Genomic DNA, 72,089 nt, shown 5'->3' with positions numbered 1-72,089 from the left:
GTCTTTTAGTAGCTTTTGAGATGGTGTTCTATATTCATAATATGAATTGTCAGATCTGGATTTCTGATACTATTTTAGGGAGTCCATCAGAACATAAAGACATTTTCCTCCAGGTTTAATAACGGGTATTCATTAAGGCTTTTCAGCACTTCGGATTTTATCTTTAAAATGTGATTTGAAACATACAGAGTGTGAATTGTACACCTATCTTCAACACTTTAAAGCAGCTGTACTGTTCAGTTTTAGCTGAAGTACAGCACAAAGAAGATGCAGCCATGAGAAATTTAAAAAGTGAGCAGTGTGATCATGAAATGATTAAAAAGGCAGCTACTATTTTGGAAATCTAATGGGGTTAGTTTAAGCAAATGACCAAACATGTAATTAAAAAATTATTTATTAAGCAAATGTATATAGCTGCCCATCTCACCAAAGCAACTCTGGATGTGGTGCAACAAAATTTGTTTTCTTCACTGTTTACATAAAACAAACAAAAAACCTTGCAGCCTCCTGATTTTATACCCTTAACCTATTGTACAGAATAAATGTCAGCAGTGTTTTGTGTCTTTGTATGTGTCCCTCTGTTACAGCTTTCATGAAATGGGAATTTATGATATTCCGGCAACTATAAACTTTATACTGCAGAAGACAAAGCAAGATAGTTTATATTACATTGGTCACTCCCAAGGTGCTTCACTGGGTAAGTTAAGAACGGATCATATTTCATAAGTGCATCCTTCTTGAACAATCAATGATCAGTGCATCATAGAATCATAGATGTTTAATGATAAATAGTATATTTAATAATAAATAGTAATGTTCATATTTCAGTGAGAAGTCTAAAAGGGATTAAAGGTATTTATGGAGAATAATGAATACATTATCTTTCATTATTTTTTAACCCTTTCATTCTTTATTTTTTAAAGGCTTCTTGGTGGGAATGGTAGTAAATTCTGTTAATCGTAAATTGTATGGGAAATACTACCGTTTGTATATCTTCGATCTATTGCCTTTCTCCCTTGAAATCACTCAGTGGTAGGCTGTAGAAATCATTTAGAAAAATAGTTCTCTTGTTACCTTAAATCCTTATCAAAATGAGGAGACCAAACACAATGAAGTAATATTTATGCCGAGGGAAATTAGGAAAGAAACAACAGAATATCACTTAGGATCAAGAATGTCCAGTTTTATTACCTAAAAAAGGTTTGTCAGAGAGATGACAAATGATTCTCCAGCCATTGCTGAGATACAGCTCCCGTAGTTCCCCATCAGTGGCCAAACTGAATGGATTGTTGGGAGCTGAAGTTCTACAACATCTAGACAACCACATATTGCTTTCCTCTGCACTGAGGGGAAAAGACGTTATTGTGAAATATGAAGAGATGATGGCCAGAAGTATATGCCCAAGGTTAGAATATAATAGTCCCTTGAGAGCAAGAAGTCTATCTTGAGATATTGAAAGATATATAGGGAACAGAGAAGAGGATAAATGCAAATACAAAAGGGTCACATCACCCTGGGCACAGAGAGAACTGCTCCTGTCTGTGCTCCTGCACTCTGAAGATGCCGGTCACAGGTGCTGGCGAAACGTTAGGAAACAAAACTTCCAGAACACGGCCACACAGCCCGGAAGACCCACACCAGCCATCGTATGCCAGCCGTGAAAGCCTTCGACAATACAACTGATCTCTTTCTTTCTCTTTTTTTGGAAAGATGCTGCGGTAGTGAAGAAACTAGGCCTGTTATGTGTACAGGCTTTAAATGCCTGTTAGAAGCCTGGCAATAATGTAGGGAAATTATTGGAAAGGATGGGATTGAAATCTTAACCTTGAAGTTAAACAAAATATCGATAACAAGGCTTTGGTCATCAGATATTAAACACACCACCGGGTAGAACTTGATGGCCCATGGTCCCTGCTGAAGATAATGAGATACCCTTAGCATTTAACTACTAGGTGCCTAGGTGCAAGCAAAGACCGCTCAAATCCTTTTATTAGCCTTCTCCTCACCCCCGTCTAAGGCTTAAGAGCAAATAGGCTCACATTTCAGCCCTCTCCTATTTTAATTATATCCCATCAATTTACAACTCTTCTAGTCTAGAGTTTCCTCTATATCCATCTTCAAAGGAAATCAACCCAGTTCGGATACTCTGCTGCAGAGAAAAGAAAATCACTTTTATAACACAACAACAACAGTAAGATGATGATGATGATGATGATGATGATGATGATGATGATGATGATGATGATAGGTGACTCTTTCTTGCAAGCCTCTCCTTTAGGTATCTGTCAGTCTTGGAACAAAGCAAACATTACAGACACCATCACTTAAAGATCAATACAAATATTGACATGGTGTTTTGACCTAAATTTAACTCAGCTCCCATTTTTTAAACTTATCTTTCTTTCAGGTTTGATTTCTTTTTCGACCTTCCCACAGCTTGCTCGGAAAATAAATCTTTTAATATGCTTTGGACCTGCCTACACACTGGAGGACTCCAAGGGAATATCAAATTATATTTTACGACTTCCCTACAAAGTTAAAAGAGTAGGTATTTCTCAAAGGTTTACATTCTTGTGAGTGATTCGGTATAGAAATATAGATGGGCTATCACCTCCTGCAGTTCATATAATTTGGAAGCAGGGTATAAATCTCCTTTTCCTCAGAATTGGGGTAGATTCTTTTAGCCATCTGCACTTAAACACAAAAACGTGATTTAATGAATTCCCCTTCATGCACAAGAGACTATGTAATGAACATAGATGTGACAACAAAGCTGGACAGAAATTTTCAGAACTGAAATTTTTTGATGTTTGTTTGTTCTTTTTTTTGGGTCCTCCTACATTATTAGAGATGTTCATCACCCCTTGAAAGAATATTTGACAAAATGTTGCTGTCCCCATTTTGTCTTTCATAAAGATAGTGGAGAATTTTACCTGAAGCTACACGATATAGATATAGATAGATATAGATATAGATATAGATATAGATATAGATATAGATATAGATATAGATATAGATATAGATATAGATATAGATATAGATATAGATAACTTGTGTAGTATATATAAAGTATTGCTGAAGAAATAAATAGACTTGTCTCCATTTTTTTCTGGCCAATTTTTTTAACCAATTGTTTCATCGACAGTATGATTGGACAGTACATTTTCACTCAATATTAAACAGGATGAAATTTCCAGAAGATCTTTTTATCCCTTCAAAAATACTTCCAAGTTAGAATTCCCAAATTCTTAAAGAATTCTTGGAAAACATTCAGAAACCATTCTTTGCTGTTTCCACAAACAGTGTACAATTTTTAAAAAGGCCATTTTCATTCGCCTCAGTTATTTTTCACTGATTTTTAAAATTTATTTCCTATTCCCCCACCAGCCAGTTTTTTTTTCTCTTTCTTGCACAATTAAACCACTTCAATTTCTCTTCTATATGTAAGGTATACCCCATTCGTCTAGAGAAACTCTCGTGACACGTGTGTGCAACAAAGAAGTTTACTCGAGCATAACGTGCATAGTTACAAACAAAGACAGATCTGGCTTGGCACATCTTGTGATACAATTTATAGTTCTCCCCTTCCTGCACTTTGTCCCATTGCTATGTTACATATTGCAGAGTACAGATTATAGATTGCCCTAGTAATCCCCCCTTTTACTCAAATGGCAGGTTCAGCCCAGTTCTTATTGTTCCTTGATTGTTGTGCCCCGCCAGCGAGGTCTGGTTCCTCTGGGTTCTTTCAGCCGCGTGCAAAGCCGGGGTTTTCCAATTGCCGCTGATCGCATTTCCGCAAGCCACGGCTCAGCCCTTTGTCTTGGCGCTCGCGGCTAATCAGCGTTGATACAAAACATCCACGTTGCGTTTTTTTGTTAAGCATTCCCAGGTGGCTCGTTAATCAGCCCCGGCTTTCACTTCCTCTTTTCTCCAGCTTGCGAGCGGGCGGTAGAACTGACTCAGCGCAGCTGGGCAAAAACTAGCCGTGCTGCGCCGGCTGAACCTGACATAAATGTCCTTTTCCTCAGAATTGGGTAGATTATTTTTTAGCCATCTGCAGTTAAGCACAAAAACGTGATTTAATGAATTCCCCTTCATACACAAGACACTATCTAATGAACATAGATGTGACAACAAAGCTGGACAGAAATTTTCAGAACTAAATTTTTCTGATGTTTGTTCGTTCTTTTTCTCTGGGCCCTCCTACATTATTAGAGATGTTCATCCCCCCTTGAGAGAATATTTGCCAAAACGTTGCTTTCCCCATTTTGTCTTTCATAAAGATAGTGGAGAAGTTTACATGAAGCTACACGATATATATATATATATACACACACACACACACACACACACACATACATACATACATACTTACAGTGGAACCTCGGTTTACGAACTTAATTCGTTCCGTGACTCTGGCCGCAACCCAAATTGGTTGCACCCCGAAGCAAATTTCCCCATAAGGTTTAATGTAATTACCGTTAATCCATTCTGGCGTGGAGGACAGGGAGGTGGCTATTGCTTGGAGGGAGAGTCCCCCTCCCTATGACTACATGTCAGGGGCAGAAAATGGCCACAGACCACGTGTCAGGGGCGGAAAGCTGGCCACAGATCACATGTCAGGAGCAGAAAAATGGCCACGGACCACATGTCAGGGGCGGAAAATGGCCGCGGACCACGTGTCAGGGACGGAAAATGGCCGCGGACCACGTGTCAGGGGCGGAAAAATGGCCGTGGACTATGTCACAGGAGGGAAAATAGCCGCGTATCCTGTTCGTACCCTGAGGCGGAGTTCGCAAACCGAAGCAAAATTTTGCGGCCGGAGCTGGTCGTAACCCGAAAAGATCGTTAACAGAAGCGTTCATAACCCAAGGTTCCACTGTATATATACTGTATATATCGTGTAGTATATATAACGTATTGCTGAAGAAATAAATAGGCTTGTCTTCATTTTTTTCTGGCCAATTTTTTTAACCAATTGTTTCATCGACAGTATGATTGGACAGTACATTTTCACTCAATATTAAACAGAAAGAATGAAATGAAATGAAATTTCCAGAAAATCTTTTTATCCCTTCAAAAATACTTCCAAGTTAGAATTCCCAAATTCTTAAAGAATTCTGGGAAAACATTCAGAAACCATTCTTTGCTGTTTCCACAAACAGTGTACAATTTTTAAAAAGGCCATTTTCATTCACCTCAGTTATTTTTCACTGATTTTTAAAATTTATTTCCTGTTCTCCCACGAGCCAGGTTTTTTTTCTCTTCCTTCCACAATTAAACCACTTCAATTTCTCTTCTAAAATGCTTGGATCAAACTGACTGAAGAAATAGAACTGAAAAAGGCCGACCACCAGGGGTCTTTTCTACAAAGGTTTTGCTCTGCATCCTCCAACCTGCCTAATACACATATCCCAGGAGAACCTATTAGTAGTTCCCTGCGTTCAAACAGTGAGAGGAGCAGCACTTAAAGTCCTGGTTTTGGGTCAGTGCTCCTAAACTTTAGCCTTTCTACAGAAATTTGATTTGCCCCTCTGCTATGCTGTTCAGTTTCCATTAGCTAGTAAAAATACAGTTTTTCCAGAAAGACTTTGAATTCTGAGTTGTTATCACAGTTATAGCATTGTGTGTGTTAGGCTTTGCTACATTATTCTGGGGTTTTTTTCTTTTTTTTATCATGGATGGAGTGATTGATGGACTGCTCTTTGCTCATGAATGGTGTACATTATACTCGCTGATTATAGTGGGAATAAATCCCTTAAGTAAAGAAATAAAGATTGCATGCTTGTCTCAAAATATTGTTAAAAAGTGCAGAGAATCAATGGCTGTATTGAATCCGCTGAATTAAATGAGGAACCTTCCCAACTGATAAGGAACCATTCTGTTAGACCTGCTTCTGTAGAAATTTGCAGTAATATATGTATTTATATTTTTCAGTTTTTATGGGGAAATAAAGAATTCCGTTTTCTAAGCAACACGCAAAAAAACATCAATGCCAATCTGTGCACCTTGCCAGGAATAAACAAGCTTTGCATCCAAATATATTACTCTTTTGTGGGTTTTAATAAAAACAATATAAATGTGGTAAGTGTATTCTGTTTTTGTTTTTCTTTTACTCTGGATAAATAAAAAATGTTTATTTTTAATATGGCAGTTTATGCTTCTTAACTTGTAGTAATAGTATATATTGATTTCCATAAGTGCTTATGTTTTCTTACAACACTTCAACATTTAACTGTTGCACCAACTTTTTCAATTAGTTTGTTTTCCTTTGTTAATCCTATGTCGCACTGATTGCACAGATGCAGATGCCACCTTGACTTTTTTGACCCCCTTTCCTGTAGACACCCTGATCAGTAGCTGTTGGCCAATAATGAGGCAGAACGTTTGCCCCTTGGCCTGATATTTTCAGGGTCACTGTTAGTAGCAACTGAATAGCCTCTCTCAGACAGAGCAGTCAAAGAAATCTGCCTGCCTCTTTTTTTGCTCTAAGAGACTTAACTGATGCAGCCTCCAAGGTCTCAAATCCAACAATAAATAAATGTTTAATTATTCCCTGTTTATTGTTTTTCCAGAGTCGATTCGATCTTTATTGTGGAACTTACCCTGATTTTGCTTCTGTGAAAACTATATTTCATTGGAGCCAGGTAGAGTTTCATTTTCCAATAATATTTGCAAGTCAAAATAGAATGTTCAACGCTGCTATTTGATTAAATGTTTAGTATCAGGTACCGTATTTTTCTGACAATAAGACGCTCCCATGTACAAGACGACCCCCACTTTTCCGACCCAAAATTTAAAAAATCAATATTTTAAAGATAGGCCAGAACACATTTTTATTTAGTAATTAGTTAACATTTACCTGATACACTCGGTGGGAGGATGTCCAAACCGTCTCTCTGCAGCTCTATTTCCACACTCTTTTGCATAACTGATTACATTCAAGCACGAGTGAAACTGCAGATAGCTTGTCTCTGCAAACAGCCTTCCTCCAATTGGTTTGTTCAGCATCAGCTGACGCCAGTTATATCAGGCTCGTGATTGGAGGAAGTCTGTTTGGGAGACAAACCATTTCACTTGTGATTGGAGGCTAGCAATAGGAAGAAGCCTCTCTGCAGAAACAAAGTTTGGCAGTTTTGCAACCGCGATTCTCGGCTGACTTCCTTGAATAAGACGCCCTTCAGTTTTTAGGGTAAGGATTTTAGAAAAAAGTATCGTCTTATAGTCAGAAAAATACGGTATATATCAATGCATGTTCACGTTTCTATTCCAAGTACTTTTTTCAAAAATGAATTCAATACCATTGTCCTTAATACTGAAATTATTTGCTAAAACACTGTAGTGTTGTTGTTGATGGAGGCTGGCTCTTCTTGGCAACCATGGGCTTATCCACAGTAATCTCAGATCTAAGACACATAAGTGACCATGCATTAGACCTTAGTTCCACTTCACAGCAGTTGTCATGTGATCTAGATATGGAGGATATCAACCTTTTGTCATGGTCAGATCAATTGATGTCTGGCTGTGATTTTTCTGAGGATCCACCCCAGGTGCTTCATGGATGGTTTCTAGTAGGCACTTGGGGAGTTTCTCGACAAACTGATGGGTAGGTCCACGAAGAGCTAGTTCACCATTGACAACAGGAGTCATCTTGGGCCTTTATGAAATTCTTCTTAAGCAGCTTATCTCTGTCAACAAATCCCAAGTGGGCCTTTGGTTTGCAGAATTGACACCTACGGTGTAGGTAGTGGAAGACAAAGACTGCTCAAGAATGGACACATGCCCAGGTTTGGGCCTACTCAGCAGTGATAAGAGCTCCCTCCTTGAAACTGTGACCAATTAGCACAGCATTTTGGCACTCAAGTTCATGTGAGACTTGACTCCATATGGGCAGGGTCTAGAGTTGTGAGTGGGACAACACCTTGCCAGGTTATCTGTGTTTTTTTTTTTACATTTTTCCTGTAACCCCTGAAAATGTAGATAAGGTGCTTTCTAGCCTTCTGCTACTTGTTCCTGGACCCTTGCCCTGTCTGGCTCCTTGTGTAGCCAAAGAGGGATTTGTTCCCTGGATCTGGGAGATTGTCAGTGCCTTCTTTTGGAAGGGATGCTGCTGGTAGCCTTGAAGGAGGCTGTGGTATACCCCCTTTTTAAGAGGTCTTCTCTGGATCCGATGTGTAAAATAACTAACATCTAGTTTCTTCATGGGTGGTGAGGACCAACTACAGAATGCCTTAGATGCAACGGATTATCTAGACCTTGTCAGAGTTCAGAGCCTTGGCATGGGATGGTTATAGCTTTGGTTGTGCTAGTGAATGAAATTTATTGGGATCTGGAGGGAACTAGAGGTCCTTTTAGATCTCTCAGGGGCTTTCAATCCCATAGTATCCTTCTAGGCTGTCTTGGGAGGTTGAGGACTGGGGACACTGTTTTGCAATGGTTCCACTTCTTCCGCAGTGGCCAGTTCCGGTTGTTGGGGGTGGGAGAAGAGAGGTCAGCTCAGTAGCTGCTCACTTGTGGGATGAACGTGTGAGATGCTCTTCTCCCCCTGCTGATTAATATCTACATGAAACCATTGGATGAGGGTCATTTGTGATTTGCAGTTCTATATCGTTAGTAGGCTGATGATACTCTGCTTTACATCTCTACCCTTTGGGAGATGTTGTTGAGGTCTTGTCCCAATAAGGTCTGGATGGGAAAGAAAATTTAATCCTAGCAAGCCGCAGTTACAGTTTCCATTGAGTGCTTGACAGCTGCAGTGGTGTCTCTTGGTGGGAAGCACTACCATTAGGGAGCAGAGCTGTGCCTTTTGGAAAAGAGAGCAGTTGAAAAGGACTTGCCTAAAACAAATACTGTCAATACTATCAATACAATTTGTCAATGTATTGACAAATACATTGTCAACATGTGTAATCAAATCGACAGCAAATACTACTGGAACTTCTGGATATGAATTTAGTCAATTAGTAAAATAGTTGTCTAGAAGATCCCAAGGATTGTTAATGTCACAGAACCTGCAAAGAGGGGGGATATAAATATTTATAAACAAAATATTGCAAGGCAAAATATTTAAGGAGAAGACCTAAGGCCGAACTGGTTCTAACATACTCATGAAAATACTACATGGAAACCATTGCACTACCCCCCACCCCCAAAACTCACATATTTCTTGAATATATGGAACACAGAGGACTTATCCAGGCAAAAATAGATCAGCCATAAATTCTTGAAAGAGGAGAATGTCAGAGTAGTAATATCATCCAGGAAAGAGATATCAAGATTCTTCACTTCCTGGCCTGTGATATTCTAAGAAAGGATGGAAGTTAAATCATGATCACAGGAGAGTCAGCTGGCATCAGGAACCTCAATCCAGGTCCACACTGAACCATCAAGGAACATGAGAGAAATCTAGTGAAATAGCAGCTGGGCACTGAGTGGCAAATGTCCCCATGAATTGAACTTGTTTTGTCTATGGCATCTTTGATTAATAAGGCACAGAACCTGGGTTTGAGCTGAAGTACCTGTGAAAGACCCAAACGCAACTGGGGGGGTGGGGAGGGAAACTTCTAAATCTACATAGTTTGCTGCTCCCTAAGATTGGAGGTGACTTGCAATGTAGTGACTCTATCCCTATGTTTCTATAGGGATATCCAAAAATCCTTTATAGAGCATCTTCCATTTTATGAGAGTTTTTGCAAACTGGAGAGAGGGTCTGATAATGAAAATCCTTTCATTTTGAATTTGCATGTGTCTCAAATTTCAGATTAAAAAAAATTAAAATGTGAAAGTTTGCCAAGTTTCAAACTGAACATAACTTTTTCTTCCCAATTTAGGTTGTAGAGTCAAACGAATTTAAATATTTTGACTATGGAAACAAAAACAGAGCTGTATACAACACGGTGAGAAAAACATTGGTATAAAGTTTGTAATGGGGCACGTGCTTCCTTGCTTGCATACATAACACACAGAGGTGTGAAGATTTGCCTCTTGGCAGCCATCTTCCATGCACAATCCTCCTACAACCCACATACGTGGTGAGAGCCTATTCAGCATAGTACCACCATCCACTCTGTTCCAGAGCACTTTCCTCTCTGTGCTGGTTTAATTTGCAAAGAAGGGCAAGTGTCTTTTGACTCTTCTCAGTAGCCTAACTGGGAGGAAAAGTGTGCTCAATTAAAGTTATAGAGCTTTCAGAATGAGTGGCCTGATTCAGTAAAGAAATTCATATCTTTTCTTGCTTACATCAGTGAAGGAGTGAAGAAAAGTAATTAACAAGCAATTTCTGAAGTGATTAGAAAAGGAACTATGCAAACTTAGTGTCCTTTCAAAGGTGCCAGCTGCGGTTTGAATAAATGGCTATTCCCTCATCTCCCAGAGCTCTAAACCCACCAGAGACTGCAAGCTGTCTGGAGCACTTGTGGGAGATCTCAGGTCCTCTCCTTGTCCAGAGAGGAGGTATTGAAAAACCGGTCTACTTGCTGGCTCTTCATTCCGCTGTGGTTGTTGGCTCCACTTTTCAGGGTTGACTTCCCTGGAAGTCTCATGCATTAATGTATTATAAAAATTGCTTTGCTGTGTTAAATTAAGAAATTACTAATGTACTAAATATTATCAATGCAACTTCTCTGTACCAAAGTATCATAATACAGTTAATGATACTCCATTTAATCACACACACACATACTAATTTAATTTACTTGATTATCAATCAATGTATTTTTTCTCAGTAATTTTTGAAAAGATTAAATTGGTATGATCTGATGCAAAATATGTAGATGTGATTAGTCTTGAGGTACTATTGTATTAAGCCTTTAATGTGAGAGACACAAGGTAAGAATTAAGTATGATAGAAGAATTATCTGCCAAATAATGTTTTTTTCAGGTCCAGATGCATGCAACCAAGAATGTTGATATTGTTGAAAGGCGAAATATCTGGAAGATAGGAAAGCAGAAGGATATTTTCATATTTTGCATCTCTTCTTCTACAGATCAAGCCTCCATTTTACAACCTAGAAGATATAACTGTGCCAACAGCTGTTTGGAGTGGTGGGAAAGACATCATTGAGAGACCAAAGAACATCGATCGTCTGCTCTCTCGACTTACTAACTTAGTTTTCCATAAGCGTATTCCTAGCTGGGACCATGCTGATTTTATCTGGGGCCTTGATGCTCCAAAATACATGTATGGGGATCTTTTTCGCCTAATGAAGAAATACAGATAAATACAGATGGAAGTTATATCCGACAATGGAGGATAGCAGTCTTTCAAATCTGATGTGGAAAAGAAACAGTTTATATTTTCCACATCAGTTTTGAAATGTTGCTATCCTCTTTGTCAGAAAATGGCCTCCAGATCCCTTGTGCTCCTATTCCTTCCTCACTTCCACTCCATTTTCATTACAAACTTTCTTCCCCAGTCTGTCTGGTCGTCCTTGTTTAGCTGAGAGAATCATGAAAGGACATTAAAGAGCATTTTTCTCTGTGAAACAGGCAACATTAGTCATGCATTGCATTGAACAGTTACCTCTGGGCCAAGGCCTATCATTGTTTAGGCAATGCAGCCTTAGAGTGTTGTATGACCTCAGGTATAGAGCATTCCATTAGACAGACTTTTCCAGCTACGTAAAAGCCATATCTAGGCATCATAGTAAGTCCATACCACAACAACATGCCTTTCAAAGAGATGGCTAGTCATCCAATACAGTTGTCTCTGTCGAAGAGTCTTCCATACAGTACATACAACAGCATACACACTGGAATTTATACAGTACATCAGCATTCCCACAGTAAGCGACACATATAGTATTGTCAGTAGATCATGTTCAGAAAGACAATTCATCACCATTTTGATTATATGTATCAAAGATTTTTAAAAAGGAAGGTAAAGACTAATACAAACTAATATAACGTAAGAAAAAGAAAAGAAAAAGAAATCAAAGAGAAAGCTAAAAGTGCAAGAAAGGGAAAAAAAGTAAAAGAAAAATAGAAATGAAAAAAGATACAAAGAAGTAGCTTTTGATCTTCTTTACAGCAGTTATAAGTACAACTGCTTATTTACCTCGTACTCCATGGTTAAAACATAGCTCGCTTATTCGTATAATCTATTCTGTCTAGTCATCAAAACCATAAATCGTAAGTTAACTTTTTTTCTGTTTTACACAAAAAGTCCATAAGGGGTTTCCAGTCAGCAATAAGCGTAGCTGTTGTCTTTTCTGTGACCAAAGAAGTCAATTTATCCATCTCAGCAAGTTCCGTCATCTTCACCAACCACTCCTCCATTGTGGGTAGTGCCGAATCTTTCCCTCTTTCTGCATACAATAATCTTGCTAATTCATCACCATTTTGCTCTTATATCAGCCAATCTTACATGCTACCTCTCCAGGAAAAGGCAACTAGTCCAGGCCTGTCTTCACATATTACTTACAATTCCTATGTAGTTCTGATCATATCTGTTCATATGCAAAGCCCTAACTTAGGCACAAAACCCAGATAACAAACTCAGGCAGGAGTTAGCCTGGCTCAAGTCAAGTGTTCAAAAGGTGAAACACACTGTGGCCAAAATTCCTATGGTATATTGTGGCAAATGCCCTGAATATATTTTTCACAGTTGCTGTACATCTGCATGCATATTTAACAGGCACTGCTCTTATAGTAACTCCGGTAGCTGCCGTGACATGAAACGCAACCCAGATACAGGAAGACACCACCACAGAGACCATGTAACATGTTTTTCAACCACTTTCTTCCCAGAATCCCTCTCCCACCTATGCTCTAAATTGCATAACGCTATGCATATATTGGGGTGGAATTCGTTTGAAATGTAAGGCTTAGAGTGTATAAATTGGTCTGGGGTATCAAAGCTTTCTAATTGCTAGACTGTACATTATTTCCTTATTTTACTTTCTTGGGGTACTTTTAATTCTTTTTGTTCTCATTAAAGAAGATGAAAAAAAATTCCTGCTGTCTAATGTACTTTGTCTCATGATTTTTTTCCCCCTGGATGGGCCCTAACTATCTGTTAGTGCCACCCACCACAGGAGATCCTGGAGAGATAATGAACAACGGACGCCAGGCTAACAGCAACGTGCAAAGCTTCATTAAGTGTTAGAAGAAGCATACCTATGCAGAGGCGCTCTCATTCCAGTCAGCCACAACAGACAGTGGTGGGAGAGGCCTTGCTGTATAATAATAGGCTATATGGATTATAACTATGGATTACATAACTGGTTCTTTATAATAGTCCCCGGCTTCTCCCTCCCATCCTGCACCAGGAAACAGTGCCAGGGTAATGATTGGTAATAAGACTGACATTTGTGCCTTCATGGGTGTGGGAATTAGGGGTACTTCCTGCTCCCCAAGCTACATGCAATAAACCTAATGATGGCAACAGGAATCAATAAACCTATTGATGGGAAGCTACTCATGTGATCAGGAAGAGTCCAGGATTAATTCCATTGCTAGTCAGAACGGAAAGGCTATTTGCATTGAAAAAGGGGGGCTGCAGGCTCCTTATCTCCTGAGTCTAGCAGCTCAGGAGGCAGCAGGAGGGAAAAAAAATAACTTAATAGGCACCGCTTAGCCTTGCAGATTTTTTACAATATCTAATACAGTGAACAAGTAGAGGCCAAAGCCCATCAAGTCCCACATATGGTCTGCTCCCTGACTTACCCAAAGTATACCCTGGTGCTCAGTTATCATTTCAAGTGGGGACTGAGAAGAGGTGTATTGTGAGACCTTAAACTGACACTGTTGTACTGTGTGTGTGAAAAGCTTTTCAATACACCTTTTCTCCCTCCAGCTCCTGTGCTATTTCTGTAGTATTAGGGTGCTTTTTCAAGGGTATTGGATGCACCAAAACTAGGAGGCTGAATGTTAATGTTGAAATGAGATCTGACTTCATCTTACTGTTTCTAGAGAAGGTTATGATCTGAGTTTCCTGCCTGCTTTTTTTGGCCTACCTACTGTAAGAGGCATGGTCTTCTCAGATTCTTCTCCAGGACATCTCCTTGCCTTAGTTTATCATCAGTATGTTGTGCCAACCTTTTGGTAGTAATGCAAGAAATCATTGGGTGGAGTGCTGTGTGTCAAGACAATGTTTACCTTTGAGGTCTTTTGATATGAGCTTGGAAACCTAGTTGTTTTAAACTCAATGTGTTCTCATTGGGATAACTAAAGAGACGTTTAAAAAGTACAATTTCTAGGAGTAGCTGTATAATAGAAACATAAAGGATATTCATGTTCTTTTAGAAGATAGGATTCTTACTCTCATTTATTAAGCCTGACAAGTGGTGACAGTAGCAGGAAGCCAAGATAGAGATAGTCCCTGGGTTAAGAACGCCTGATTTAAAGATGACCCACAGTTAAGAATGGCGCCATTTTTAGCAAAATTTGAGTTAAACACACAGTGATTCACATTAAATACACAATGGTTCAAGTTCATTACACAATACTACTTATACAGTATTATACAATGATACTGTTCTGGTTTACATACAAATTTGACTGAAGGATAGACCTTGGGAACGGAACTCATCCTTAAACTGGGGACTACCCGTACATTTAAATATGCATTGAGGAGCCTTGAAATTTTTGCCAGTTGTTTTGCTACTAAGACTGCAGTAAGGAAACCTACACCCACTCTTCATTTAAGGACTTCTGAAAATGCCCCACTACTTGCCGTAATCTTTCCATCATGAGTTCCCTCTTAACCACATTGGCTCCTTTAGATGTCTACTAGCTTTCTTCCTCTTTGGCATTGTTTGAGACTCTGCTATCAAGATGTCCCAGCCATATACAACACCTTGGCTTTAAGGTTTTCTCCCCATGGCACCTTACCAACCAACTACTTCTCTTAGTTTATTAAAATTGGATTTTTAAAAATATGTGGTCTATGTTTGATCAATGTTTTACCAAGCTTTTTGTTATAATCATGAACTTCAATTATTCATGATGATGTGCTCCCCTCTCATACCTTTGATTAACTCCTCCCTGTTAGGAAGGACCAAATCCAGTGTGGCAGATCCCTTAGTGCCTACCCTGACCTTTTGAAAGAGAAAATGATCACTGGTCTGCCAATTCCACCTGAAATACTCCCAAAGCCCATCCTCCTGACCTTCCTCCAGACTCACCAAACAATAGTCTCTGGGATGAAGAGGGCACCTTCCTGTCACCTTGGATGCCATTCAGCATGAAAGGAAGGGGACACTTTTCAGCTCCATGTGGATCTTCCCTATCAGACTTGTCCATTGACCTTGATGAGCTGCCTACAGGAGGAAGGAGTGATTCTAATGGAGGGGTGCAAAGAAATGGGGAAGGGATGAGCAAACAGTTAAGAGAGGGGTTTCAGAAAATATTTCTCAGTTCTGGGAAAGAAGGAAACAGCTGCTTCTGTTTCTGGACCTTGCCTACCTTGAAGGGCTGACATTCACATCACTGCTAATTTATACACCCAGAATGCATATAGATCTTACTACATAGCTGAAACTGGCACTGTTTCAAGCATGCTGAAATTTGCCTGTGAACGTGAGCATCCCAAGAAAGAGAGAAAGTTTGGCTGCTCTTTGTAAAGTTTTGCAACTGTTTCTATTTCCTACTTCCATCACTTCCAATATGATGCAACTTATGATTATCAAGATTTTGATTTGCCTGATTGTCATTACCAGAAACATTTCTGTTTCTATTTCAGTGGAGATGACTGAATCTTGGGAATTTTAAGCATTTTCTTGCTTATCTGTTGCTCACAAATCCAACTCATTTCATAGACTCTGTACTTCAAAAGAGCAAGTCTCAAATACTTAATAATTCAGGAATCAGTAATAAAAATGATGATGATAATAATAACAGCAACAGGCAGAAGAATTGAAACAATAACATATAAGTTACTATTAAATACTAGTACTACATACTAACAATAATATATATAAGTTACTATTAAGAAAGAAAAAGAGGGAGCATACAATTAAATTCTGGGCTAGATTAGAAAAAGCAGCAAAGGGCCCTTCCATGGTTTTATTCTGGGAGGATATAGCAAAAATTTTAAAAGATAGAAAAACAGTGCTAGACGTACATATCCCTGCAGAAAACTGGGAATCTTATTTCAGGGCAATTTTTAATGATGGTCCTGGTATGAGGGTACCCAGACAATCTATATGGGAGAAGGATTTGAGGGACTCCCCGTATTGGCCCCCGGTTTTGGCCCTGGAAACTAAACAACTAATTACAGCATTAAAAAATGGACGTGCTCCAGGGCAGGATTGTGTGCCTGCTGAGCTTCTCAAGCATAACATTGATTGGTGGGCTCCTGTGTTAGTGGGCTTATTTACTTATATAGATAGGACAGGAGATATCCCAATAGGGTGGAAACTCTCTCTAATTGTACCTATATATAAAAAAGGTAACAGGGATGACCCATGTAACTATAGGGCAATTAGTCTGATTGATATCATAGCTAAACTATACGCCAAACACCTGCTCAATAAATTAGAGCAGTGGGTCATGGAAAATGACATCCTCCCAGAAGAACAATCTGGATTTCGGGCAGGAAGGTCAGTTATGGATAATTGTTTTATTTTAGCCCACTTAGTTAAGAAATATAAGGATAGGAAGAAATCACTCTTTGTGGCCTTTATTGATTTAAAGTCAGCTTTTGACTCAATCAATAGACAGATTCTATGGAATAAGCTGAAAAGGTTGAGTGTAGAACCCAGACTTTGCGCTCTCATAAGGGCATTATACACGGATACACAGTTGAAAGTCCGTGTGGGGCGATCAGGAGCCACAACCCGCCCCATCCCAGCCAATAAAGGTGTAAGGCAAGGTTGCATTTTGGCACCCACATTATTTAATGTTTACTTAAGTGATCTCCCAAAGGTGTTTGCTCAGACAAGTTTTCATAGACCAAAAGTAAGAAATAGGTCCATAAACATGTTGATGTATGCCGATGATTCGGTTCTAATGTCATTTTCTCAGATTGGTTTAAGGAGACAACTAAAAGCTCTATTGGAATACTGCAATGTAAATGACCTTACTATAAACAATGCTAAATCAAAGGTAATGGTTTTTGGCTCACAAAAGAAACAATATCGTTGGCACATAGACGGTCGCCCAGTAGACCAGGTATCTTCCTTCGTTTATCTGGGCTTGACTTTTTCGGTAAATGGCAGTTGGAAAAACCAGATGAAGACAGCTGCGCAGAAAACTGCACAACGTATAGCAGCGTTGTATAAACTTATGTCTTATTCAATTCCAACAACAATACTTCCAGTGCTTAGGGTATATAGAGCCAAGATCATCCCATTGTTAACCTATGGAGCTGAAATTTGGGGTTCTTTGGTAACCCCGTCCTTAGAAATACCACAAAACAAATTTTTAAGAAGAATTCTTCTGGTTGGACCAATGGTTCCAGCCAGCGCCGTTAGGGCAGAAACAGGTATTTCCCCATTAAATGTATCTGCCCTATTAAAGGTAGTAAAATATTGGAGACGATTGATTGAGATGGAGGAGTTTAGACTGCCAAAACAATGCTTTTTAGAACAATTGTCAGCTCCCGAGATCACCAATTGGGTTGGACTTTTGTATAAAGCTACAACAACTATGGGCCTCTCCCCCCTTTTACTTCAACCCCTTGGAGACCAGGCAGTTAAAATCATTAGACAAAGAGCACAAGATATTAGTGCTCAACAAGATATTGAAATCTTATCTGCTATGAAGTCGGTTGGCTTAGCCAGAAATAAGACTATTTTTGGTATAGAAAAGTATTTGACAGTTCCAACTCCCTTAATGTATCGCAAAATCTTTACACGATTAAGATTTAACCAGCTGGAAACTCAGGAAGTAACGGGCCGGTATGCAGGCATACCATATCAGGAGAGACTTTGTTTTTGTGGTAAAAGTAGAGTGGAAAATTTAGTCCATATAATCTTTGAATGTCATCTGTATGAACAAATAAGACAGAAGTATATAAAGCAGTATATTACAGTTAGACCTTATATATCCTGTGATTTTATATTGGACCGATTATTGTCAGGCTACAATCAACATGTGGTTAGGAGTATCACTAAGTTCATTAATAAGGCGATAAAAATTAGAGAGGAATTTAGAGCAACCAATGTCATAAATTGTAAAGATGATGAACTGAGTTAAGACAGTTCCTGGTTTTATAATTATAATTTTAACTGTATATTGGATTTTATATTTAATATGGTATTAGATTGTTTTTATGAAATTGAAATGGCCAGAAGGCTAATCAATAAAGATTGACTGACTGACTGACAATAACATCATGGAAATCCACTCCCTATAATAATAAGTTGGAACACCAAAGGATGAAAAGGGTAGTCAGACTTTGAAAGGCAGCATTCACTCAATCTTCTCACTTCTTGCTTACAGCCGTGGACATTTCAATCTTTCCAGGCTCAGGACATCACATAACTTCTGGTAAAGTTTTCTTTTTTCTTTCTTTGGTGTGGACTGGTTTGTTGATTATGGCGGAACAGAAGACTTACCCCGTAATGCCTCATCAGCAAAGGTTTAAGGACCTGAGAGCAACCTTAGCTAGGATGGCTTGTTGGCTTGTGTGGATGGAGGACAGTGCTGCAATTGTTTGCTTTCCTTTTTTTTGTTTGTAGTATAAATTTTTATTGTTACATAATAAACAGATTTGACTTCCAGTATCCCAACAGTAAAAACCAATATATACGTAAATAAGCTGCTATTTCTATTCTACTTCTTAGATTGTTAAACACCAAAGTAATTTTTTAATTAACATTCTTTGGGGAATTTATCTAGGGTTCAGTTCTGTTTTCTATCCAGTGTTCATATTCCATCCAATCTTCTTTATATTTTTCCAAAGGCTTATCTTTAATCCACGCTGTTATCTCTGCCATTTGCTTGAAATGGTTCAATTTCTTCTTCCATTGTATTTCCCAATTCTCAATCTTCTCAGACTTCCAATGTTGAGCAATAATCATTCTTGCGGCTGCTATTGCATACATAATACAATTCCATGACTTTTTCTTAATTTTTTCATCAAGCATCCCCAACAAATAATATTCTGGCTTTCTAACAAACTTCATTCCAATCATCTTTTCTATATGTTTTTATGTAATATCCCATAATTTTTTCACTTCCTTACAGCTCCACCACATGTGAAAAAAGGAGGAAAAAATGTTCTCCCCACATTTCCAACATTTAACCTTTATTTTTTTATACATTTTTTCCAATTTACCTGGGGCCAGGTACCACCTGTACATCATTTTGTAACTGTTTTCTCTTATATCTTGACATACTGTAAATTTTATATCTTTTTCCCACCATCTTTCCCACCTTTCCATCATAATATTATGTCCTAAATCTTGTGCCCATTTGATCATACAATGTTTTACATTTTCTTCCTCTGCTTTCCATAACAGCAAAATTCTATATATTTTTGACATAATTTTTTCCTCACTTTTAACAACTTTTTCAAATTCCGATTCCTCTTTTTGAAATCCTTCTTTTAAATCTTGCTGGAAGACTGCATTCCATTGATGATATTTAAACCAATCTATTTGTAATTCCCCCTGTGTTTTCATTTTATAATTCCCATTGTATTTAATCAAAATATCTCTGTATTTCAAACATGTGGTATCTAAATTTTTCATACAACTAGGTAGAATTTCTTTGGGGGACAGCCACAGTGGTGTTTTAACTTCTAGTCTATCTTTGTATTTTTTCCAGACTCTAAAAAGACTCTGTCTTGGGATATTCTTTAAAAATATTTGATGTTTTTTTCTTTTCCATACCAAAGGTATGCATGCCAACCATAAATTTTATTATAGCCCTCCAAATCTAATTTCCTTGTATCCTTCAGTAAAATCCAATCTTTAATCCAAGTAAGACAAGCTGATTCATAATACACTTGCAAATCTGGGAGACCAGATCCTCCTCTTTCTTTTAAATCAATCAAATTTATATAACTAATTCTAAGGGATAATTTTTTATTATCCCATATAAACTTCAAAATATTTCTTTTCCATTCTATAAATTTTTTTTCATTCCTTATAATTGGTATTGTTTGAAATAAAAAAATCATTTTAGGCAATAAATTCATCTTCACTAATGCCATTCTTCCTAATAAACTTAATTTCAGTCTACACCATTTAATAATATCCTGTTTTATTTCCCTCCACTTTTTCATATAATTTTCTTCAAAAAGAGATTTATTTGTGGAGATTAAATTTATTCCTAAGTATTTTGTTTTCTTAACTATTTTAATCTTCAGTATTTCTTCCAATTCCTCTATTTCTTCTTTTGAGATGTTCTTTGTAATTACATCCGTTTTATCTTTATTGATAACAAAACCTGCCACTTGACCAAATTTCTTAATTTCTTCCAGTAAATTTTCGGCAGTATCTATTGGGTTGTCCAAAATACATACCACATCATCAGCATATGCTCTCAACTTATATTCTTGTTTGCCAATTTTCAATCCTTTTATATTTTCATTATCTCTAATTTTTTGACATAAAATTTCCAAAACTGTAATAAAAATTAATGGAGATAAAGGGCAACCTTGTCTGGTTCCTTTTTGTATAACTATATTCTGAGTCAATTGTCCATTTATAATTAGTTTTGCCATTTTTTCACTATAAATTGTTTCCAACACTCTTTCAAACTTAGCTCCTACTCCTATTTTTTTCACAACTAATTTCATAAAACTCCAAGATATGTTGTCAAATGTTTTTTCAGCATCAAGGAAGAGCAAAGCCAATTTTTGTTGATGATGATATTCATAATACTCAATAACATTTAATACCATTCTTACATTATCAGCTAAATGTCTATTAGGCAAAAATCCTGATTGATCTACATGTATATAATTTTTTAACTGATTTTTTAATCTTCTTGCCAGAATTGCAGCAAATAATTTATAATCACAGTTCAACAAAGAGATCGGTCTATAATTTTTCACTAATGTTAAATCTCGATCCGGTTTCAGAATTATAGTAATATTCGCTCCCTTCCAAGATTCTGGCATTCTCCCTTCTTCCAGAATTGTATTTAAGGTTTTTTGTAATGGAATTAATAATTCTTCTTTAAAAGTTTTATAGAATTCATAAGGGAAGCCATCTTGACCAGGGGCAGAATTTAATTTAGTTTCTTTTATCACCCAATCAATTTCCATTTGTGTTATCCTTTCATTTAAGTTTTCTTTCATTTCCTTTGTAAACTTCATTATTTTTCAATCCTTCAAATATTCTTCCATTTTATTTACATTTTCTGACTTCCTCAAACTTGGCAACTTTCAGATGTCTGGATTTCAACTCCCAGAATTCCCCAGCCAGCCTGAGTTTTAAAGTGAAAGAAGGTTCTATTTTATTGGGAAATACAGAATGAGCTTTTTAGCTCAGGTTGTGAGTCTTATAGGGAGATATTGTTTTCATATACTTAGGAGGTTTCTTTCATGTCAGCCACCTGTCAGTGTCCATTTAGACAGTGTTTCCCAACCTTGGCAGCTTTCAGATGTGTGGACTTCAACTCCCAGAATTCCCCAGCCAGCCTATGAATTGATGATGGTGTAGATGAGGGCTAGCTTGGTGTAGTGGCTAAGGCATCAGGCTAGAAACTGGGAGACAGGGAGTTTGAGTCCTGCCTTAGGCATGAAAGCCAGCTCAGTAACTTTGGGCCAGTTGCTCTTTCTCAGCTTTAGGAAGGAGGCAATGGCAACCACTTCTGAAAAGCCTTGCCAAGAAAACTGCAGGGGCTAGTCTGCCTCCCTCCGCCCTGTCAAATGTATGTAGATACATTACAGATATGCACCAAACTTCCGCTGACACTAAAAAAACTAAAAACGAGTCTGGTACATATTTTACTTTTCCTTTTAAGAAATTGCATGTTGCTTTTCAAACCCAGATTTTCCCAGAGCGGCTACAACACAAAATAAAAGTAAAATAAACCATACACCACACTTGAGATGGGAGGAGGCTTTCCCTTGTGAAATATTAATTTTGTAATATATGTTGCATTACTGACACCTCTTTGCGGCCTGGCTGTAATGGCCCCAGGTCAAGATTTTGACACATGTTGACACTAGTTTACAAAACTCTGAAGGGCTTAGAAGGTCCGAGCACTTGAAAAAATTTCTCTACTTCTCAAAGTCTGCTCAGTGATGATACCCCATTTTTGAAACTCCTCTCCAGAGAGATTATCACTGATTTCTGTCTTGCTCCACAATCAGATTCCTTTAGAACAACCAAAACAGCTGTTCTTAATGAATAGCTTTATTAGTGCAGTGAAATGCCACCGCTTTATTGCTTTTCTAACCTTCTAAACAGTACTTCTTACAGCATATTCTGTTGTAGATTATTTTTATTGTGACCCTTATTTGGGCTCTATTCTATTGCAAGGTCCCTTGTGAGGAAAAATGGTATATAAGAGTTGAGTGAAAAGTAATGCCCCCACTTCCTTAATTTTAGTTTAAGTAGGATAGTTTAATAAACAAAACAGGAAAATAGTCCTTGAAATGTGCCCTTGTTACCCTGTATTTATTTTTTCACAAAATCATCACCATACTTCTGCCAGTGATAGATGAGCTTCTTAAAGCCATCACAAAAGACCTCCACATTTTCTTTCTTCAACCAGATCCTGGCAATCCTTCCATCTCTTCATTTGAGTCAGACAGAAGTCCAAAAAGGTGTTCCTTCAATTTTTTTCCCCTGCAGGTAAAGCTTTGTGAGGGGACGTGGTGGCGCAGTGGCTTAATGACGCTGAAAGTTGCTGGCCAGAAATGGTCGACGCTTCAGCGGTTCAAGTCCAGCCTTCGCGTTAACAGGGTGAGCTCCTGTTTCCTCCCCAGTTCCTGTCAACCCAACAGTTCAAAAACTCACTTGAGTAGATAAATGGGGACTCTCACTCCGGTGGGAGGAAAAATGCTGGTGGCAGCTTGCAAAAGGAGTCGGGAGCAGTTGCCGGTAAGCACGAAACCCCGCTCACCTGAAAAGGGCGCGAAGTAACGGAAACCCCGCCTCCCGCGCTCACCAGCTGGGCTCTGCTCTAGGAAGGAGGCACTGGCAAATCACTTCCGAAACACCTTGCCTTGAAAACCGTAAGGACTCGTCCAAGCAGTCACTGCAGAGTTGGTAATTACTGAGCGCAGATAAAAAAACAAAAAAAAGCTTTGTGATCATATTTCTTGGACTGATGTTTTATTTCGGGGTACTAATAATGGGACCATGTCATGATGCTATGAAGAAATTCCTCATCTTCATTCTCATAGTATGACAACTGCTGACAAATTTCAACTGTTGAAGCTTTCATCTCTGCCATCAGCATGTGAAGAACCCATCTTGCACAAGCTTTCCAATATTGAAGAATATCAATAATGTGACCAGCATATTCCTATGAAATGCCAAGCTCGACAGCAGCTTCCCTTTGAGTGATCTGATGATTGTCTTTAATCACTTCAATAACCTTCCTCATGTGAAACTCTGTGGTTGCTGTTACAAGTTGTCCACTTCGCTCTGGGTCATACAAATACGTTCTTCATGATTCACCATCTTTTCATTTTTTACCCAGTGATGCAACATAGTCACCATCATAAACAATCTGAATTCAGCTGTGAATTTCATTTGGAGAGACTCCTTTGGCAGTTAAAAATTCAATCATGGCACATTGCTTAAAATGTACTGATGAGTTTCACTAAGGCTTCCATTTCACAAACAATAACAACACAACTTTTCTCATAGCAACTTTCCACTAATTGAAATGAAAGAACAGGTGCTAAAGAACACGTCAGAACTTCTAGCATGTCAGTATTGCCATCTGTTGGCAATGTATAAAACTGGAAGCATTATTTTTCATTCAACCCTCATAGATGTCTGCTTATATTCAGCCTTGAGATTCCATAGATACCAGAAGGAGATAGGAATTGTGATGCTCCGTGTTTATAAAAATACGATGTTCTTTGCTAGAATGATTCTCAGATGATGTAATGTCTAATATTGTTTCTTTTCAAGGGCCTAAACCAGTTGTATTACTGGTATCTGGGTTGGTAGCTGAAGGAAGATGTTGGGTTATCAACCTTCCCAGCAATAGCCTGGGATTTGTTTTAGCAGATGCTGGCTATGACGTTTGGATAATAAATAACAGAGGGACTACATGGTCTAGAAGACACCAGAACCTAACAACTGACCAAGAAGAATTTTGGGATTTCAGGTAGAGCCAGAAACAGTTTCTATAATAACTAAATAAAAGCAGTTATTTTGTCAGAGTAATGGGTCACATCTTGTAGAATGGGAGAAGATGTGTCTTTTAGTAACTTTTGAGATGGTGTTCTATATTCATAATATGAATTGTCAGATCTGGATTTCTGATACTATTTTAGGGAGTCCATCAGAACATAAAGACATTTTCCTCCAGGTTTAAAATCTGGTATTCATTAAGGCTTTTCAGCACTTCAGATTTTATCTTTAAAATGTGATTTGAAACATACAGAGTGTGAATTGTACACCTATCTTCAACACTTTAAAGCAGCTGTACTGTTCAGTTTTAGCTGAAGTACAGCACAAAGAAGATGCAGCCATGAGAAATTTAAAAAGTGAGCAGTGTGATCATGAAATGATTAAAAAGGCAGCTACTATTTTGGAAATCTAATGGGGTTAGTTTAAGCAAATGACCAAACATGTAATTAAAAAATTATTTATTAAGCAAATGTATATAGCTGCCCATCTCACCAAAGCAACTCTGGATGTGGTGCACCAAAATTTGTTTTCTTCACTGTTTACATAAAACAAACAAAAAACCTTGCAGCCTCCTGATTTTGTACCCTTAACCTATTGTACAGAATAAATGTCAGCAGTGTTTTGTGTCTTTGTATGTGTTACAGCTTTCATGAAATGGGAATTTATGATATTCCTGCAACTATAAACTTTATACTGCAAAAGACAAAGCAAGATAGTTTATATTACATTGGTCACTCCCAAGGTGCTTCACTGGGTAAGTTAAGAACGGATCATATTTCATAAGTGCATCCTTCTTGAACAATCAATGATCAGTGCATCATAGAATCATAGATGTTTAATGATAAATAGTATATTTAATAATAAATAGTAATGTTCATATTTCAGTGAGAAGTCTAAAAGGGATTAAAGGTATTTATGGAGAATAATGAATACATTATCTTTCATTATTTTTTAACCCTTTCATTCTTTATTTTTTAAAGGCTTCTTGGTGGGAATGGTAGTAAATTCTGTTAATCGTAAATTGTATGGGAAATACTACCTTTTGTATATCTTCGATCTATTGCCTTTCTCCCTTGAAATCACTCAGTGGTAGGCTGTAGAAATCATTTAGAAAAATAGTTCTCTTGTTACTTTAAATCCTTATCAAAAGGAGGAGACCAAACACAATGAAGTAATATTTATGCCGAGGGAAATTAGATATTGAAAGATATATAGGGAACAGAGAAGAGGATAAATGCAAATAACTGCATTTCTTTCTTTCTCTTTTTTTTGAAAGATGCTGCGGTAGTGAAGAAAGTAGGCCTGTTATGTGTACAGGCTTTAAATGCCTGTTAGAAGCATGGCAATAATGTAGGGAAATTATTGGAAAGGATGGGATTGAAATCGTAACCTTGAAGTTAAACAACATATCGATAACAAGGCTTTGGTCATCAGATATTAACCACACCACCGGGTAGAACTTGATGGCCCATGGTCCCTGCTGAAGATAATGAGATACCTTTAGCATTTAACTACCAGGTGCCTAGGTGCAAGCAAAGCCCGCTCAAATCCTTTTATTAGCCTTCTCCTCACCCCCGTCTAAGGCTTAAGAGCAAATAGGCTCACATTTCCAACCCTCTCCTATTTTAATTATATCCCATCAATTTACAACTCTTCTAGTCTAGAGTTTCCTCTATATCCATCTTCAAAGGAAATCAACCCAGTTCGGATACTCTGCTGCAGAGAAAAGAAAATCACTTTTATAACACAACAACAACAGTAAGATGATGATGATGATGATGATGATGATGACGATGATGATAGGTGACTCTTTCTTGCAAGCCTCTCCTTTAGGTATCTGTCAGTCTTGGAACAAAGCAAACATTACAGACACCATCACTTAAAGATCAATACAAATATTGACATGGTGTTTTGACCTAAATTTAACTCAGCTCCCATTTTTTAAACTTATCTTTCTTTCAGGTTTGATTTCTTTTTCGACCTTCCCACAGCTTGCTCGGAAAATAAATCTTTTAATATGCTTTGGACCTGCCTACACACTGGAGGACTCCAAGGGAATATCAAATTATATTTTACGACTTCCCTACAAAGTTAAAAGAGTAGGTATTTCTCAAAGGTTTACATTCTTGTGAGTGATTCGGTATAGAAATATAGATGGGCTATCACCTCCTGCAGTTCATAAAATTTGGAAGCAGGGTATAAATCTCCTTTTCCTCAGAATCGGGGTAGATTCTTTTAGCCATCTGCACTTAAACACAAAAACGTGATTTAATGAATTCCCCTTCATGCACAAGAGACTATGTAATGAACATAGATGTGACAACAAAGCTGGACAGAAATTTTCAGAACTGAAATTTTTTGATGTTTGTTTGTTCTTTTTTTTGGGTCCTCCTACATTATTAGAGATGTTCATCCCCCCTTGAAAGAATATTTGACAAAACGTTGCTGTCCCCATTTTGTCTTTCATAAAGATAGTGGAGAATTTTACCTGAAGCTACACAATATAGATATAGATATAGATATAGATATAGATATAGATATAGATATAGATATAGATATAGATATAGATATAGATATAGATATAGATATAGATATAGATATAGATATAGATAACTTGTGTAGTATATATAAAGTATTGCTGAAGAAATAAATAGGCTTGTCTCCATTTTTTTCTGGCCAATTTTTTTAACCAATTGTTTCATCGACAGTATGATTGGACAGTACATTTTCACTCAATATTAAACAGGATGAAATTTCCAGAAGATCTTTTTATCCCTTCAAAATTACTTCCAAGTTAGAATTCCCAAATTCTTAAAGAATTCTTGGAAAACATTCAGAAACCATTCTTTGCTGTTTCCACAAACAGTGTACAATTTTTAAAAAGGCCATTTTCATACGCCTCAGTTATTTTTCACTGATTTTTAAAATTTATTTCCTATTCCCCCACCAGCCAGTTTTTTTTTCTCTTTCTTGCACAATTAAACCACTTCAATTTCTCTTCTATATGTAAGGTATACCCCATTCGTCTAGAGAAACTCTCGTGACACGTGTGTGCAACAAAGAAGTTTACTCGAGCATAACGTGCATAGTTACAAACAAAGACAGATCTGGCTTGGCACATCTTGTGATACAATTTATAGTTCTCCCCTTCCTGCACTTTGTCCCATTGCTATGTTACATATTGCAGAGTACAGATTATAGATTGCCCTAGTAATCCCCCCTTTTACTCAAATGGCAGGTTCAGCCCAGTTCTTATTGTTCCTTGATTGTTGTGCCCCGCCAGCGAGGTCTGGTTCCTCTGGGTTCTTTCAGCCGCGTGCAAAGCCGGGGTTTTCCAATTGCCGCTGATCGCATTTCCGCAAGCCACGGCTCAGCCCTTTGTCTTGGCGCTCGCGGCTAATCAGCGTTGATACAAAACATCCACGTTGCGTTTTTTTGTTAAGCATTCCCAGGTGGCTCGTTAATCAGCCCCGGCTTTCACTTCCTCTTTTCTCCAGCTTGCGAGCGGGCGGTAGAACTGACTCAGCGCAGCTGGGCAAAAACTAGCCGTGCTGCGCCGGCTGAACCTGACATAAATGTCCTTTTCCTCAGAATTGGGTAGATTATTTTTTAGCCATCTGCAGTTAAGCACAAAAACGTGATTTAATGAATTCCCCTTCATACACAAGACACTATCTAATGAACATAGATGTGACAACAAAGCTGGACAGAAATTTTCAGAACTAAATTTTTCTGATGTTTGTTCGTTCTTTTTCTCTGGGCCCTCCTACATTATTAGAGATGTTCATCCCCCCTTGAGAGAATATTTGCCAAAACGTTGCTTTCCCCATTTTGTCTTTCATAAAGATAGTGGGGAAGTTTACATGAAGCTACACCATATATATATATACACACACACACACACACACACACATACATACATACATACAGTGGAACCTCGGTTTACGAACTTAATTCGTTCCGTGACTCTGGCCGCAACCCGAATTGGTTGCACCCCGAAGCAAATTTCCCCATAAGGTTTAATGTAATTACCGTTAATCCATTCTGGCGTGGAGGACAGGGAGGTGGCTATTGCTTGGAGGGAGATTCCCCCTCCCTATGACTACGTGTCAGGGGCGGAAAATGGCCGCGGACCACGTGTCAGGGGCGGAAAATGGCCGCGGACCACGTGTCAGGGGCGGAAAAATGGCCGCGGACTATGTCACAGGAGGGAAAATAGCCGCGTATCCTGTTCGTACCCCGAGGCGGAGTTCGCAAACCGAAGCAAAATTTTGCGGCCGGAGCTGGTCGTAACCCGAAAAGTTCGTTAACAGAAGCGTTCATAACCCAAGGTTCCACTGTATATATACTGTATATATCGTGTAGTATATATAACGTATTGCTGAAGAAATAAATAGGCTTGTCTTCATTTTTTTCTGGCCAATTTTTTTAACCAATTGTTTCATCTACAGTATGATTGGACAGTACATTTTCACTCAATATTAAATAGAAAGAATGAAATGAAATGAAATTTCCAGAAAATCTTTTTATCCCTTCAAAAATACTTCCAAGTTAGAATTCCCAAATTCTTAAAGAATTCTGGGAAAACATTCAGAAACCATTCTTTGCTGTTTCCACAAACAGTGTACAGTTTTTAAAAAGGCCATTTTCATTCACCTCAGTTATTTTTCACTGATTTTTAAAATTTATTTCCTGTTCTCCCACCAGCCAGGTTTTTTTTCTCTTCCTTCCACAATTAAACCACTTCAATTTCTCTTCTAAAATGCTTGGATCAAACTGACTGAAGAAATAGAACTGAAAAAGGCCGACCACCAGGGGTCTTTTCTACAAAGGTTTTGCTCTGCATCCTCCAACCTGCCTAATACACATATCCCAGGAGAACCTATTAGTAGTTCCCTGCGTTCAAACAGTGAGAGGAGCAGCACTTAAAGTCCTGGTTTTGGGTCAGTGCTCCTAAACTTTAGCCTTTCTACAGAAATGTGATTTGCCCCTCTGCTATGCTGTTCAGTTTCCATTAGCTAGTAAAAATACAGTTTTTCCAGAAAGACTTTGAATTCTGAGTTGTTATCACAGTTATAGCATTGTGTGTGTTAGGCTTTGCTACATTATTCTGGGGTTTTTTTCTTTTTTTTATCATGGATGGAGTGATTGATGGACTGCTCTTTGCTCATGAATGGTGTACATTATACTCGCTGATTATAGTGGGAATAAATCCCTTAAGTAAAGAAATAAAGATTGCATGCTTGTCTCAAAATATTGTTAAAAAGTGCAGAGAATCAATGGCTGTATTGAATCCGCTGAATTAAATGAGGAACCTTCCCAACTGATAAGGAACCATTCTGTTAGACCTGCTTCTGTAGAAATTTGCAATAATATATGTATTTATATTTTTCAGTTTTTATGGGGAAATAAAGAATTCCGTTTTCTAAGCAACACGCAAAAAAACATCAATGCCAATCTGTGCACCTTGCCAGGAATAAACAAGCTTTGCATCCAAATATATTACTCTTTTGTGGGTTTTAATAAAAACAATATAAATGTGGTAAGTGTATTCTGTTTTTGTTTTTCTTTTACTCTGGATAAATAAAAAATGTTTATTTTTAATATGGCAGTTTATGCTTCTTAACTTGTAGTAATAGTATATATTGATTTCCATAAGTGCTTATGTTTTCTTACAACACTTCAACATTTAACTGTTGCACCAACTTTTTCAATTAGTTTGTTTTCCTTTGTTAATCCTATGTCGCACTGATTGCACAGATGCAGATGCCACCTTGACTTTTTTGACCCCCTTTCCTGTAGACACCCTGATCAGTAGCTGTTGGCCAATAATGAGGCAGAACGTTTGCCCCTTGGCCTGATATTTTCAGGGTCACTGTTAGTAGCAACTGAATAGCCTCTCTCAGACAGAGCAGTCAAAGAAATCTGCCTGCCTCTTTTTTTGCTCTAAGAGGCTTAATTGACGCAGCCTCCAAGGTCTCAAAGCCAGCAACATATAAATGTTTAATTATTCCCTGTTTATTGTTTTTCCAGAGTCGATTCGACTCCGGCTGGGTTGGTTCCTCCCCGCTACGTGCAAGCCCGCGGGTACTGTGCTGCGTTGCGATCTTGTTTCGCTGCCTGCGGCCCCGTTCCTTGCTGGCTCGCGCCGTTATCAGTTTATAGTTAAAAACTTCCGCTGCGGTTTTCCTGTTTGGCTGGGCGCAGGTGGCCCGTTAATTAGCGGCGCTTTCGGTTCCTCTTTTCCCCGCTAGCTACCGCCGGTGGATTCCGCGTGGTCTGGCTGCGAGCTTCCCTGCAGCCCCGTGCTTCCCTGAAGCCTCGTGCTGACCGAACCTGACATGTTTAGGCAATGCAGCCTTAGAGTGTTGTATGACCTCAGGTATAGAGCATTCCATTAGACAGACTTTTCCAGCTACATAAAAGCCATCTTTAGGCATCATACTAAGTCCATACCACAACAACATGCCTTTCAAAGAGATGGCTAGTCATCCAATACAGGTGCCTCTGTCGAAGAGTCTTTCATACAGTACATACAACAGCATACACACTGGAATTTATACAGTACATCAGCATTCCCACAGTAAGTGACACATATAGTATTGTCAGTAGATCATGTTCAGAAAGACAATTCATCACCATTTTGATTATATATATATAATATATACAAAGACTTAGAGTGTATAAATTGGTCTGGGGTATCAAAGCTTTCTAATTGCTAGACTACATTATTTCCTTATTTTACTTTCTTGGAGTACTTGGAATTCTTTTTGTTCTCATCAAAAAAAGATGAAAAAAAAATCCTGCTCTCTAATTTACTTTGTCTCATGATTTTTTTCCCCCTGGATGGGCACTAACTATCTGTTAGTGCCACCCACCACAGGAGATCCTGGAGAGATAATGAACAACGGGCGCCAGGCTAACAGCAATATGCAAAGCTTCATTAAGTGTTAGAAGAAGCATACCTATGCAGAGGCGCTTTCATTCCAGTCAGCCACCACAGACAGTCGTGGGAGAGGCCCTGTTGTATAATAATAGGCTATATGGATTATAACTATGGATTACATAACTGGTTCTTTATAATAGTCCTCAGCTTCTCCCTCCCATCCTGCACCAGGAAACAGTGCCAGGGTAATGATTGGTAATAAGACTGACATTTGTGCCTTCATGGGTGTGGGAATTAGGGGTACTTCCTGCTCCCCAAGCTACATGCAATAAACCTAATGATGGCAACAGGAATCAATAAACCTATTGATGGGAAGCTACTCATGTGATCAGGAAGAGTCCAGAATTAATTCCATTGCTAGTAAGAATGGAAAGGCTATTTGCATTGAAAAAGGCGGGTTGCAGGCTCCTTATATCCTGAGTCTAGCAGCTCAGGAGGCAGCAGGTGGAATACCCTGGTGCTCAGATACCCACACTCAAATACCCACAGAATACCCTGGTGCCCAGTTTTCATTTCAAGTGGGGACTGAGAAGAGGTGTATTGTGAGACCTTAAACTGACACTGTTGTACTGTGTGTGTGAAAAGCTTTTCAATACACCTTTTCTCCCTCCAGCTCCTGTGCTATTTCTGTAGTATTAGGGCGCTTTTTCAAGATGCACCAAAACTAGGAGGCTGAATGTTAATGTGGAAATGAGATCTGACTTCATCTTACTGTTTCTAGAGAAGGTTATGATCTGAGTTTCCTGCCTGCTGTTTTTGGCCTACCTACTGTAAGAGGCATGGTCTTCTCAGATTCTTCTCCAGGACATCTCCTTGCCTTAGTTTATCATCAGTATGTTGTGCCAACCTTTTGGCAGTAATGCAAGAAATCATTGGGTGGAGTGCTGTGTGTCAAGACAATGTTTACCTTTGAGGTCTTTTGATATGAGATTGGAAACCTAGTTGTTTTAAACTCAATGTGTTCTCATTGGGATAACTAAAGAGATGTTTAAAAAGTACAATTTCTAGGAGTAGCTGTATAGTAGAAACATAAAAGATATTCATGTCCTTTTAGAAGATAGGATTCTTACTCTCATTTATTAAGCCTGACAAGTGGTGACAGTAGCAGGAAGCCAAGATAGAGATAGTCCCCGGGTTAAGAACGCCTGATTTAAAGATGACCCACAGTTAAGAATGGAGCCATTTTTAGCAAACTTTGAGTTAAATACGCAGTGATTCACATTAAATACACAATGGTTCAAGTTCATTACACAATACTACTTATACAGTATTATACAATGATACTGTTCTGGTTTACATACAAATTTGACTGAAGGATAGACCTTGGGAACGGAACTCATCCTTAAACTGGGGACTACCCGTACATTTAAATATGCATTGCGGAGCCTTGAAATTTTTGCCAGTTGTTTTGCTACTAAGACGGCAATAAGGAAACCTACACCCACTCTTCATTTAAGGACTTCTGAAAATGCCCCACTACTTGCCGTAATCTTTCCATCATAAGTTCCCTCTTAACCACATTGGCTCCTTTAGATGTCTACTAGCTTTCTTCCTCTTTGGCATTGTTTGAGACTCTGCTATCAAGACGTCCCAGCCATATACAACACCTTGGCTTTAAGGTTTTCTCCCCATGGCACCTTACCAACCAACTACTTCTCTTAGTTTATTAAAATTGGATTTTTAAAAATATGTGGTCTATGTTTGATCAATGTTTTACCAAGCTTTTTGTTATAATCATGAACTTCAATTATTCATGATGATGTGCTCCCCTCTCATACCTTTGATTAACTCCTCCCTGTTAGGAAGGACCAAATCCAGTGTGGCAGATCCCTTAGTGCCTACCCTGACCTTTTGAAAGAGAAAATGATCCCTGGTCTGCCAATTCCACCTGAAATACTCCCAAAGACCATCCTCCTGACCTTCCTCCAGACTCACCAAACAATACTCTCTTTGATGAAGAGGGCACCTCCTTCCTGTCACCTTGGATGCCATTCAGCATGAAAGGAAGGGGACACTTTTCAACTCCATGTGGATCTTCCCCATCAGACTTGTCCATTGACCTTGATGAGCTGCTTACAGGAGGAAGGAGTGATTCTAATGGAGGGGTGCAAAGAAATGGGGAAGGGATGAGCAAACAGTTAAGAGAGGGGTTTCAGAAAATATTTCTCAGTTCTGGGAAAGAAGGAAACAGCTGCTTCTGTTTCTGGACCTTGCCTACCTTGAAGGGCTGACATTCACATCACTGCTAGTTTATACACCCAGAATGCATATAGATCTTACTACATAGCTGAAACTGGCACTGTTTCAAGCATGCTGAAATTTGCCTGTGAACGTGAGCATCCCAAGAAAGAGAGAAAGTTTGGCTGCTCTTTGTAAAGTTTTGCAACTCTTTCTATTTCCTACTTCCATGATGCAACTTATGGTTATCAAGATTTTGATTTGCCTGATTGTCATTACCAGAAACATTTCTGTTTCTATTTCAGTGGAGATGACTGAATCTTGGGAATTTTAAACATTTTCTTGCTTATCTGTTGGTCACAAATCCAACTAATTTCATAGTCTCTGTACTTCAAAAGAGCAAGTCTCAAATACTTAATAATTCAGGAATCAGTAATAAAAATGATGATGATAATAACAGCAACAGGCAGAAGAATTGAAACAATGACATCATGGAAATCCACTCCCTATAATAGTAAGTTGGAACACCAAAGGATCAAAAGGGTAGTCAGACTTTAAAAGGCAGCATTCACTCAATCTTCTCACTTCTCGGTTACAGCCGTGGACATTTCAATCTTTCCAGGCTCAGGACAGCACGTAGCTTCTGGTAAAGTTTTCTTTTTTATTTCTTTGATGTGGACTGGTTTGTTGATTATGGCAGAACAGAAGACTTACCCCGTAATGCCTCATCAGCAAAGGTTTAAGGACCTGAGAGCAACCTTAGCTAGGATGACTTGTTGGCTTGTGTGGATGGAGGACAGTGCTGCAATTGTTTGCTTTCATTTTAAGCAGTGTTTCTCAAACTTGGCAACTTTCAGATGTCTGGATTTCAACTCCCAGAATTCCCCAGCCAGCCTGAGTTTTAAAGTGAAAGAAAGTTCTATTTTATTGGGAAATACAGATTGAGCTTTTTAGCTCAGTTTGTGAGTCTTATAGGGAGATATTGTTTTCATATACTTAAGGAGGTTTCTTTCATGTCAGCCACCTGTCAGTGTCCATTTAGACAGTGTTTCCCAACCTTGGCAGCTTTCAGATGTGTGGACTTCAACTCCCAGAATTCCCCAGCCAGCCTATGAATTCTGGGAGTTGAAGTCCACACATCTGAAAGCTGCCAAGGTTGGGAAACATTGCATTAAGAGGTCAACAGAAACCCTATGGGTACAATGAACGAAGGAATTCCTTTGTCAGAGAAGATAGGTAGGGGCACTCCTCTTCAACCCGCCTCCTCCGACAAATGTCCACTGATTGTTTATCTCGATTCTTCTATACATGCATCAGAGGTTTATGAAGAGTGGGCCATTTTTTTAAAAAAAATAATCTAATTCAAGAAGCTGTGATCCCCCTAAAAATAGTCCATTAAATAGATGGATGTCAGATTTATACGGACATCACCGAGAGCATTTGTATTCTCTCTCAAGTTTACTTTGCTTAACAAAAATCCTAGCACAGTGGGTTAGCAAAGGAATACATGTGTTTCACTGAATCAATAAGAATATGGATGGAAAAGGCTGGTTTATGTTACTTTTGCATACATGTGCTTAATTTTATTTCTCCTGCTTCAGTCCCAATCTGTAATTTTTTTAAAAAAAATCCACCCCCTAAAATGTAAGTACTTATTTCAATGCAGAATTTCTTGCAGAATTTATCTTTCTAAATCCCAAATTAAATCCAAAGTTTATTGTACCCATAAGGCCATCAGTTGGATGAAAGTAAAACAGGCAAAAATGGAAATATATACAACCAAAAAAGAAATTAGTACACTTTTTCAAACCCAGAGAAAGACTCTGTTAATGTAACCGTACATTACATTACAGAGCTAGTACTTTTGAGCGTGCTTCTTCTTTAGACGACCTCACAAGGCTGACATCAATCTTGCAAGTCTGAAAGTCCCTCTCCCGTCCCTCACTTGTGCTCTCCTGAAAACTAGGGAGGGTCCCTTCTGAGATGCTTTCTCTACCCCCATCCCTCCTTCAGACTCAAATTTCATTATCAGACCATTGTTTAGGCTGCAGCTCTTCCTCCTGTCTCCCAGGATCATTTCTATATACCATTACAGTGCTCCAAGCAAATGTATGACCCTCATACAGCTGCTTACAATAAAAACAAAGATATTTGGTGGTGGTGGTGGTGGTGATGATGATGATGATGATGATGATGATGATGATGATGATGATGATAATGTATTAAATTTATATGCCACCTGACTCCCAGTGATCCAGTCCTGGCATTTTTATAGACTGCATCCTCTGGTACCTCACTCCAACTCGTATGAATAGGCATAAGACTGCAATGTTAATAAATAACAGAGCACTCCAACTTGCTCTTTGCTAACAGGGAAATCTTCAAGCAGCTAAGTCCTTAATTCTAGTCATTAATTACAGAATGATTGCAAAATAGTTCCCAATTGTTACAACTTTTGTATGGACAAGCTAGCAATTACAAACATGATTTACTGGCATCAAATGTTTATGTTATTCAAGGTACTAAAGACCTTTTTTATTATTATATAGGTACAGGATGTGGCTCTTATTTCTAATGGCTTTTGCAGTCCAAGGCATTTTGTCTTCTGGAGGAACAATACCCAAAAGAGGCAATCCTGAAGCATACATGAACATTGTAAGCTGCAATTTTGTTGGTGGTAGATACAGTATAATATAATACAGAACTTGAAAATGGCAGTAAGGATAAATGGGGTCCATAGAATAAATGTTTAAAACATGATGTTTAAGGTTCCATGTTTATTCAGTCGTAGAAAAGCAGAAAGCATAAAACAATCAAAATAACCCTCCCTTGATTTTGTTTAAGATGTCATAGAGAACTGATGGGCTTTCAAAATTCTGTTCTTATAGCCTACAACAATAAAGAGTGTTCCCGAACAATCCTACTGCTTCTGTTTCTTGACCTTCCCTACCTCAAAGGGCTAACAAAGCTGAAAATGACAATAAGAATAAGATGGGTTCCATACAGTAAACATTTAAAACAGAGGTTTCAGCACTCTGTTGCTGGAGGTAGAAAAATGAAATTATTCTCTGCCATGTTAAAGAGAGCAAAACTTGCATTTAGATAATTTTATACGACCATTTTGGTTCATGTGTATACATCTATTTATTTAAAAATAAATAAATAAGACAAGATCTTTCCAGGGACCTTAATTATTTCCATTATGGATGACGTAATGTCTTCTGGGTTAGAAAGTGCTAGGTGTTCTATTGACAATACATTCATGTTCCAATTTTTAAGGTACTAGAAAGACATGAACTCTTCCAATCCTTTTCACATTTGATATTCAACATTTTTAAGGGGAAAAAAAATCCTTTGGATATTTCCGGACTTCTTTTAGGTGATTTTACACTTAAATAAAGTGCCAGTTGACAGGTAACATAAAAACATGATGTAGTTATACTGAGATTTGCTTCAACAGAGTGAGATCGTTCGCCATAAAGGATACCAAGTTGAAGAATATGAAGTAGTAACTTCTGATGGTTACATCCTCACTCTAAACAGAATTCCTTATGACAGAAATCAACATTGGAACCTAAGTAAGTAAAAACAAAGAAGACTGGGCCACTTTTTAAAAAATCATGGGAAATATTTATGAAAAGTTCGTTTAGAATATTTTACAAGAAACAATTTAGGCATGTCTAACCTGTCCCATTGGAGTGGCCAACATTACATAACCGATCATCTTTCTATCTCAGAAAAGAAACAACTTGAACTTTCAAATGATTATAGCAGTGTTGCTCAACCTTGGCACAACCAGCATGCTGGCTGGGGAATTCTGGGAGTTGAAGTCCACACATTTTAAAGTTGCCAAGGGTGAGATACACTGGATTATAGAATCATAGATTTGGAAAGGTTGGAAGGATCTTGCAGGTCTTCTCTCTATCACCCTGCCCAGGGCAGGAATGGGATATCCTGCCCAGTTCCTCTGATTCTTCCATACCTTTTTGAAGACTGAAGAATCAAGGAGGTAGACCTCAAATGTGTACAGAGGTAGGCACATATGCCTACCCCAAGGGATCTAGGATGCATTTTTTTCACCATGATGTCTCTCATAATTTTGGGCACTAATGATTCCCAGATAGGCCAGACAGGAAACATGACCATATGAGCTCATTCTCCTTTATTGTAAGGCTACATTAACAGAATCTTGCAAGTCTGAAAGTACAAATCTCCTGCTGTCTCCTTTACAGCGTGGAAAGCTAGTGAGGGCCCCTTCTGAGCCTCTTTCTCCAGCCATTATGCAGCTGTGGGCTATGCCATCTCTTATCTGACTGTTCCCTAGGCAGTATCTCTTCACTTGTCTTTCAAGGCCTTTCTCACATACTGTTACATCATGGAATAATATATCTGCAGATATGAGAATATTGCAGATCCGTTCTCAAGAAAAAGAGGCAAGTCATTATATAGACAGAAAAAAGCTCTGTCCAGAGTTTTGACAAACAAAGGTACAGTTCCATGGCCCCTGAGGACAAGCTTCCCCAGAACTATTAAATAGGTTTCATGCTCCAAGACCAGAGGCAGATTTCCAGTTTTAGAAGAAGGAATCCAGTATCTGATTGTCCTCTCCACCTTCCTACTGGTCTATGAGGCCAGATATTTCTATGGTCACTTTAATAGGGAGTGTTGCAAAGGATAGGTCTGATAGGTCCAAACATCCATAGAATCATAAGCTTCTCTGGCCTTTTAGCTAATCCTCTAATAGGGAATACATTTATTTCTTCTCATTTCTTCTTCCTCTCCCAAAGGAAACCGAACTGCAGTAGCATTGCTCTTTCCTGTTTCTGTCTTCTTCCAGGAAGGAGCTTATATGCAGGGGCATCTACTGGTGGTAGGGAATAGGCCAAAAAAGTACATATGGAGCTTGGATTATACAATTTTTGCTTGCCACTTTGAAATTTTTGGCCCCACCCTAATTCTTCTGCTTACCTGTATTGGAGTGAGTTGTCACAACCATGCTGATCAATGCTTGGTATTCTTTTATTATTAGTGTTTGCAATGGATAAGAAAATTAAAATGCTGAATTCTGGATTTTTGTGGAAGATAACTGAAATACAGTTGTATGTTTTCTTCTACCTCTGTGAAGATTTAGTACAGAGTAAAACACAGATCAGTAGAAGCCCAGGAGTTTTTCTAAGAGAACAGAAGCATACAAGTTTGGTTTATTTCTTAAAGAAGGTGTCATTCTACCCTGAACTGGATCTTTCCTTCCAAGTATCAGCTGTTCCCAACCATCTCCTTTTTATAGCACTCATTTACATTCCTCCCACTTTGATGTCATGTCTCTTGGGAAAGACAACTATAATGTGACTTCATACCTTCCATTAAGTCACTTTCTAAGACACAAGAACTGAAACATCTGGAAACAGAGGTGGAATGAAAGCTGCCCAATGTTTGTAGCCATTATGGTATCCTTAATTCCAGGCTGTGATTGACCCCTAAAATGGACATGGCTAGCAAACTCAAGGTCAACTACATAAACATGAAATGTGTTTTACATCATCTGAAGGAGGCCAAAGTGGTATACAAACAAGCTAATCTTCAAGGAACTAATTATCTCTATGATTAAAACTATAGCACTCTATGATTAGAACTTCAAGGAACTATAAACACATTCAATTTAAATTACATATGGACAACTTTACCCAATTTTATGGATCTCAGTTATATCTAAAAAGCATTTTGTAAGTTATCAATTTACAATCAGTTCAATTGTTGGGAAGACAAGCAATGGAGAAGAAGAGAGAGAAGGGAAGCAGGGAGAAAAAGAGGAAAAAGAAACTCCCTCTACACATTTTGGGCTTTAGCCCCTTCCTAAACTGCCTTTCATATCCTTCATCCCAGCATGTAATCCCTAACAGATTAGATTTTGGGAATATGGTCCTCAACAGAAAAATAAATTCCATCTCCTGATGTACAAGTGTTTTACTGTACTGTTATTTAAAGGAATGATAAATAATGGATTGAGCAGGATAAATCATTAATATAATGACCAACTGATGAACTGCTCCCATGACCCCTTAATGAAAAGCAGAATTCCTTTTATGGTTCTATATTACCGTTGACCATGGAAGACCAAAATTACATAAACAATTTGTGCCTTTCAGCAAATTATGGGTATTTTGCTCCAGTTCTGAACTAGACTCTAATGTAAACTTGGGGCTGGGGTGTGTGTGTGTGTCAAGAATCAAGGACCTAAGTTGGTACTGCATCCAGAGCCATTCAATATGTCCATGATAAACAAACTTGGGCAGCCTACTTCATTCCAAATTTCAAGACCTGATGCCCACAGTTATCTTTGTGGTATCTTTTTACAGCACGAAAACCAGCTGTGCTTTTGCAGCATGGCTTTGCTTTAGAAGGAAGGATCTGGGTTGCAAACATGCCCCATCAAAGTCTTGGATTCATGTTAGCAGATGCAGGTTATGATGTCTGGATAGGGAACAACAGAGGCAACTCCTGGTCTCGAAAACACCAATACCTTTCAACCAAGCAACAGCAATATCATGCTTTCAGGTAATTTAAAGCAGAACATGTAGAAAGGCTTGGGATCTGTATTTTTTGTTTGCTTTTAATTGCACTTATTGGTAATAAATTCTGGAACAGAATATTTTATACCAGACTGAAAAACTCTGTTCACAGATGCATGTCGTTTAGTTGCATTTCCAATGTCCTTGTTCAAAATACATACTATTAAATTTTAAGCAGGTGTGAAGGAGGAACGTTTGGCTTTTTACTCTAGAATACAAGATTTAAACATTCAACGCCAAGAATGGAAGAGGTGAATTTTGAAAATAAAGAGTATTGGCCCTGTTTGACAGTGTGTCCTTAATTCTTTTATATTAATTAACTGATTATGTCATCCTTCAATATATCATGTGAATAGCATGATATAACTAATGGTTAAAATTAGTAACAAAGAAATAGGCTGTTCAGATTCTTATTTGCAACAATGCACTATAGAAAAATCCATCAGTTGATTTGTCCATTGTCAAATGTTATGATATGGTGATTCAATACATCGACTTAAAATATTTACTACTATTTTCTAGGAGTCATATTAGGGATGTTTATCAGTTTTTACCTAGAATCAATGGAATGAAAAGGTCCATGCACTTGTGGAGACTGATGGTGATATGAACTATTTCCTTGCCCATGAATGTATGTGCAGAGTTCAGAGCAGAGGTGTCTACAGAAAAGGTTAAAAAAAATTACAATCACAATTGCACCATCAAAGCCCCCCATCCCCTTTTTTAAAATGTATCACACATATGATGCATGTAAAAAAAAAAAAAGACAGGACCAGTCATGATGATGGCCATCATCTGGCCTTTTCAACTCCCTTCCCCACAGACACCCATGATTCAGAGTACATTTATTTCTATCACTGGATCACAATCCTTATCCATCCTCACAAGGGCCAGATTTCAATCAACTTCTATGATATTGAAATCCCATTGATTGAATTAGAGAGTTCATAAAAACTATCAGTTATCTTATTTAATATCAATTGTTTATTATATCTTACAGTTTTGATGAAATGGCCAGATATGACCTTCCAGCAATGATTTCTTTTATTGTGGAAAAAACCAGAAATTCCAAGATACATTTAGTGGGCTATTCCCAAGGTGCCACTCAAAGTATGTCATAGAAACTATTACTATATAAACTGCACACAGTGAAACTTAGTTGTAGCATGTATTCATGGCTATCATAGAGGCAGAATGGCAGGAGATAGAGAGATAGAGAGACAGAGACAGAGTCATAATAAAAATTGAATATCATTAATATATGCTTATTTCACACATGCCTTTAGTTATATTGCCACTGAAAATCCAGTGTAGAACAAGTTAAATTCTTTAGTTCAGGATGAAAGCTTGACCAAGTTTTTCTGATCTGAGTTTGAAAATAATTTGCTTATCAATATGAGTATTCAGAAGGAATACTAGAAAACGCTAAATGCTCTTTGAATGCAACTTTCTGAAATTAAGTAATATTATGCTGCTAGAAATTGTATTTGGGAAATAAAAATGTTGGTTGCTGAATAGTTCAGTAGACAACAACATATTGCCCAGGTCACTTACTACGTCCTCAAGGAGTATTTGCAGAACTCCATAACCAACCATTTTAAAGTGGCCAAAATCTCATAAGAATGTCAAACCTCACAATGTTTTAGACAAAAATCCCCAAATCCTGTGATGTTTAAAATGGAGAATGCCATTACATAAGATCTCTAAACATGAACTTGTGTAATCTCACTAGTTTTAATGAAACATTGAGTTATTTTTACATTTGTTTTATTTTTATTTCTGCTTCCTGTGCTATTGAGCAATATTAGACAAGAATACTTGCTGCCTGAAAAGATTACTGACCCCCCGAATAGTTAAATTATTTTACAGGAGTTTTGAAATAAATGACAGATTGCATGCAAGTGACTTATTTCTATTTTTAAAGACTTCTGCCATAGATTGTGTTAACAAGCAAATTTGAGTGTTTTGTGGCCAGTGATTCCAAGAGAAATGCAAGCTGATATTTGTCCAGTTCTGAAGGGTGAGAGCTAGTATGTTTATAAAGTGATGGAAGAAACCTCACTGATGAGTAGAAATGTCTTTCCCTGCACTTCTAGATTGGCCATGTGATCATATTGTAATATTCCATGTTTCAATCTGCCTTTTTTCCCCATAAGGATCTTTAATTTGAAAAACCTGCATACAAAAATTGGTTGGATCAGGAATGCATGCTCCAAAGTAAATCTGTCCTGGTCCTCTTATCTCTATTAATTGTGCTTAGGGTTTCACCCTAAAATAGGAACTCTGGAAAGGTGTGGTTGAGGCTAATATTTGGTGTCTGTGTTCTCAGGTTTGATTGCACTTTCATCCATGCCACATGTGGCTGAAAAGATAAGAATGTTCCATGCCTTGGCTCCAGCAACCACACTTAAGAATTGCCAAAGCCCAGTAGCAAAATTGCTGCTCCTGTCAGATGATGTAATAAAGGTATTTGGTATATAACTTGATGGTGGTAGCAGAAATGAGGGTTGCAATCATTTGATGATTGTTCTCCTGTAACTCATTGACATCAACCTTGGGCGCATAACTTTTCCATCTTGGACTGTTTTAATGCCTGGGGCCTGGGGAGCCCATGCAGCAAGAGGGTCCCTTGATACTGGACCATTTTAATGCACTCTCCTATGCTTTTGCTAGCCTGAATTTTCTTGAAATACAATACTGCCACAGGAGGCCCAACATCAAGAGTTATCAACATCAAGAGTTAGCTACTAACATTAGGATGGGCAAGAAATTCATTCAGTTCACATCTGAATACACTTTTCTCTAATTTTGCATTTTCTGACTAATAGAGGAAACAAAACTTAGTTATCATTCAAAGTGTCCGTGCTTCCAGATTTTGCAATATAACAAATTCACCAGTAAAAAGGTCTATCGGAGAAACAGCTGTACCTAAATATATTCATGAAAATATATTTCCCAAAATGATTTATATGAGGGAACCTCACCTTCAAAAATGTCATGTGCTTAAAATGGTTCTCTTTTGAGAAAAGGGCCACCAAAATGCACCCAAATTCTGAGGAACCAAATTTGGCAGATCTACACAAATGAGAAACTGACAAAAACCAACCCAACAATAAACCACAACCAAACTACAGATGCAAACAGCTTTTCTCTTAGAAGGAAAAGGAGCATGTTGCTTCTATAGCATCAGTCTTAGCATTCAGCTATCCCTGGCTGACAGCCTATGTTCTTATTGGAGGCGGGTGGCTACTGCTATCTTGCTGCAGGTGAATCTTACTCAACTGAGTTAGAAGGCCAACTTGTTTACTGTATCTGGCATAGACAGCGTTCTTCCTCTTCTGAATTATCTGGTAGAGCAGGAGTGGCAGAATTGTCTGGAAGAGTTGAGTCAGTGCAGAAAATCCCTTCTTCTAGCTGCTTCTAGAAGAGGAAGCTGGTAGCTCTTGTTGACCGAGTGGTGGGTAAGTCTTCTCACTTGTCTTGAGGAGGAGGAAGAAAAGGCCAGTGCCATTGCTGAGCACTGAGCAGCTACTGTTAAGAATGGCCAGTCCTTAAGGGGCACTGAAAAGTCTTTGGCAGCAGAGTGTCAGCCTAGGGAGGTAGTCCAGACAGGAAGTACAACCAGATGAACTAATTCTACTTTATTGTAAGGTTACAATAACTGAATCTTGCAAGTCTGAAAATACATTTCTCCTCCATCACCTTTACAGCCCAAAAAAACTAGAGAGGGTCCCTTCTGAGACGTTTGCCATGCCCACATTCCTTTTGCAGGCTAAGCTGCTCCTTATCCGACTGTTCCCCTGGCTGTGGCCCTTCACCCTATCTCCCAGGGTCATTCCCACATATCATTACATAGAATGCCAATAGCCACTTCTGGTACTGATTCTGTTCAGTACGCTTGCATCTGAAACAGCCTCCTTTCAGGGTACTAACTCTTGAAAGGGGCATTTCAGCTCCTTTAGGTGGGATCCTGAGAGATCAAGGTGCATTCACTTAATTATTTCTGAAGTGCAGCAATTTGCATGATTAGAGTAAAACCTGGCACCAAGTAAAATATTTCTCACACACCCTGCTCTACCAAGCTATTTGCTTTGGAGCAAAATTCTCATGCTCACATCCTCATCAACAGGAGAGGAAGAACCTCTGGAACGTTGATGAATCCATTTGTCCACATTAATGTAACTATATAAAACGTTAATATGTTTACAGGGTTTATTGGGTAGGAGGAATTTTTGCCTGAGAAGTGAGAATTTGAGAAAAATGGCCATCCGAATGTGCAGCTCCAAAACTTACAATAAACTCTGCTCCTGGGGTGCTTCAATTATTGGGGGATTTAATGAGAAGAATCTAAATTTGGTATGTATCAAATCAAATGTATTTTAGCTGTCTGAAATTATTCTGAAATAGCCTCTGAACATCTCAGAGAGATTAAAAAATAACTGCTTTCATGAACTTCCATGTCTTAAATAATGGGAATTGATCTATCAATTAACAGGCAGTATACACTTCATCACAGCTTTAGCAATCTTGTACTTTAATAATGAATATATTCTGCAGGAAAGGCTCCTTCTATAGTAAACATTGCAAACTTCATGTAGAAGGAAGGTAAGGAAGGAGGCTTTACCATAAACTAAATTAAAGTGAACTGAACTGAACTAAACTAAACTAAACTAAACTAAACTAAACTAAACTAAACTAAACTAAACTAAACTAAACTAAACTAAACTGCACTCAGGAGGATTATTACTAAATCTACCTCCATGCATCACCATTAAGAAAGCTGGGAAGTTACTCCATTGTTCTACTTCAATGACCAAAATATCTGTTACAGAGCCGCATGGATGTTTACTTATCGTACTGTCCAGATTCAACATCTGTTCAAAATTTACTCCACTGGGGACAGGTAAAGTGTCTGAAAATCCAATATTGTTTTTCAAGGATGATTTTGTATGCTTAAACTTTCCAGGAACTGTACAGATCTGAATTGAGGGCGGTGGCAGCAAGCTTGGCTGGAAAGGTGCTAGAGGGTGCCAGGCATTACAGTGGGTGTTACTGGGTGTTACAATGATAAACAGAATGTGATACAGTGCACAGCATGGCTTTGACTCTTTGATCAGCTGAAGTGATTGTTGTGCACTGCATTACCACCATTACCATCCATCAGAGCAACTTTGGTGACACTTGTAACAGAAAGTTCTACTGATCTTGGATCTGACGAGTTATGTCATTTGCCTAAAGCCTTTGGTCAGTGTTTTAAGCCACATCTTCAGTGTTTAGTGTAATAAAATACCAGAACTGGGAAGTTTCAGTCATTTAGAATTCACTTCTCTCTCTCTCTCCCTCTCTCTCTCTCTCTCTCACGTAGATATACAAAACGGGACAATTTAGAGCTTTTGATTATGGGAATGGAAACAAGGAGAGATACAATCAGGTAAGATGGTTTATGGAATACAAGTTCCCTGTCTCTTCAGCAAGTACACCAGAAGCATGTAAAATATTGTGTTGTCCTAGGCTAGCTGCAAGTATTTTTTTTTTTCGCAGATTAACAAGAAAAAAAAATGATGGCAACTCATATTCTGTACAACATACAGGGTTCAATAGAGATAGCTATTAAAACCCAGTAGACTTTGGGGAGGCAAGCGTTCAAAGGCAAATAGATAAATTTGTTTCCCTCTTTGCTGCATTCATTGAAAGAGTCTTAAGTTCTTTTCAGCCTTTGATAAAGAAATTGGAGTGAGTTTGTGTGTGTGTGTGTGTGTGTGTGTGTGTGTGTATAATAGTTGAATTGGGGGGGAAAATCCTCATATATCATAGCTGCAGGCAAGCATGATATCTGTGCAACTCAAAGTCCTGTTCCTGTATAACACAATTACATGACGCCCTCTAAAATTTATTTATTTATTAATTGAATTTATTTGACTTGGATGCCACCCAACTCCAATCAGCTCACAACACAAAAACAAAATAACAAATATACAACCAGAAAAGAACAGAAAACTGTAAACAGAATGGACATTTTAGTCAATAATAACATCATACACCCATCAAGGGATTCCAACTGTCCTAGTTAAGAGTCTGGGAGAAAGGCGGGTCTTTAAGGCCCTCTGGAGGGCCATCAAAATAACCATTGTTTCACTCCTATTTTCTCAGGAGATCTCACTCACTGTGCAAATATTTCCATCACTGAAAATATTTGGTCTAACTATATTACAATTATCAAATATTAAGACATTTACTCGACTTTAAGATGTGTGGACTTCAAGTCTCAGAATTCCCTAGCCAGCCATGCTGGCTGGGAAATTCTGGGAGTTGAAGTCCACACATCTTCAAGTTGCCAAAGTTGAGAAACTCTGGTCTAGACAGATTCATTCTAGTTCTCAATAGGCAATCTGCAGTTAGTATAAGAGAAGATGCCATTTGGAGTGCAAAACACCTCAGTTCATTTCTTTTCATCTTTTTAGGATGAGCCTCCATCTTACAATCTAGAGCGTATTACAGTACCAATAAGCATTTGGTACGGTGAGAATGACTGGTTGGTGAATCCTGACAGCATCAAGGCATTAATCGATCAGTTCCATAGTGTTGTCTGCAAAACTAGCTTATCTGATTGGAATCATTTTGATTTTATTTGGGGCCTTGATGCCCCTAAGAGACTTTACAGTCCTCTTATTAAATTGATATCCTTGCATGCATAATTTTCCCTGCTCTGTTATTATTGCTAAAGAATAAAAGGGATTTTGAAAACCATGGGATATTGCTTACTTAATATTGCTTTCCATCATATTTTGTTGTAAGTCCATGTTTACATGGCAAAATACTCATACTCCAAAAGAGACAAGGTCTATAAAGGATCTTCACAATTCAAGGAGACCTTGGGGTTACAGTAGTTAATTGTACTACTTGTAATCACAATGCAAAGGCATTTTGCTACTTGATGGTGTCCTCTCATAAACAAGCCAAGTGTGATCTTTGAACCTTATTTCAATGCTCTCTGTGAGACAGTCTTGCGTGAAGGCCGTAGGCTAGTCTAGAGAAAGTACGGTTTTGTTCTCCAACAGTTTCTTGCCATTTCCCACCCTACTGCATCTTGATAGATGCTGAGGATAGAAAGTGAGGCTGCTTCACTTTCCTCAACAGAAGGATTGTCCCTAGACAAAAGCTATTCAGCATCGGATTTTTGTTCCACTGCAATGTTGTCCCCATGACACCCTCCACATGGATCATCCTCAATCTTGTTTTGAGCTGGCTAAAGGGTGGTGGAGTAGGCAGTTAGATTTTATAAAGTAGCTGTACTTTTACTTCGGAAGTATGTTTTTCATCTGAACCTTTATGTGGTAGAAACCATGCTGTGCAAAAGTAGTCCACCACTGAGTGCTTAATCATGTAAGCTGCATCATGTTTTGCAATTACAGTAGGATGTGATCCATATCTCAATTCTGTCTGGACATTTACAACCATGAAGGGGAAAAAGAAGAACAGGGCTGTACTTGCTGTCTCTGACTTCCATCATGTTCTCATTGCTTTTCTATATGTTGGAAAGAGCACATCTTCAAATCCCATATATGTAGCTCAGGGTTGAAGTGCTGGGTTCCTGGTGTTCTCTGACTTTGATGTTTCCTAGCCTGATAATGAAGTCTTCAGGAAAACAACCAAGCTTGGAGAGCACCAAGAACCCCAACTCCTATTTCATATTGTATGGAAAATCTCTACCTGATACTCTCTTGCAGACTTTGTATGCAATCAGAAACACAAAGATCAACAAGAACATGGTAGGGTGTTGATTCAGCAAGTACTGTTGCAATATATTAGTGAGTTCCAAGTTTAATAAAGATTCAGGAGGCTGATAAGTAAACAGCCGCTTGCAAACTTCCCTGTTGTCAGTGAAGATATCAATCTCATCACCAGATCATGGGAATGTTGTTAGAAAGAAGTTCAGAAAGTCTCCATTCTAATGCACATGAGGGTATTTTGGTTCTAAACTGAAAGTAGTTTTAACAGTGTTCATATTTCTGAACATCTCCAGGTATGACATATTGTATTAACAAAATAAATATGTAAAATATTAATACAGAGTGCTCTGGACTGTGGGATTTGTAGCGGTGTTTTCCATCACTGAATTCTGAAACTTCTGCCACCTACTGGAGACAAATACAACAGCCCTTCGGAGAGGAAAATTAAAACTTTCCTAGCATTCCTTGGAAGATGTTAGTTAGGGACATTGATAACATTTTATTACAGATTGCTACTTCCTGTTTGAATGTTTAATTTATATGAATTTATGTAGGAAGCCAGATTTCAGAAGCTCATTAAACTTGACATACCATATTTCCCTTTAAATTAGGAAAGAAAGTCCTAATTTAAATTTAAATTTAATTTAGGAATAGGTGCTGATGTGATGTTTAAGTTTTGAAAAGGGATTCCAATTTTAAGCCTTCTGTCATGGGTGATAGCGGGAGACAACATAGAGGCCTTTTTCCTTCTATTTTACAAAACAATGTGAACTGTCCAATTTCTAGATCTTCCCTATGCTCTTGGACAAATTCCTAATATCATGGCAAGAATTTAAAAATTTAACTGGCTATCACTTAAGTACATATCTAAAGCATAGCAATAATGTCAGTGGGCACATTAGTGTAATTAAAGGTACAGCTGGTTTTATTTTTATGGGCTATCACATGAAAGAAATCAGAATTCATGTGCCCTCGCTTCTGATGCAGACAAAAGTATTATTCCCCTTCATGGAAAGGCAAAACAACATTTTTTTAGAAAGGCATGGTAGATGCCACAGAAGAGCCACAAGACACACTGGATTTGTTAGATCTTAACTCCTCCCAGACTTTCCCCATAGCCCTAAACTTGAGAATTGTTTAATGGGCCTTCCGAGAATTAAGTAGGAGTTCAAGGAACTATAATTAAGGGAAGGATGAGAGTGGAAGAAGTTGACAAACAAAGGGAGTAAAGAAAACCTGCTTAAAGCCAATTTCATTGTAGATACTTAGACCCCTATCTATCTAGAGGAAAGAGCTTTATGTTATACAAGTTTGTTGCAGCAAAAATATGTCTGTTTTTTCACCGACTGCACTTGGTCTGTGTGCTATCTGCATTTACACCACCCCCAAACCAAAAGAACTGTTCTTCACATGAGCCATTTCAAGGCCTTAGGACATTTTTTTTCTGAGGTAAACGGTTCAATGGTAAGGCTTATAACAGTCCATGAGAGAATCTGAAGTATCTCTGAGGTTCTTGCTCCTCAGAGATAGGAAGGGAAATGTTAATTATGTCCTCTTAACCACAGTCTGATTAATTAACCCAAGGAACACTAAAGGGTTTCAAAACTCTCTCTTCCTCAACAAGGTGATCCCATGCCAAGATTAAGTGAAGGACTTGTCCTGTACTTCTTTATCTTTGGAAAATCAAAGAATTGGGCTCCTGGCTTTGAGGAAAGTATGTAATAGAGAAATTAATGTCAAGTAATGTTTTCTTCCTTAGCCTCAAATTTATTCTCAAAAATAAATTATTCTGTGGGTCCTGTGGAGGAAGCTGTAATATTTGCAAGGTTCACCCCAAGCCTTAAAATCAAATTGTTAGCCATGTTCAGAACTCTGCATCCATATAAAATCTTGAGTCATGCTCAGCTCCTGGTGAACATATAAGTCTTATTGGTAGCAATATGGAAGCAGTTTGCCATTTCCTTTTTCCAGGATGTTTTTGCCCTCTCAGTCTAGCCTATAGCCCTAGGACTTCTGTTCTTCCCCATCCAAGTACCAACCAGATCTGACCCTGTTTAGCTTTTCTGGGATCTAGGTCAGCTATGTGTTGCCACTTGCTGAGGTTCTTAGATTAATACATGGCTATGTTATTTCATCAGCAATACGATGGAGGTGAAGATAGAAGACACATAAAATCTTGGCCAACGGTGATAACATCTATTGCATAAACAATCATTGCTAAATACCTTAACAACATCACCACTATGAGGAGAGGAGGAGTTGGAACAATAAAAGAAAATGATGATCTCTATGATACTACATTTTAAATAGTGCAGAACTATTAAGTGGAAAGGTGAAACTGACTAGAAAAGAACCATTCTAGATTAGATCAATACCACAATAGCCAGTGGCTTAGATACACTGATCCATGCAGAGTGCTTGGTGCTCTCTGAGCTTGGTTGTTTGCTCGCAGACATTTCATTACCCAGCTAGAAAAACACTGTCAGCCTGATGATGATATCTACTAGGGTAATGAAATGTCTGCAAGCAAACAACCAAGCTCAGACAGCATCAAAAATCCAAGGTTCAACCACGAGTTATATATATTCTCTTCTGTTAGAACTGGTCCATGTGGCTTGTAGGTTGAAAGACAAAATTAATTAGCCTTATTTGCTTTTTTCCTATATATTATATTGGGGGAGACGTTAAATTAAAAGTTGAGACTAGCAGCTTTGATCTAGGCTTCTTGCCCATTGACAATACCACAGAGGAGTCCTGAAAACAAATCCCAAAATCTTTCCCCTGAAAACAGTTATTAAGTGGTTCATAAATAAGCAGATGGTGAAAGAGAGATGTGTTGACTGGTGTGTTAGAAATACCACACATTTGTAGGGATATGCTTTCTAATTTCAATTTGTGCCCTGTGGAAGGATATGAACTTGCTGTGAGAAAACAGAACATATTTTACCTGTCAATGCTGTCTAAGCAGGTGGCTAAACATGTGGCTGTTGAATTCCTGTGATCCTATAGATATGATGTCACCAACTAAATAAAAACAAAGAGGATAATTGCCTTCTGAGTACATATTTTCTAACTGATGTTCTCTGCATGAATGCAAAATAAACCTATAATTCAGAAACCTAATGTTAAGCACATGTCTCGTATATCACATGCCAACATATAGGAATCAGTAAGGAAGTATGCATTAAAATTAAGGATTCATTTAAAGAGTTAATGACATATGTAGGCACACTGAAAACGTAAATTACTTTTAAGCCATGGATTAACTTCCATACCCTTAATTCTACTTCTTATGAACAGATTTTAAATACAAAATCGTTGATTTTCCATGGAAGAGCAAAAAGAATCAATGGAAAAAACTGGTTTTAACACTGAGAAAAAAGTGAAATACTTGGGTATTACTATGACTAATATGAAATGTATGTTATTTCAGAACAATTATATTAAAGACATGGAATGAAATTAGGAAGGATATGCTAAGATGGAAGGGATTACAATTATCATTGTTGGGGATAATTTCTGTGATAAAAATGAATGTATTGCCTAGAACGATGTTTATGTTTCAAACAATACCTATCTGACATTTTGATGTACCATTTAAGCAATGGCAGAAAGATATATCTAGGTTTGTATGGCAAGGGAAAAACCCAAGGGTTAAATATAAAATGCTCCAAGATGCAAAGGAACGAGGACAATTTTGCCTGATTTGAAATTGTATTTTGAAGCTTGCTGCTTAGTCTTGATGAAAGAGTGGGTTTTGCTGAGAAATAAGGGAATTTGAGAATTAGAAGGATATGATCTGAGTTTTAGATGGCATGTTTTTCTATGGTACAATAAAGATAAGGTTAATGCAGCTTTTGAAAATCATTGTATTAGAAGTGACATGTTGAGAATATGGAATAGATATAAACCCAGAATTTAGCAACCTTCATAGAAATCTCAGTAGTTCGATCTGCTAATGGAAAGAACACAACGTCCATTTCGGGCCAACCTTCATTTAGTAAGGAGGAGAAACATTAATTCAGTATGTCAAGTGTGGTAAAAAGGGCAACACAGCAAGGTGCAAAACTGTTGATGGCCTTGCCTGACAATGGACAAGTTGTTCTGAATGTGGGATGTTGCTGAATCTCCACTCTAATGTCTCTGAAGATATGGCATTAAACCTCACTAGTATAAATTTTGTTCTATATGAGATGGGGAGAAGGTAGGAAAAATAATTAGAAACAGTGGAAAGTCTACAACAGAGGCCCCCTGTCAAGTCCACAATGTCCAAAACCCAATTCAGAAGCATTCTCACGCAACCAGGCTTGGTTCAGAAAAATACTTCTTTATTATGGGGTACATGTAGCTTGCAAACAGAACATTGCTAAAACTAAAGCCTTGGGTAAACTTCCCTCTATTTATCCCCCCTCCTCTTATTGCCTGGTGTCTCGATTCTTCTCCACCTGGAGGTGACCTCTTTCCTGCTCCTTCCTGGCTCTTTGGGTCCCAGCTGCCTTGCTGGCAATCAGGCCAGTCTAAATTGCCCATATATGGTTAAGCTCCTTCCCACCTCCCGTTACTACTCCTATTACAACCTTTAACAGCAACCCCCCCCCCTTAGTTACAAGTGGCAGAAACAAATCAATCCAACTCCCATCGAATGCAATACAAAGGAAAACAACAATAGTTGGGTGATGCAGGTTCTGACACCCCCATAACAACAATCTGAAACTTTCAATCTGTTATTCTGCAAGTCTAAGTCTGTTTGACCTCTGACACAGCTTTCTCTGATTCAAGCATTAACAGGGATTTGACTGAAAGGCCACAAGAGAACAACTTGAGAAGGCTACATTACTTATCCAAGATGAGAGAAGCTTATCAGTGAGATAGACTGAGACAGGAACTCAACCCAGAAAATTTGCTTCAGCCAGGGTTACAAGTGATAAATTCTCATGTGGGCCTCTATGCAAACACAACTTAGTTCTATCCAAAGAAGACTGTTTGACATAGATTGAGGTACATGAACCATGGCTGTTATACATTTTGATTGGATTGTTTCTGTGACCATTATATCTTTGTGGCAAAAAGATGAGCACCTTCATGAATTAATTTAAAAATTTAAATCATGTTGATTTAAAGCATGTGTTTCTCAGTGTCCAACAAGAGGTACAACAAAACAAAGCGAAAAAGTTCCATAATGATTATTCACTTTTCCCAATGTGTTCCTTGTGAGTGACCAGATAAAGTATGGGCAATACCACAACACTCTGTTTTTTACATTTATGCGTGCACTGTCTCCGTCCTTTTCTCTTTGTTCTTACCGAGCCCAACATTAACTGGGCGTTGCCGATGAAGCCCTTCACAAATGTGGTATCTTAACCATCTACATCTGAAAAAAACCACCCACAGTATTCATGCCATGCCACACTGGTTTTAAATGACTGTGTTGTGAAATGTGACATGAGATACATCTAGCAACAGACTAGGCTGGTATCATCTAAGAAGATATTAATCTACAAAGGTCTAAGTATTATACCAAATATTTTTCCCCTTCACAACCCAGGAGGACAACTTTGGATGGTAATATATTCATTTCTTCTACATTTGATTTGACTTTTCTGATAGGGTTCATTTTGTGAGGGAAGGTAGGCTTTGTGAGAAAATCAGTTATATGTTAGTCATTTCTCAGCAAAGCTGTTTGTTGTTTTGACAGCTAGGAAAATATTGTGTGGGAGATGTTTAAGCTTACTAGGTATTTTCAGAAAGCTGTTGTTAAATGGAAAGATAAGAATGGTGGCAGCTCATTGCTGCCATTGCTGTCCTGATAGAGAGGCTCATGATCATTCATCGTCTTCAGTGCCTTCAAAATTATAGTCAGGATTCAAGTGAATGTATTCAAGTATTTTGTCAACTGTACTGATTTTTTTTTTTTTTAGATTCATTTCTTCTGTTTCTCTTTCCTCTTTGAAAAAAAAGAAAGAAAGAAAGAAAATGTGGCAGTTTATTGTAATAGCATGCCTACTACAAGGATTGGCAGGCTCCGAAGACTTTATCAGACAAAAACATGTCATGAACCCCGAGGCTTATATGAATGTGGTAAGTTACGTGATCTATATTTTATAAATAATGAAGTAGAAGGGGGTCTGAAACAAACCTCTGAGTGACAACATTGACCACTTGTTCTTTCCCTTATAGCAAAATCAATACTATTCTTTTCCAACCTCCAGACATATTGATACCAATTGATCGATTATGTACCATTCAGTCATTGTTGACTTTTAGCAACCATATTTTCTCCATAATGATCTGTCCTAACCTGGTCCTTCAGGTCTTTCAACAGTGCACCCATCACCATTGTAACTGAGTCCATCCACCCTGCTGCTGGTCATCCTCTTCTTCTCTTTCCTTCCACCTTTCCCAGCATTAGATTCTTCTTTAAAGAGCGAAGTTTTCATGTAATATTGATATCACACTGCTCAGAATTCCTAGTAATCAAGATTACCTCTAAAGGAAAAATTGTATCACCACTATCACTACATCCACACACATATTTACATACGATGTAAGGATCACTATTTCTCCATTGCTAATTTTAACAGAAAGCAGCAGTCTTCCTTCCCCAGTGATTCCAACTCAAGATCTGTTCATGGAGTCTGGTCTTTTCCATCCCTTCATCATTGTGTGTGTGTGTGTGTGTGTGTGTGCACGAGAGAGAGAGAGAGAGAGAGAGAGAGAGAGAGAGGGACTTAGTGTTGTGCATGATCCACCAGCTGGTGCTTGATTTTAGCTTTAGAAACATAACTTCAATCTTTTTCAAGAGTTATTTGTTTTTTTCTTCTGTCAGAGCCAAATGATTTCCCACCAAGGATATCCAAATGAGGAGTATGAAGTCTTGACAGAAGATGGCTATTATCTGACAATAAACAGAATTCCCTGGGGAAGAAAAAACATTGCAGTCTTAGGTATCTGTTTTTTAAAACTCAAAGACAATTTTGGATCTATTAAACTGATATAAAAGTTTTAAAAGCCATGCTAAGACAGAAGGATATATGTACATTTTCAAGATTTAACATGCTAAAAAGGGAGTCAGCATCTGGATCCCAAAATGTATTATTATATGAACCTCATGGATACATTAGATAATAAGCCTCTCCTACAATCAATGGTCAGATCCAGGTAGTTTGGATACTTGGTTATATAATGTAGTCTAGAATTCAATAATGTGTGAGCAAAACATAACAAAGTTCTTAATTCCAAATACTACAATATTATGAATGTTTAAGGAGAGTGTAAAAGATATTTCTTTAAAATGTTTTTGTTGCCACGGCTTGAAAATTCTACTCTGTAACATCTTTTTAAAAAATATATATAAACCACAAATCTTACAGATCCAAAACCTGTTGTCCTTTTGCAACATGGCTTGTTTGGAGAAGCCAGTCACTGGGTAAAGAATATGGCCAGCAACAGCCTTGGCTTCATATTTGCGGATGCAGGCTATGACGTTTGGTTGGGAAACAGCAGAGGAACGAGCTGGTCTCAGAGGCACCAGACTTTTTCAGTGGATCAAGAGGAATTTTGGAATTTCAGGTAGTTTGAGTCACAGGTTGAAACTCTATTCCCATATAGAGCTATATGAATAACATGTACCTAAGCATGGTTTTCAGGGGTGATGCTAAGGAGCTTGATTGATGGACCCAACAGGGTTGGATCTAAGTCCATGGGTCCATGCTAAGGAGCTTGACTGATGGACCCAACAGGGTTCTAGTAGGAGCTTGAGGTTTTCCTTGAGGGTCTGGGGGACTATTTGCTGAGGCCCTGCTGGCAGCTTGTGGCTGGGGCCTTAGCTCCAATTGTCTCTGTGCAGCCTCTCTTCCTGAGCTGATCCCAGTGTATTCATTGGCTTCCTGAGGAGCCCCAGGAAATTAAGTGTGCAAAAAGATGCCTGAAGTTCTGTTGAAGAAGAACAAAGAGTGAATCCAGCCAAGCACAAGCAAGAACCCATATTAGGGATTATGTCATGGTGATAGGGGAAGTGAAATGTTCTTTCTTGCCCTTAATGCGTCCGCTAGTAGGTGCCCAAAGGCCCTATTTAGAGTGACCCGGATCTTGCTAGGGCTGAAGGATCATCTCCAGGGCTGCTGCAAGGAATATTCTTGCTATTCTTAGCAGATAAAGTCACTCGGAGTTGGAATCCGATTGATCAGTTCCAGCCGAAGTGCCTGGGGCAAAGTCTTGTATGGTTATCTGAAGCAAATTTGATCCTGTGACTCCCAAGGAAGTGGACAGGGAGTCTGTTAGCTTGGCCACATGCTTGTTAGAACCAGGTCCCTCCTGGGTGTAAAAGCTACTTGTGAGGTGACCTGTGATTGGGTTCATGTGATGGTGTCAGGCTCTTTCAGTGAAGGGGTGATGCAATTAGCCCTGAAGGAGGCTGTGATGTGCCCTCTCTTCAAGAAGCGATCACTGGATCCAGTGATTCTGGATCATCCAGTTTCCAGTCTTCCCATTTTAGGGAAGGTGGCAGAGAGGGTGGTTAGGCTTCAGCATCAGAGGACCCTGGAGAAAGCAGATTATTTGGCCCCATTTGAATCAGGTTTTAGGTTGAGGTTAAGTATGGAGGTGGCATTCACCGTGCTTGTTGATGACCTGCAGGAATGCTGGGCCGGGGTTTTGCTCCTTAATCTCTCAGCAGCTTTGGATACTGTCAATCATGGGCTGGCTTCGAGAGTTAGAGGTAGAAGGCAGCTTCTACTGAAATGCTTGGAAACACTATAAGTGTAGTTTGTTTGTTTGTTTACAATTACAGTTTTCAATATTTCATTTCAGTTTCCATGAAATGGCCATGTATGATCTTCCAGCAACAATAAACTTTATTTTAAAGAAAACTAAACAGGAACAATTGTACTATGTTGGCTATTCTCAAGGCTCTACTATTGGTATGATAAAATGAAAACCCTTCCCCCCCCCTCTTTTTTTCTCTCTTTCTCTGTCTCCCTCTGTCTCTCTTTTGGTGCTGATGTAAACATTCCTGCATATTACTACAAGAAGCAGAAGTTCCATGTACAATCTTATCTGATAATGTTAAAAAATAGCCTGAAAAAACAATAAAATCAGTTTCTCTGTCCCTTGGTGCTACTTAGGACAAGGGAGGGCAGTCTGAAGCTGAAGGGGCAGGTAGCCTACATCACAATTCCACGGGGACCTTCCAAAACCTATTTATGAGGGACTCATTCAGATGGTTGACTAGGGTTAACAACAACCTGTTCAGTTAGATTGTCAAGAAAGAAGAATTAAAACGGAAGCCTAGGAAAGGGGGTTAACTGAAAGAGAATGCCTGGGCCACCATGCACTTCAGTCCCAGTCACCATTACCATGGAGTGAATCCCTCAATAGATTGTTCTAAAAGAAAGCACAGCCCTTGATTTTTGACCAGAGCCACATATTTCCGTAGAAATAGCATATTCTAAGCTCCATGATATGACCATGCTGGCTTTTCTCCCTCCCTCCCTTCCCCTTTTTCTTTCTTCTGGTACTCCCTTCTCTTTATTTTTCTTCACACTTTCTTGGAATCAGACCTTTTTTTGCAAGAGGATTGCAACTTGCAACTTTCAGAGAGCACCACATGAAATTAGGCCAATGAGTTACTCATAGATTCTATTTAGCACTAAACGGCCACTTTTTTTAAAAAAAAAAAACAACTTTCCTCTTAGGCTTCATCGGATTTTCGGGCATGCCAGAACTGTCTCAAAAAATCAAAATGTTCCTTGCCTTAGCTCCTGTGGTTTACGTTACTCATGCCTCAAGTCTTCCATTGAGATTGATGTCCTCACTTTCTCAACACTTATTCAAGGTACTCATTATTGTTTTATGACTGACGGAAGGTGACAGGTGACAAAGGTAAGGTGACAAAGCAATTTAAGGCACCTGTTCCCAATTGCTGGCACTACAATTCCAACAGCCACATACCAGTAAGAATTAGAGTAGGCACCTATCATTTTTATTAGATTATTCTGCACAAACAAAAATATGAATACAGTATCTGCATATACTGTATATAGGCTCTTATTTCATGAATTCTGCATATACATTAGTTCAACTGACAGCACCACAAAGCTACAGTCAAATAAAGCACTCCACACAATCTATATAATTAACAAGTTTTGATTGCTATTTGTTTCAGCATATTGTCAATTTATTCTCTACAGAGTAAAGATAATAAAGGCTGAAAGGAAAAGTAGACTTTCCCCCTAAATCAGATACATTTGAAATAGGAGGGTTGCCTTAAATTTACTAAGAATATTACCAAGGAGGCAGACAAGGTTTGTTTGGTCGAATCTTCCTTTGTGTGGGGTTTTACTCACACTGTCAATAAAAAAACAAGATAAGAACAATTCTGAGCGTTGCAAAAAGGCTAAATGGAAACCAGCCAGCCTGCTCAAAATCTGAAGCTGTGTAGTCCTTTATGTAAGGTAGGAAGGAAAAAGAAATGCTACAAAGTTGGAACCTTGTCTCTGTATAAATTATGCTGGCTTTTGAATCACTCCAGTTGCTCAAATTCTTCTGGTTATGGCTTTCTAACTTTCTTCAATAAATATTACTTTTTCTAAGGTATTGGATTTTTAAAAATTGGATTACCTGAGCAGTTCCAATCCTGCTCAAGTGGATGAAGCCTGTCTCTTTTGGGGTGGGCAGAATCTGAAACAGCTCAGAGTTCCACAGGAGTATAAGAGAAGGGAGGGAGGGAGGGAGGAAGAGAAGGGAGGAAATCTTCCTTCTTCCAGGATGCTTTTCAGCTTTTCAGTCTATGGCTGAGAGAGAGTAACTCAGCCCAGCCCTCACCCTGGGGTGATTTCATGCTTCAAGGAGAGCTGGAGCTCAGCTCTGCTACTCCCAGGGCTTTAACCGCCACACTAAACTATTTTGTTTGCAATTACATGTTGCAATAGCAGAACTGCTGCAATAACACAGTCAGAATAATTCTTGCATAAGTCAAATGTTGCTGACTGAAAACTCAGTAGGAATCAGATAAGCTTAGCATGCCTTAAACAGCAGTCATCATTGTCATCATCATTATTTGATATAGTTAATTGATTTTTTATTTCTACAGCAAATGTTCGATGCCAAAGACTTTGTATTAATCCGCAAGCCTGTGAAAGACTTCATGAACAAATTATGCACAAATGCATTTATGCATAAATTATGTGCACAGCTCATGTTCACTTCTGGTGGATTCAATGCAACAAATCTAAACATGGTATGTAAGTCTTCCTGTGAAATACATTTCTTGGAATGTTGTATTTGTTGTGTTTCTCTAAATTTCACAATGGTATCATCATCAAGGCAAAAAATAAGCTTTCAAAGAGTGGAAACATCAATCTGAAAAAATATATTTCCTTGTACCTCTTTGCTCCCCCGCCCCTTTTCAAATGTTACACCTTTAAAAAAATGAGAGTATTTTAGCAAGGGCAACAGGAGTAATTTCTCTAGGCCCCACAAACAGAGGAGCCCATCCATCCATGGATCTGGATTCACATTAATCAGATAGATCATAGATTTCATTCTATCAATAAAGCTGGTCTATAAAATATAATCGCCAAAGTAACTTCAGTATTTAGGGTACAGTGAAAAGAAAGATGGGAAGCTCAGAATAGACCATTCTGGAACCCCTGCAATCTGACTCAATCCCTCATTCTTTTAAAGCTGCTTAATTTCCAGTAGGATTAACTTTCCCGGTTTCTCACATTACTACAGTATGGTGCTATTTTAGCTAACTAGCCCAGCCTTTGCAACTCCTGGCTGAAATGGCTGTAAAGTGAGATGTTTCAGTTAAAGACCACATCAGTTTACAACAGCCAGGATTTAGCATTGTACTGGATTCTCAGATCTATGGAAAATTAGGTTGAATAACTATTGTTCTTCTCTTTTTTTCTGACTTCACTGGAGGAAGCATCACGGAGAACAAAGACATGATAACTATGGGAATCCTCGCCCCCCCCCCCCCGCCCCAGTTATATGTTCTTGAGAGTGATCTAGCCCCATGAAGCACAAAGATAAAATAACAATAATACTGAAGTCCGACTGGAAACATGGTATTGGATTGTACTGTGCATTTTATAAACATTTCCCTATGCATGCATTTAGCTAGGAAACGGTCATGTATGAAGAAACCAGCAGAGTCCATGATGTGTCTGATAAAGTCTTTTAGCAGAGTTCTAAATGAAATATTTCTGGTAAATGAAAACAGCAGCTGGAATTCTAGAATGCTGTATTCTTGATTTACTCATGTACTATATATCAACTTTCAGACAGTGTGTGGCCCTTGGAAAGCAACAAATAAATGGGGTTAATTTTAAAGCTGAAACTATTTCAGTCTAGCTCTTAGTGTTTCAAGTAAGGTGGATCACAACCTGGACCCTTACCTAGCTGATGGGTATTGATATACTTTTTTACTTCAGACACCAAAACTGGTGGATAGTCTGGAGGAGTTTCCCTGTTGGGTGTGAGACAAAGAGGTCCTTTGGTTGAGATTCGCATAGTTCTAAAGTGAGCTTCCCAAACCCCATGGGAATGTGATTTTATATGTGCCAGAATAGAGAGGGGTTTTTATCCTATTGAGCTGCAATAGATAAATGTTGTTAATGTTTTACTGAGGCCTTTTTCTTAATTTTCAGAAGCAAATTTTATACTGGTTTTCCTCCCATTCTAGTAACTTAGATGTTGATGCTTGTGCAAGTTCTTGTTGGTAGAATTTGTAAGAGCTAATGAGAACTCTTTTAGCAGCTCCTCGCTCCTGGTCAAAGCATCTTTCTCATCTGTAGTTCTGGCTAGAAATTCTCCATCTGCTTGGCAACCCAATTCTGGAGGTTATGAATAAGAGATATATAATTTTCAAGTAACAGAGGACCTGTCCCTGTACTGGGAACATTGCATAAATCGTCATTTCAGGGGCATTTAAGGAGCATTTAATATTTTTTAAACTTTTTTTTTTAACATTTTAATTACAGCAGTAAAAGCAAATACAAATTAAACTCAAAGAAAGAAGAAAGAATAGAAAGAATAAAAAGTGCAAAGAAAGAAAAAAAAGTAAGATATAGAAAAAGAAAAGAAATATATAAAAAAGTGACTTCTGATCTTTATCACAGGTATAAACAAATTTGATAACTCTTCATCCCCTATAGTTACAAGCAAATATCTCTTCTTCCCATAACCCATCCATTATCTATATGCAAATCCACAAATCATCAACTTTTCAGTCCTGGTGTGGGCAAAAAGTCTGTAAAGGGTTACCAGAGCTTTATAGAAACATGTAATGTTGGTCAACTTTATATTCCTTCCTTTTACTTCTGACAGTCTTGATTTTTAATTCATTCAGATGCTGTTGTAGGATTTGGTCTCTCTTCAAATTTTCTTTTTCCCATCCCAAAGGCTTCTTCGAGGCTTTAACCAACCTCTTTTGTAAATTCAGGAAAAAGTCATTATCCAGGTCATTCTCTTGGTTTATAATTTGGGATTCCACTTTGATTTTCAAAGCTTTAACCAACTTTTTTTGTGTATCCAGTAAAAAGTCCTTATTGGGGTCATTCTCTTGGCTTTTCATTTATATTTCCACTTTAGCTGCCTTCTGTATCTTGTAATTCACACTTTTTTTTTTAATCTAATATTTCTGGTTCAACTATTTTTGCATCAGGTAAAATTTGTTTCACATCTGTCATTCCTTCATTAACATCTTTTGGACATAGTCTATCCATGGAAGCAGACATCATTGCTGACATTGCTGACATTGTAGCTACTAATTTCTAGCCCCATTCTTCAAAAATCTCTTGAAGTATTTCAAATGTGATAGCATTTTGTGTCATATTATAAATCCCCCTACTAACCTAAAACCAAAGGCAAGTTTACACTTTTTTTTTCCTTTTCCTTTTCTGCCTGGAATCTTTTGTCCCCTCTAGCAACCAATTTCTGAAATCATAAAGTCTCAGATCTCTATTATGACTTATGATAGATAAAGCAATTTAGTTCCTACAAAAAGCTGCTTATTTTGTTTAATTACTTCCAAAATCTCAGTTTCAATATTCCAAATTTGTCTGAAACCTTAATTTGTTTATAATGTTCTTAGATCTAGATCTTATCTAGCCTTTGCTGTTTATTTCCAGTTCTTTAAGTTCTTTAATTTATGGTTAATTTTTCTTTTGTTCAAGAAGGAAGGTAAACTCACTAGGCGGCTTTTCAAACTTGTCGTTCCAAAGATCTCTAATAGCCTTAGGGTCGTTAAATAAACAGTTTCTGAAAGTGATTAGAAAGTGAGGTTAGCAAACTAGTGTCCTTTAAAAGGCCCCACCATGGTTGGGAGCACGATGGCTAATCCTTTTGTCTCCCAGTGCACAAACCCATGGGAGACTGCTGTCCTAAGGTCCCTTCAAGAGGAGCAGCCGTCCACAGCACATGTGGGTAATCTCCCATCCACTCCTTGTCCAGAGGGGTTCCGAAGAACTGGTCTACTCGCTGGTTCTTCCGTCTTTGCTGTGGGCGACATCTCTGCTCTTTCAGAGACATGTTTAATTTGTCATGCCTCCCCTGGAAGTCCAAGAAGCATTTAAGATTTTAGAAAAGAAGATTTTTTTTCATATCTATGTTTACAGGGAGAAGGTATCTACTTGTAGAATGTACTTATTTAAACGGGAAGTTAAAAAGAGAGAGAGAGAGAGATCAAAACCAGATAAACATTTGATAAAATGGAAGGATCTCCTGCCTTTAAATGCCAGCTCACTGTATTGCATGAGCATAATGGAAGTTGATTTGAGTCTGCTAATTGTCAATTAGTTTGACTAGAAAACATAATTGGGTGAGCAGAGTCTCTAAATGTTGAAACCAGCTGCATTCTTTTAGTTATATTTAAATATGTTACAGTTGCAAGTCTGGATTTTGTCATACAGTATGTTGTTTTAAGCTGAACAGTGACTGAAAGAGTTACTTAATCTATTTAATAAAAAAAAAATCCGCCTATGTCTTACCTTTCTCCAGTATTCCTAATACAGGTACTCCTTGAGTTATGACCATTTGTTCAGCCGCCATTCAAAGTTACAATGGCACTGAATGAGCAGGACTTACAGTACCTTCTTGGAGTTCTGGCCACCCCTGCAATCATGTGATCATGATTTCCAATGTTCCCTGCCAGTTTCCTGCAAGCAAAGTGAGTGGGGAAGCAGCAGGAAGTTGGAAATCGGAATCACATGTGGTCCTTGCTTAATGACCCTCGTGGTCCTCGTTTAATTATGGCAACCAGGACTGCCAGAATTGCTGTCACTAAGCGATGTAGTCATGTGACATCATGCTTTATGATCACATTGCTTAGCGATGGAGTTCCCGGTCCCAATTGTTATCATAATCCGAGGATTACCTGTAGTGATTTCTCAGGTGACAGCAACACCTATTGCTTTGCTCTGCTAAAAGTGTGATTTTACTTCTTCTTTCAAAAATGAGCAAATGCAAGAAAAATGTATTGTAATCAGTGATGCTGCCTTACATTACTCAGATGTGAACATTTAACACATAGAAGAGCATAGAATTGTTTTGCTTTTAAGTAAATGTTTCCTTTAAGTTTTTTTTTTTTTAAATCCACTGACTTTTCAAATCTCTACAGAGCCGAATGGATGTATACGTGACTTACTTTCCAGATGCAACATCAGTTAAAAACATCTTACACTGGAAACAGGTAGAATGTCTTTAATGAGTTCAGTTAAATTGTATGCCATTTAACAGTTTCCATTAAGGTCTCCTGAGACTTGACATTTACTCTGATGCGGATAGCAGTAATTTCCAGGATTGTCTAGGCTGCCTAATCCAATCTCTTATTCTTCTAGATGTATATTTATTATTTATTTATATATATATAAAAATAAAAAGATGGAGATAGTCCTTAAACTGCTCAACAGCTTCTCTTGATTTCAACAAACCATTTTATTGTTTTACATGAAGCACATTTCCCTTCTTCCATGATGTTTCTTAGATCACAAGTGAGGAATAGCAATTCTTTTGATCCCATCCCTGATATTAAAATATATATTACTGTCGTTCTCTCACTCCCAACTGATTTGTTTTGTCCTGTTTAGTTCCCATTCTTTGAATTTGCTGTGATCATAATCACAGAAGTGGTGACATATATAATATCTAATGCTTTGTCTGATGTTTTTGATAGATACAAGATACAGGATTGTTCCGATATTTTGATTATGGGAATGAAAACCAGATGATGTATAACCAGGTAAGAGAGAATGGTTTTGGAAAATAAATACAATGGTTTAAAATAATTAGAATATTATATCAAGAATCTTTGGACAAAATCCCCAAAATATGTTAAATAAAAACTCATATACCTTTAATGGGAGAGTTAAACATGGCTACAGTTTTTAACTTTGACATGGTTATACCCAATCTTTTTTAAAAGATACTTTGATTAGGTAAATTTATTGGATGTGAAAATGGCTTGTTCTACCTTTTCCTTCCTAGGGAATTTCCACTGTGTCCATTCCTATATTTTTATTAAAGGGAATATACACACAGCTATCCGTGCATATAACCAGCTGTGATACTATCATGGTTTTTTAAGAAGGGTGAAATTTTCAAGAAGATACTATGAATTCCTTCACTGGGCATGAGAAATCACAATGAAAGAGCAATGAAAATAACAATGAAACTGTAAATGGAAATAACTGTTTTCAGTCTCATCTTCTTCCTCTTTCTTCCTCTCCTCCCCATCATACCATCTAAATCAGGGTTCCTCAACCTTGGCAACTTTAAGACGGATGGACTTCAACTCCCAGAATTCCCCAGCCAGCAAGGCTGGCTGGGGAATTCTGGGAGTTGAAGTCCACCCGTCTTAAAGTTGCCAAGGCTGAGGAACCCTGATCTAAATGACAATTAACATCCAGTCCATATGAAAAATGTAACTGTTTCCAGGAAGGCTGTGACTGTGACTCAGTTTCAACATTTTATTATAATTATCAATGTTATGATTCTCTTGCTTTTGCTTTCTAGAGAGTTCCTCCTTCATATCAGATAAAAAACATGGCGGTACCAACTGCAGTGTGGTCTGGTGGGAATGATAGAATTGCAGACCCAAAAGACATAAAGCTCTTACTTCCTCATATTGTTAACCTGGTTTACCATGGCTATTGGTCAGACTGGAATCACTGGGATTTCATCTGGGGACTCAATGCTCCCAAGCGCATGTTCTGCAAAATCATTCAATTGTTGGAGAAATCGGTGTAAATCAGGAGTTTGCCCCAACAAGCTAAGCCATTTGCATATGTATCTGTAATACAGATTTGTATTCTGTAATTCTGTAATAAAGAAGGTACATTCTCTGTCACAGCACCTGCCCTTTGGAACACCATTCCTTGCTGCCCCCCAGAAGATTTATTCAACCCCCAACTTGACCATGTTTTAAAAAGCCTTGAAAATTTTGGCTTGAGTGAGTGGCAGGTCCTTTGTATTTCTTTTGGTTAGAATGTTTATTATTTCTGGATGTTTGAAGTTTCCCATTTGTATGTCATCTCTATTTTATTGGAGTTTTCTACTGTACACCACCTAGAATTGTTATAGAGTTGGGCAGCCTTATCACTTTAATTACTTAATTATTTAATATATATATATTACTGCAGAGAGCCCACCAGGACTCATTGTTCTGCAAAGAGGATAAAACAAGCTTTTGTCTCCCACCCAATGGTTAGCATTCAGTAAAGAAATGGTGGGTGTTCTGCTCAGTGGCAAGCATTACTAGGAACAAAATAATAAATAAAGGCCGTGTGACATTTTCGAACTAGAAGCATAGTGTTCATTGGGATGACAAACAATAGTTAGGGACTTGAACAGTCAGAAAGGGAGGGTAGAAATAATTCAAATAAATTAAGTGGTGAAAAAGGACCTTGATGGTGAGAGCCACAGAGCTAATGGCAAGCAGGGATACCTGTAATGGTTTAAAATATTAAGCAATATAACCTTTTAAATTTGATGTTATTATTAAACAATGGGAAGCAGTTACAACAAATGAAAGCATGTGCCTTTGTTATAAGTCAAATCTATTTCTAGCATAATACCATGAGTTTTTGTCATGTGGAAAGTAGGACTACTACATTTCCCCTTCCCATTTTGAAAACTGTTCCATTAGATTTTTAGTCAAACTTCATCTTCTCATACTTCCTCTCTCATCACCCAAATAATTGTTGGAAAACAGTATTTTCTTTTAGCTGTAATTGTTCTCTTGTAATAGGATAACTGCAAAGTATGTTTCCAGATGTGGAATCCATTACATTAAATTGAGCCTATCTTATCAGAACCTTCTGGCAGCATTCAACCATCACCTTAAGTAACTGTTCTGAAGACTGGGTGCCTACTGTTACTTTGTATAATGTATAATTTTGCTGGAAATATGTTACTATTGAAATTAATTAATTATCTTCCCACATGATGTTGTCTTGGTGTTTCTACTGCTAACATTTTATTGTTAGCTATAGTTTGAAAAGGTAAAATGGAGTTGTGGAAAGGTTCCTTAAGGTGTTTGAAATATTTTTATTTCATGAGGCATGGGGATTAGATACATACATACATAAAATATATAAGATCATTTGGAAGGTGGCTTATAAAGTGGCCATTATTGTGCCCTAAATTAACAAATGCCATTTCATGCTGGGTAGTTAATGCAATCCAGAGACTGCCAAAGCTTGAAATATGAAGAGGTATTGTATTTTTGCTTTATTTATATGTCTTATTTTTCTTGTGGCTATTTTGACAGTGAGCTCTGAGTGAGGTTATAGTATAACTGAGTAGGCCAGAAGACTAGCGCTGCATTTGGGCATTGGGCACAAAGGAGTTTTTGGTGACAATTGTTGAGGAAAGGTGGCCTTGAGTTGATGCTCTAAAATGATTAGGTAACAGTAGCATCAGCCACGACAACAAATAGATGGATCATCAAATAAATTTACCCAGAGTTCTCACTTGAGGCACAAATGACCAAATTATCCTACTTTGGACACATTATATGAAAACCCAGCTCTCTGGAGAAGGCTCTAATGCTGGAAAAGGTGGAAGGAAAGAGAAGAAGAGGACGACCAGCAGCAAGGTGGATGGACTCAGTTACAATGGTGATGAGTGCACCATTGGAAGACCTGAAAGACCAGATTCTCATGGAGAAAATCTATCTATGTAATTGCTAAGAGTCAACAACAGCTTGATAGAACATAATCAATCAGTCATAATAAACAATTTTTTAAAAAAGGATCTATGTAACAGATAAAAGCTCAGGTCACAAGTCAAGAGGCTAACCCGAAATGAACTGAAGCACACTGCTTATGCAAAGTAATATATTTCCAAGTGTTAATTAAATGCTGAAGTTAAGCCCTTTGTCTGAAACAGTTTTTTTTTTCCACAAGATTTTACTGCTCTACACTGAACATTCAGTTCTTCATATTCTCAGAAGTTGAGATTTATCTGGAAAAAGAAGTTCTTATGCTTTCTCTGAAATATATAGGAGTTTCTCAAAATTCCACGATGAATTCATGTAATACAGGTACTTCATATAGACTATACCTTCCCAAGTCTTTCCGTGTGCAGGTAAGTCACATGGAAACTTAGGCCAATCCATATAAGTGAGTGACAGAGCAGTAAACAGAACTCTCCCCAGTACTTATTACCTTCAAAGGTTTTCAAGATTCAATTGGGATTCATTTCTGTTTATACCCATAGTAAAGCATGTCCCTGAATAGCTCTCATACAATATTTGGATTAGTTTCTTGGTTTGGTTTTAGGGCAAGACATTTCCACAGTGGCAATCATTGCTTCAGTCCCAGTTAATTCTCATTCATGATTTAGGTATCAATCAAGTTTATTACAGCCCTTAGGCTGTAATATATATTTAAATATATATCTAAAACAGTAAAATATATTTTTAAAACAGTAAATATAATAGGGTCGAATATATATATACTATATATATTAGACCCTATTATATTTACTGTTTTTATAGTATACATGCACACACACACACACATACCAGTCAGTATGTGTGTGTGTGTGTGTATGTGTGTGTGTGTACACACACACACACACACACACACTGTATATCAGAAAAACAGTAAATATAATAGGGTCTAAAATAGTTAAGAATAAAGATAATAACGTAGATCAAAGTAAAATACTATTGTAAAGCATTCCAAACCTAGGTAATGGTGTGGTGTATCATACAGATGGTAGCACATAACTGGGCAAGATGTGAGGGCGATCTGGCTGTGACATCTGTCACCCCATTGATCGCCAGGGTTGATTCAGCTGATCTGGCTGGCTAGGCAGGTGTCCCCTTCCTCCGTTACCACTGCGTGTGTGCCCCTCCCGAAGCTGTGCACTCAGTGGAAGAGGAAAACTATCCAAGAGAGAAGGAGTGTACCGATCTTCAGTCAAGCATATACAATAGCTGCGCTCCCCTGCTAGAACCTCCAAACATTATTTAGATATATTTCTTCGTTTGAACTAAAGGGGAAATTGTTCCTGCAGTGGCACTCAGTTTTGTTGGAGCTATCTCAATAGGCTTTGAGAGATAGTATGTGTATAAAAGAGGTGGAGTAAAAAATGTATATGCAGTTTTTTTATCCTACTGCATTTTATCAGGGATATTTAGAAATAAGATTTATAATTTAGGTGGAAAATGTGTGTTTGAAAATACTTAAACTGAAAAGTCTATGTATGCATGCTGTTGCATTAACATTGCTGGAAGAATCCATATTTTAAGAAGAAGGACCCCAGATTTGCAATTTTAGATTATAACTATAATATGCAGAAATAATGACTCATCAACTGCAGTTAAATTTTCTTCAGTTAGGAAATAGTTTTAAAACTACCTTATATAAGACAAAAAAGTCATTCTCACATTTCAGTACCAACAGCTAACAGTCATGCCCTTTTCTTAGAAGAAAGGTTTGCGCAATTACCGTGGTAACATTGTGTTTGCACTTACATAACCACAGTCCCATTTTCTTTATTATGATTAGCAAATGATAGTGCCATGCTTTCTGTGAGTGTTTTGATCATGTCACTTCCTCTACTGAATGCTTTGACATCGGTAAGCCCTACATGTGAAATATCACAAGAAAAAAGCAACCGTCTCTGAATGTCCCTAAGATCCAGAACCACTCAGATGTGTGATGTATCCCCACCCTTTGGAGCCCTCAGTCTTCCCCACTCTAAATTAATTATAGCCCCTGGGTATGTAAGGTTTACCCATCTCTTCACTGGCTGATTAACAAAGGTAACTCTGTTTGCTACTTCCTCTTTCCTCCTGTCTCTCTCTCTCTCTCCCTCTCTTCCAAGCTAGGAGACGGAATTTTGCTCTGCTAACTCAGGGCTGGCATAGCCTCCTAATATCCCTAGTTATGCTCCTTTAACCCTTGGAAAGTTCTACTTGAGGGACATCTATGCTAGCCAGTGCTTAATAAGATCTCCAGGTTGGAAGTGTCATTTGCTAGCTGATCTTCCTCTCTTTTAAAGAAGGTGACCTTAAAGCATTTATTGTGGCCCCAAGGTTTGCCACTAAGGAAAAACAGGATTACTTCCTGAATATGTTAAATAAAGAAGGATAATAAATACCTTCCAGGGTTAGTTGACTGGATCAACCTAGAGCATATATTGGCAGACAAGCAAGTGGGCTTCAGGACTGGACATTCTATCTATGGACATGCCCTTATACTTCAAAACCTGGCTGAAAAATACACATCTAAAACAGGCTTAATATATACTGCATTTATTGATTTTAGGTCCGCACTCAATCCAGTTCCCAGAGCAAGGCTATGGACTAAGCTTACGATTGATAGATGGTTACTGTTGTTTATGCATAATCTTTATAAGGATCCTAGAATCAAAGTTTGATGAAGATGTAAGGCCACCACACTAATGAGATTCCAACTTACAGAGGAGTGAGGCAGGAATGTCTTTTAGCTCCCCTGCTGTTTAATCTGCACATAAATCCACTCGTGGCCAAAATAAATGAATTAGAACATCACCGCCCATCCCCCACACCAAGCAAACAGACATATTGCAACTTTGTTGTATGCAGATGACATAGTACTTCTATTACAAACATTAATTGGATTCAAATGAGCTCTGAGTGCTCTGGCCAATTGCTGCTCTGAGGACATTAACATTAGTAAAACTAAGATCCTAATCTGCATGCCTGGAGGATAAATGGCCAGCATATTGAACAAGTGAAATCTTTTCAATATTTGGCATGGTTTTCCACAGCTCCACCAAATGCTGCGCACACCAAAATTATGCAATGCTCAAAAAACAGTGGCCACAATTCCATCGTTTCACTTCACCAGAGCAGCACAGCATATCCTAGCAGCACAACTACTTTTTGGTATCCAGCTAGGACTTCATACTTCCTTTACTCCTCTTGAAAGGGTCCAGTCTAAATTCTTAAGGGGTAGCCCCTTGCATTCCAAATGTAGCATTAAAGAGGGAGGCAGGACTGTCTAAAGTCAAAAGAGGCACCATGTATCATAAAACATTGGTTGAAGTTACTGTTCTTTCCCACAGGTTTGAGTTCTTTCCTTACTGAGGACAATTACAAATCAATATTGTTCAGGACAATCTCACAGAAACTTCAACATCTCAGCTTTTCCAGGAAGGTGTTCCTACTGATGGGTTATGAGCATACACTCAGTGCATTTAAACAATATATCAAAGACCTGAAAGCCCAACAGGACCAGTCTACTCTACCTAAGAACGTTTTTCTGAGCAGTCAAACCACTTTTTACAAACCAGTGAGATACTTACACCACATCACGGTTTCCAAATTCTGAAGAGCGCTAACTTTAGCATGCTTCAACACTCTCCCCACAGGAGTTTTGGAGGGCCAATACAAAAAAGTCCCCTATGAGCTGACGCTGTGCCCCTGTGGACAAGGGGCTGTTGAAACTACAGTTCATGTCCTGCTATACTGTACCCTTTATAAGGACTCAAGGACCTACTTTATAACTTACCTGGTAAAACACCCAGGAAATTCTGATCTTGTTTATGTACAGTTGTTATCAGATCAGGATGATTCAGTCTCCTTGAAGGTAGCAAAATTTTGTTATACTGCCTGTAAAATTAGGCAGACTTTCATTATCCACTGACAAACCCACCACCAACTGTAATATTTTATCTTGTTTTGTGTTTATTTTTATTTGTAATGTGTTTTTGTTTACAATTCTGGTAAGTGACTTTAATAAAAATATTCATACCTTCTGGCATTACACTGTGCTGAGGTAATTTTGCTAATGGGTTATTAGTGTTTGTATAATTGTTTTTTTTTAATTAAACTGTAATTTGTTTTACTATGCAGTGAAGGCAATATAAAAGCAAGAAAGCTATAATCTCATTTATTTAAATTATCTAGGAACCTGGTAGCAGGTAGCAAACAATCATTATGCCTTTGTTGTGCATATTTAATTAATTTAAACCAGATGGGACAAAAGTCAACTTCTGCATGACCATAATATTAATATAATTTTTGTCACCTCTTCTATCAGAGCCCATTTGTCTGTTGAATAATTCATATGGAAATATTCACATTCTTCTCTGTTTTTCTAGAATCTTCCCACTGCCCATCTGTTCCCCCCACTGACTCTTTATGTAATGTTCATGATTTATTGTTTTTCCAAACGTTAACATGATTAACTGTGTCCTTAATTTTTAAGAATTCAAATATTATTGTTAATATTTTAAGAATTCATATTTTAATAAGTATTTTAATAACATTTCTACTGTTCTTAATATTTTATTTGTATGGCCCCTTGTGTTATAGGTCGAAAGGCAAAATACTACATAAAACAAACATGATGTTCTCTTTGTATATGGCTTTGAAGAGAAAAAGTGAAATCCCTAAAAATAGCCCTTTCACCATTAATGTTTTTGTATTACTTAAACACCTTCTCCATTCTGACATGCATCCACAGATACCAGGAACTGAAAAAAAAATCCTTTCCATAAGATAAAAAGAAATGGTAAAGCAGTTCCCCTTTTTTTCTTTTTATGGAAGGACAAAACAGAACAAGCCAACAAAAACTAGCTTCATTACATGTTGTTTTTGTCCAAAGTATGAATAAGCATTTGTCCTGAGGTTCCAGCTCTTCTACTTTGTTTTATGACTCAGCCATTGGTTTAAGAATGCAAGTTAGGAATGAGATGAGATTAGCAACTTCTTGTTAGTTAGTTAAGTGTTAGGTGTGAAAAGGCTTGATAGAGCCAATTTATTTTTCTGAGTGCAATTAGGGTTGGTTAAGTTCAGGAGAAGTCAACCAACCTTCTGACATTTTAAGAACTTAAATGCTAAAGCATCTAAGGGCTTAAAATAGTAACCAAATGAAACACCATCAAAGAAAAATGATTACTATGCAGTTGGAGTTTTTAATAAGATAATGCAATGGGGAAGAGTCTGGAT

General features: G+C 38.0%; 3 protein-coding genes across 3 annotated transcripts in view; all 3 read left to right on the top strand.

The window, feature by feature from the left end:
* LOC103049796 (lipase member M-like) overlaps window positions 1–11,219 on the top strand; it is a 14,848-nt gene extending 3,629 nt beyond the window's left edge. The window contains exons 4-9 of the mRNA XM_088128952.1: window positions 588–697; window positions 2,408–2,544; window positions 5,938–6,084; window positions 6,576–6,647; window positions 9,831–9,896; window positions 10,986–11,219. Of these exons, the coding sequence (XP_087985078.1) occupies window positions 588–697; window positions 2,408–2,544; window positions 5,938–6,084; window positions 6,576–6,647; window positions 9,831–9,896; window positions 10,986–11,219 (766 nt within the window). The remainder of the gene's footprint in view (window positions 1–587; window positions 698–2,407; window positions 2,545–5,937; window positions 6,085–6,575; window positions 6,648–9,830; window positions 9,897–10,985) is intronic.
* A 24,676-nt stretch (window positions 11,220–35,895) lies between these two features.
* Window positions 35,896–46,603, top strand: LOC103061065 (lipase member M-like). Its single transcript, XM_015890441.2, has 9 exons — window positions 35,896–35,994; window positions 36,800–36,917; window positions 39,696–39,894; window positions 40,909–41,018; window positions 42,238–42,374; window positions 44,118–44,264; window positions 44,740–44,811; window positions 45,274–45,339; window positions 46,370–46,603. The coding sequence occupies exons 1-9, from the start codon at window positions 35,896–35,898 to the stop codon at window positions 46,601–46,603; spliced, it is 1,182 nt and encodes a 393-aa protein (XP_015745927.2).
* Window positions 46,604–53,611: 7,008 nt separating this feature from the next.
* Window positions 53,612–64,888, top strand: LOC103060824 (lysosomal acid lipase/cholesteryl ester hydrolase-like). Its single transcript, XM_025175040.2, has 9 exons — window positions 53,612–53,716; window positions 54,465–54,582; window positions 55,009–55,207; window positions 56,447–56,556; window positions 57,331–57,470; window positions 58,728–58,874; window positions 63,261–63,332; window positions 63,816–63,881; window positions 64,655–64,888. Exons 1-9 carry the CDS (start codon window positions 53,612–53,614, stop codon window positions 64,886–64,888), a joined length of 1,191 nt encoding a protein of 396 aa, XP_025030808.2.
* Window positions 64,889–72,089: the final 7,201 nt, after the last annotated feature.

This window comes from Python bivittatus, unplaced genomic scaffold (genome assembly GCF_059951505.1).
Source record: "Python bivittatus isolate LINGU-HERP-01145 unplaced genomic scaffold, Pbiv_v1 ctg000780_np1212, whole genome shotgun sequence".
NCBI classification, from domain to species: domain Eukaryota; kingdom Metazoa; phylum Chordata; class Lepidosauria; order Squamata; family Pythonidae; genus Python; species Python bivittatus.
This window is presented reverse-complemented; position numbering and strand designations above follow the sequence as displayed.

Excerpts from the sequence above, each read along its gene's own strand:
- LOC103061065 (XM_015890441.2), top strand. The coding sequence starts at position 35,896 with ATGTGGCTCTTATTTCTAATGGCTTTTGCAGTCCAAGGCATTTTGTCT. Across the intron at positions 35,995-36,799 it reads CTGAAGCATACATGAACATT|AGTGAGATCGTTCGCCATAA; the intron begins GTAAGCTGCAAT and ends TTGCTTCAACAG. Across the intron at positions 41,019-42,237 it reads TTCCCAAGGTGCCACTCAAA|GTTTGATTGCACTTTCATCC; the intron begins GTATGTCATAGA and ends CTGTGTTCTCAG.
- LOC103060824 (XM_025175040.2), top strand. The coding sequence starts at position 53,612 with ATGTGGCAGTTTATTGTAATAGCATGCCTACTACAAGGATTGGCAGGC. Across the intron at positions 54,583-55,008 it reads AAAAAACATTGCAGTCTTAG|ATCCAAAACCTGTTGTCCTT; the intron begins GTATCTGTTTTT and ends CAAATCTTACAG. Across the intron at positions 58,875-63,260 it reads ATGCAACAAATCTAAACATG|AGCCGAATGGATGTATACGT; the intron begins GTATGTAAGTCT and ends AAATCTCTACAG.